Source organism: Salmo trutta, chromosome 12 (genome assembly GCF_901001165.1).
Source record: "Salmo trutta chromosome 12, fSalTru1.1, whole genome shotgun sequence".
NCBI classification, from domain to species: Eukaryota; Metazoa; Chordata; class Actinopteri; order Salmoniformes; family Salmonidae; genus Salmo; species Salmo trutta.
Window position 1 is genome coordinate 87,874,458 of NC_042968.1, and position 72,089 is coordinate 87,946,546.

General features: G+C 42.7%; 2 protein-coding genes and 1 pseudogene across 2 annotated transcripts; all 3 read left to right on the top strand.

Annotated features, from left to right (window-relative positions):
- The first annotated feature begins 2,947 nt into the window (after positions 1-2,947).
- Positions 2,948-14,033, top strand: LOC115202659 (uncharacterized). Its single transcript, XM_029766735.1, has 7 exons — positions 2,948-3,907; positions 9,963-10,154; positions 10,771-10,823; positions 11,475-11,696; positions 11,870-11,986; positions 12,105-12,302; positions 13,784-14,033. The coding sequence occupies exons 1-7, from the start codon at positions 2,948-2,950 to the stop codon at positions 14,031-14,033; spliced, it is 1,992 nt and encodes a 663-aa protein (XP_029622595.1).
- Positions 14,034-28,441: 14,408 nt separating this feature from the next.
- Positions 28,442-29,451, top strand: LOC115202661 (olfactory receptor 10G4-like; annotated as a pseudogene).
- Positions 29,452-49,550: 20,099 nt separating this feature from the next.
- Positions 49,551-57,870, top strand: LOC115202788 (olfactory receptor 10A4-like). Its single transcript, XM_029766819.1, has 6 exons — positions 49,551-49,767; positions 49,992-50,169; positions 54,526-54,690; positions 54,862-55,000; positions 56,661-56,809; positions 57,572-57,870. Exons 1-6 carry the CDS (start codon positions 49,551-49,553, stop codon positions 57,705-57,707), a joined length of 984 nt encoding a protein of 327 aa, XP_029622679.1. The 3' UTR covers positions 57,708-57,870.
- Positions 57,871-72,089: the final 14,219 nt, after the last annotated feature.

The window sequence follows — 72,089 nt, forward strand, 5'->3', positions numbered from 1 at the left end:
GTTTTTCTGATCTTGTATGGTTGAAAGAGTGAGAAGAACATAAACATACAGACCCTCATCTGGATTTCTAAAAGCTCCAAAGACCTTCTGTAAGGCACTGACTTTAGCCCACCAGCGTGTCTCTCCAATTGGAGCAAGATGTCTGTGTCTTTGGTCCTTGCTCTCCTTCTCCGGTACGATTCACGGAAGAACACAGCTATGTTAATGAGAGAAAAAACTGACCCACTTGCCAAGACACTCTCTTTTGTGTCTGCCAAAACAAGGATCAAAATGGGTGCATAGCACCAGACATGCACTTGATCGGTGGACTTTACAGAGAGCAAGGAAGAGAAGCCTTTACGAAAGTATTCACCCACCTTGGCATTTTTACTATTTTGTTGCCTTACAACCTGGAATTAAAATGTATTTTGGGGGGGTTTGTATCATTTGATTTAAACAACATGCCTACCACTTTGAAGATACAAACAAGAAATAAGACAAAAAACAGAAAACTTGAGCGTGCATAACTATTCACCCCCCCAAAGTCAATACTTTGTTGAGACACCTTTTTCAGCAATTACAGCTGCAAGTCTCTTTGGGTATGTCGCTATAAGCTTGGCACATCTAGCCACTGGGTGTACAGCAATCTTTAAGTCATTCCAATATCGTGTCTTTGGCATCACTAAATTGAAGACTTATTTTATCAAATCAATTCTCTGTAATTATTATTATGTGATTAAACTAATCATGTAAATTAAATTCAACAAGGAATTCAAAAACTGAGGTTTTTGTGGTCTAAACCCAAAACTTCGCCCCCTCGGTGATCGAGGTGCGCATGGTTTCAAGAGGATTTCTTCAGGTGGGTCCTAACAGTAGAAAAGGGCTGTCCCATGAGCCAGATCATGTCGGTGCTCATGGAGGCGGGCCAATGACTTAGTTAAACTTTAAAGGGAATACAATTCTCTCACATTAACAGTTTAAAATCACATTACATAATTTCACAAATAGTTTCATCTTTACTCATTCATTTTATACAATAATTAGACGCAAACCTCATAACGGAGGCTCCTATATAAAACATAGTTATGGTAATGTGGCTGTATTGTCTTTCATGAGGTCACAAACATGAAACAAAATGGACCGGGTCATAGCTGGCTTCTCCACAGACCATTTACACATTCTCCAAAACATGGATATTGTTCAGTTCTCAAGTTCTGTGATGTAGAAAACATTCCTTTGATATCTCTATGTGTATATTTCTGCATGGCCAGGAGGAGAGAGTCTCCTTGAGGAATTTACGACCTGAGATAACAGAACCTGGGTGTTGGAGGGAGAGAGAGGGGGAAGCCACTTGCTAGACCCAAAGAGGGCCTCGTCATGAGGGCCACATCATTGGATTGAGGTCTGGGCTTTGACTAGGCCATTCCAAGACATTTAAATGTTTCCCCTTAAACCACTCGAGTGTTGCTTTAGCAGTATGCTTAGGGTCATTGTCCTGCTCGAAGGTGAACTTCTGTCCCAGTCTCAAATCTCTAGAAGACTGAAACAGGTTTCCCTCAAGGATTTCCCTGCATTTAGCGCAATCCATCATTCCATCAATTCTGACCAGTTTCCCAGTCCCTGCCCATGAAAAACATCCCCACAGCATGATGCTGCCACCACCATTCTTCACTGTAGGGATGGAGTTCTCGGAGTGATAAGAGGTCTTGGGTTTGCGCCAGACATAGCATTTTCCTTGATGGCCAAAAAGCTACATTTTAGTCTCATCTGACCAGAGTACCTACTTCCAAATGTTTGGGGAGTCTCCCACATGCCGCTTGGCAAGCAGCAAACATGTTTGCTTATTTTTTTCTTTAAGAAATAGATTTTTTCTGGCCACTCTTCCGTAAAGCCCAGCTCTGTGGAGTGTACAGCTTAAAGTGGTCCTATGGACAAATTGTCCAATCTCTGCTGTGGAGCTTTGCAGCTCCTTCAGGCTTATCTTTGGTCTCTTTGTTGCCTCTCTGATTAATACCCTCCTTGTCTGGTCTGTGAGTTGTGGTGGGCGGCCCTCTCTTGGCAGGTTTGTTTTGGTGCCATATTCTTTCAATTTTTTAATAATGGATTTAATGGTTCTCTGTGGGATGTTCAAAGTTTCTGATATTTTTTTATAACCCAACCCTGATCTGCACTTCTCCACAACTTTGTCCCTGACCTGTTTGGAGAGCTCCTTGGTCTTCATGGTGCCGCTTGCTTGGTGGTGCCCCTTGCTTAGTGGTGTTGCAGACTCTGGGGCCTTTCAGAACAGGTGTATATATACTGAGATCATGTGACAGATCATGTGACACTTAAATTGTACACAGGTGGACTTTAACTAGTTATGTGACTTCTGAAGGTAATTGGTTGGGGCTTCATAGCAAAGGGGGTGATTACATATGCAGAAACCACTTTTCCGTTAAATTTTCTTTTTTAAACATTCTTTTTTTTAATTTCACTTCACCAATTTGGACTATTATGTGTATGTACATTACATGATATCCAAAGTAAAATCCATTTAAATTACAGTTTATAATGTAACAAAATAGGAAAACTGCCAAGGGGGTGAATACTTTTGCAAGGCACAGTATATCTGTATGTTTAAACCTTTGCGTAGTGTCATGTTTACTTCATTAGAAAACTTTGAAAGCTTTCCAAAGCATAATGACTTTGGGTCCCTCTCCCCTGTGTCCTCCATGTGTTTTTTGCCACTCCCTGGGTGGATTGGGCCTCTTTAAAAACTGCTCCACAAAACTCTACCTCAGGGCTTGGGTTGGGTCCACAATTTAACAAGTTATGGATGGTTTGCATTGTGGAGACTGCTTCGTTTGAAGAATCAAATACATTTGGATTTTTGTACTGTTGTACTGTTTTCAAATGAACTAATTTGGATTTGAAGCTATAGGAATATAGCGATTTAGTTTTAATAACTCATAAGGGTCGATGCATGAAGATGTCTTTTAGTGAACTTCTAGTGAATTTCACGGGGAAGAATGTGGAGGAGTTTACCATCACAGGCTTCGACCACCTCTCTCACCAGAAGCTCCTGGGCTTCCTCATCTTCATCACCTATTTCCTTGTGCTTCTGGGAAGCGGCACCAACATCTGCATCATTGTGACGGACAGACGGCTGCACACGCCCATGTACCTCCTCATCTGTAACCTGGCCGTGGTGGACATCATGTTCACCACCAGCACCAGCCCCACCATGATCTCTGTCCTGCTGGCCGAGGTCAAAACCATCTCCTACTACTCCTGCATATCACGCATGTACATCTACCACCTGGGTGACATCGAAGAGTGTCTGGCCCTGTCCCTGATGGCTTTGGACCGAACCATCGCTATCAGCACCCCTCTTAGGTACCACAGCATCCTGACTAACCCAAGGCTCTTCCTGTTGATCACAGCTACCTGGCTGATAGGGTTAGGGGTCATGGGGGTATTAACAGCTCAGGCAGACAGCCTTCCATACTGCCAGCCCATCATTAGATATGTGTTCTGTGACTATCCTGCTATGGTCAGAGCCGCCTGTGTCAATCCTGAACCCTATTGGATGCTTCCCACCATCCTGGGTCTGTGGTTGATTGGTGCACAGTTCATATTCATTCTGCTGTCATACGTGAATCTGATCTACACAGTACTGAGACTGCCTAACAATGAGAGCAGAGTGCAGGTGTTTAATACCTGTATTTGTCACATCATTGTGGTGTCCTGTTACTTCGCTCCCAAGTTAGTCTCTGTGTTGTTGACGAGGATAGGGGTGAGGCTGAATCTGACAGAGCGCAATGCTTTACTGATTATGGCCACGCTGTTACCTTCTCTGATCAACCCTACAGTCTACTGTCTGAAGACCAAGGAGATTAGGAAGAGATTGGTTCAGATACTGTCTAGAAAAAGAACTGCAGTGATGAAATGAGGTAGTGAAAAGTATCATTTTTGTGACTTGGATTCAATCAAAAACTGCACTAATGTGTGTTTGAAGATTTTAAAGATAATTTCCAATTCAACTCACATCAGCAGAGTTTACGTTGCCTTTAAGAGTTGCTTTGTCTACAAGCAAGATCAGACTGGATTTCTGTTGAATAACCACAGTCCAAGGTTTAAATAGTTCCGGCTTCTTCAGTTAGCACTTCACATTACTACACCTGTATATTGTCCTGTATCTAAAGGGTTATTATTGTTGTTGCAATATTGAGAGTTATACCTGCAAGTTAGATTTTATTTGTGCGATGTACACAACATGTGTCCTTTGCAAATGACAAATAAACTAGATATGATTATATAACCACTATATATACATTTATTTAACTAGGCAAGTCAGTTAAGAACTAATTCTTATTTACTTTGACGGCCTACAACGGACAAACCCGGACAGCGCTTGGCCAATTGTGCACCGCCCTATGGGACTTCCAATCACGTTCGGATGTGATACAGCCTGGAATCAAACCAGGGACTGTAGTGACGCCTCTTGCAGTGAGATGCAGTGCCTTAGAACGCTTAATTTAACTAGGCAATAACCCCTATATATTGTGATAAACAGAGGGGATAAAGTGTTGACTTTCTCCTAGGCTGCAAAATCCGGACCCAATAACAAACACACATTTGTTTTTCTGTCAGATTTTTTTATGTATAAATACAACCACCTGATGCACACCACGATACCGATACACACCACAACAACAATACACACCACAACAACAATACACATCACAACACCGATACACACCACAACACCGATAAACACCACAACACCGATACACACCACAACACCGATAAACAACACAACACCAATACACATCACAACACCGATACACACCACAACAACAATACACACCACAACACCGATAAACACCATAACAACAATACACACCACAACCACCAATTGACAACACGACACCGATACACATCTCAACCACCCGATAGACAACACAACACCGATAGATACCACAACACCGATACACACCACAACACCGATACACACCACAACACCGATACACACCACAACACCGATAAACACCACTACACTGATACACACCACAACAAACACCCAATTGAACAAACACCCAATTGTCCAAACACTGATGAAGATTGGACGAGGATGAAATTTGGACAAGGATGAAGCCCTCTCGGAATACATTTTACTTTTCCTTATTTCACGGCAAAGATTGATCTGGATCTTGTTCTTTCTTATGCCTACTAGGCTAGGATCATAGCCCCAAGCACACCATGAAGAGACTGTCAATAGTACTAGTGTAGCCATGATATTCAGCGATAGTTTAGTCATCAGACCTACTGTATGTAAGGTCTATCAATACTTTTATTATGGCATCGCCATCTAGAATTTATGTTGGGGGCTTTATTCTGAAAGTACCCTTCCCATACTCACCTGCTCATGAGAAGAGATTCATGTAAGAGATGTGCAAATGACAGAGAAGTGAAGTGATGGAGATAACCTGTTGTTGTGCAACTAAAGTTTGTGCTGCTGCTAGATGGGAAGGATTAATCTATAGAAAGGAGCTTGATTGTAACCTGACTCTTTATCAATGAATCCACAGTCCCTCTGAATAAAGTGATATAATAATGAAATCAAGGAAATTATAGCTATAATATGCTACACAGCTTTGGTAGGTCACAATCCCCACCAGCATAGTAGTTCATGTAAATTCCCATTGTGTCATCGTCATCTCCCATATTTACAATTATTCGTGAATGGTTGCATTCATTTAATTAGGACCTGGTTATTGAGGCCTACCGGGATGCAGTGGAGAGGCTGGAAGACAAGGGCCTCCGGCCCAAATGGCACCCTATTCCCTTTATAGTGAACTACTTTAGGCCAGGACCCAAAAGTAGTGCACTATGTAGGGAATAGAGTGCCATTTGGGATGCATCCTGGGATGTAGGTCTGAGCCAAACAGGACCAAAGAGTTTGTTCTCATTTAACTAGCAAGAAATGTGAATCACTTTGCTAGCTAGCTATTCTAGTCATGTTATCAACAGTTAGCATATCTCTAGTTGTCAATCAAATGGATTTAGCATTGAACAAATTAGCTGGCAGGCAAGTTCACATTCAGTTGTCAAAACGTTGGTTGGGACAAGCATGCATTGGCAGGCAAGCTGCAGAGGGCGAGCAGGCTACTACTCCCCATCGTTTATCATTCATCAGTGGTATGTTGACGGCCAACTAGCTGAAGAAGTTTGAGCTCACCTAACTCTGGATAACATGAACTAGTTGTTGATGTACATAGACAACTGAGGGAGAGAGAGCCTATCTCTTCATGGTTGTTTGATATAGGACAGTAATGTTCCCAAATGTAAAAAGAGAAACTAATTTGAATTAGCTCAGATAAGTGTGGTGTAACTGTTGCCATATTATAATGTTAACCTCTACGGGATTGGTGTCCCTATGCCAGGACAGTTGTTGCTAACGTGCTCTAATGTGACTAGAATGACGTTGTAAGTAACAGCCCACTTTCCAGTACATAGACATGTCTGATATGTGCATAAAGCATAAATTCTTGTTAATATATCTGCGCAGTCCAATTTACAGTAGCTATTACAGTGAAAAAATACCAAAAAATACCATGCTATTGTTTGAAGAGAGTGCACAGCAACAAAAACTTTTATCACGGCAACTGGTTTGATACATTCACCTCTGAAAATAAATAATACATTCAGTAATATTGCTCTGATTTGTCTTCCTGAGTGTCCCAGAGATAAAATGTAGCATCGTTTTGTTTAATACATTTATATTCAAATGTAGGAACTGGGTTCTACAGTCTGAAACTTTGCACACACACACTGCTGCCATCTGGGGGCCAAAATCTAAATTGTGCCTAAAATCCTTTTTGACTTCAATGCATTTCTCTTGCATTTCAAAGATGATGGATCAAAAAAAATATAGAAAACACATGTTTTTAGTTTGTATTATCTTCTACCAGATCTAATGTGTTACATACTCCTATATTAATTTCACATTTCGACAAACTTGAAACGTTTTCCTTTCAAATGGTATCAAGAATATGCGTATCCTTGCTTCAGGTCCTGAGCTACAGGTAGTTAGATTGGGGTATGTCATTTTAGGCAAAAAATTTTTTTTTTTTAAAAGGGTCCGGTCCTTTTAACATATGTGCCAGTAGGGTGACTCCCCTAGCGCGTCGCAAACCCAGGCCACCATCACCAATGATCGCTCTAACCACTGTCCGTATAAGGCATATCTCTAGGGCATGTGGTTATTAGGCCAGCATATTTAGGTCCTGTCCAGAAGAATCCCTAACCCCTCCTCACTAGGCACTCTGAAACAACTTCATAGGTGGAAGCAGTAGGGTAAATGCACATTGAAGTAAATCCCAGCTCTGTTAACAAGAATTGTAGTTTTCTGCCAATATCAGATATGTCTATGTCCTGGGAGATTCTGTTGTTACTTACAACCTCATGCTAATCACATTAGCTTACGTTAGCTCAACCGTCCCTCAGGGGACCCACCAATCCAGAAGAAGTATGGAATGTAGTGAAGTAAAAGTAAAAGTAGTCAAAAATATAAATAGTAAAGTAAAGTACAAATACCCTCAAAAATGACTTAGGGAGCACCTTATAACCTCTTACATCTAGATGTTCCGCTAGCGAAACACCGCTCCAATATCCAATGATAGGGCGCCAATGATAGGAATTAAAAAGTCCTCAAAAATCAAAAAACTTCAATTTTTCAAACATATGACTATTTTACACCATTTTAAACACAAGACTCCTTTATCTAACCACATTGTCTGATTTCAAAAAGGCTTTACAACGAAAGCAAAACATTAGATTATGTCAGGAGAGTACCCAGCCAGAAATAATCAGACACCCATTTTTCAAGCTAGCATATAATGTCACAAAAACCAAACCCACAGCTAAATGCAGCACTAACCTTTGATGATCTTCATCAGATGACACTCCTAGGACATTATGTTATACAATGCATGCATGTTTTGTTCAATCAAGTTCATATTTATATCAAAAAACAGATTTTTACATTAGCATGTGACGTTCAAAACTAGCATACCCACCGAAACTTCCGGTGAATTTACTAAATTACTCACGATAAACGTTCACAAAAAACATAATTATTTTAAGAATTATAGATACAGAACTCCTTTATGCAATCGCTATGTCCGATTTTAAAATAGCTTTTCAGTGAAAGCACATTTTGCAATATTCTGAGTAGATAGCCCGGCCAGCATGGCTAGCTTTTTGACACCCACCAAGTTTGGCACTCACCAAACTCAGATTTACTATAAGAAAAATTGGATTACCTTTGCTGTTCTTCGTCAGAATGCACTCCCAGGACTTCTACGTCAACAACAAATGTTGTTTTGGTTCCAAATAATCCATAGTTATATCCAAATAGCTGCGTTTGTTCTTGCATTCAAGACACTATCCGAAGGGTGACGCGCCGGCGCATATCGTGACAAAAAATGTCAAAATATTCCATTACCGTACTTCGAAGCATGTCAAACGCTGCTTAAAATCAATTTTTATGCGATTTTTCTCGTAAAATAGCGATAATATTCCGACCGGGCGACGTTGTTTTCGTTCAAAGACTGAAAATGTAAAATGGACTCTTCACGTGCACGCGCACACCCGTTTCATTGTTCTCAGATCAACCACTATCCAAATGCGCTACGGTTTTTCAGCCAGGGACTGCAGAGTCATCATTCAACGTTCTGCCGCCTTCTGAGAGCCTATGGGAGCCTTAGAAAATGTCACGTTACAGCAGAGATCCTCTATTTTCCATAAAGAGGCTATAGAAGGCCAAGAAATGGTCAGAGAGGGCACTTCCTGTTTAGAATCTTCTCAGGTTTTGGCCTGCCATATGAGTTCTGTTATACTCACAGACACCATTCAAACAGTTTTAGAAACTGTAGGGTGTTTTCTATCCAAATCAAACAATTATATGCATATTCTAGTTTCTGGGCTGGAGTAATAACCAGATTAAATCGGGTACGTTTTTTATCCGGCCGTGAAAATACTGTCCCCTATCCTAAACAGGTTAAAGTTAAGTACTTTACACCACTGTCATAAAATCGATTCATTAGCTCAACTGGATGAGAGTGTCTGCTAAATTATTCAAATTACTACAATTACCAAAACATAAAACATATAACTCTGATGGGATCTGAATGGTCAACTCTCTTCTCTTCCTCTCTCCTATCTTTCTCTCTCCTTTCTCCTTTCTTTCTCTCTGCTTTCTCCTATTTTCCTCTCTGCTTTCTCCTCTTTCTCCTTCTTCCTCTCTCTTTCCTCCTCTTTCTATCGCCTCCCTCCTCTCTCTTCTCAGCCTGTGTGGTTGGTAGTTCCAGAAGGGCATTGAGATGTGTCCTATGACAACCATACAACAACAACAACAGCAAGTGTATTCATCTCTGACACGTCTACTTCACTCAATCTAGGCATGTCATACACAAGTACGGTGGCCCACAGGGGACACCCTACTACAGATTCACCATGAGACTGCAGGTATAACAGTGGAGGTGGACTCAGAGCCAGCACCACAAATTGGTCTTCAGTCCAACACAAAACACCAGACTACTGAAGAGAGACAGTTAGATCCAGTCTGTGGTAAGACCAGGTAAGACTTGGTACAACTACATACTGCAGAAACTATGTTAGACTATACAGTATGTGGGACCAACAGGTAAGTGTTATTCTAATGGAGGGAACGTGAAACCAATATCAGCTTTACAGTGCTATTCCTTGGATTATTCATTAGAATTGTTTAACTGTATCCGAGGTAAAAGTCAAATGGATTCTATTTTACACTTTGTTGTCAGTTAAAGAATTGTATTCTTAGTGTTTTTAATATAATTATGTAAAAAATAGACAATTGAACTTGGATACTTGCCTTTGTACTGATGATGTTTCACGCATTACAATGTCTCAACAGGTGAATTATTAAAAAACAGTGATGTATTTATTTTATATTTCCACAGATTATTTCGAGCCAGGAGGAATCACTGATAACACCACCAGTCAGGATGAGTTACCTGACCTCTGACCCTAACCAGACAGAGAACATTGACACCTTTATCCGACCCCCTTACTTCTTCATCAGTGGTTTCATCGACATCCCCCACATGGAGTACTATTATGTCTTCCTCTGCTTCGTATACATCATCTCTCTGGTTAGTCCATAGCTCTGGTCTACGCTGTTACAAACAACCTCTGGTCCATGCTGTTACAAACTAGGTGTGGTCCAGGCTGTTACTAACTAGCTGTGTTCCAGGCTGTTACAAACTAGCTGTGTTCCATGCTTTTACAAGCTAGCTGTGGTTCAGGCTGTTACAAACTAGCTGTGGTTCAGGCTGTTACTAACTAGCTCTGGTCCAGGCTGTTACACATTTGCTCTAGTCCATGCTGTTACAAACTAGCTCTGTTTCAGTCTGTTACTAACTATCTCTGGTCCATGCTGTTATCTACGGCCAGGGTCAGCTCGTTGAGCCTGTAAGTAAGCGTTTCACTGTAAGGTCTACACCTGCTGTATTCGGCACACGTGACAAATAAACTTTGATTTGATTTGATCCACTTGATTTACTAAAGGTTTCACTTTCCTATTGAAAGCATATTTTTTTAACTTAAGAAAACCTGATATGGTGTAGTATCATTACAGCTGGGGGCCTATAGTGCCACATATACTCAAAGGGTGAAAAATGAAAATTTAAAAATGAATTTACCTGTATTTACATTTTAGTTCATGGTTTCTCCTGTGTGTGTGTGTGTGTGTGTGTTTATTGGGTCTAGGTGGGCAACATCTTCGTCATGATGGTTATCTACATGGACAGCAGTCTCCACAGGTAATCAGTCCTCTTTTATCTCAGTGGTAATAATACAGCATAATTCTACCTTCATTGGACTATATTTTTGCAGTCCCAGAACCCAACCAGATGAACCACAACACACACAACACAAGCTGAAGCATAACAGGGGCTCTGACTGCTAGTTCACTCCTTTTAGATTCCCCCCATCAGCTCTGGATTTCAACTGTATTCCTGGTTACCGGCCTGCCTCTCAATAAGGCATCTGAATAAAAACTATAGTTGATTCTGAATGAAAACCACCATTAGGTCCAGCTGGATGGTCTATAGTTGATTCTGAATGAAAACCCCCATTAGGTCCAGCTGGATGGTCTATAGTTGATTCTGAATGAAATCTACCATTAGGTTCAGCTGGATGGTCTATAGTTGATTCTGAATGAAAACCACCATTAGGTCCAGCTGGATGGTCTATAGTTGATTCTGAATGAAAACCACCATTAGGTCCAGCTGGATGGTCTATAGTTGATAACTTACACATTACAGATGACAGTGTAAAGATATTTAGGATCTGCACTTTTTGACTATTGATTGATTGTATTTACCTTCTCTGTAATTGTCTATGTCCTGTGTCTAGTGCACAAACAAAGATTTTTCAATGGAGATAATCAAGTCACGATCTTAACCTTACAGCCCCAAGTGCATTGCTGTGTTCAACCTGGCCTTCGCAGACGTGTGTGGGAGCACTGCCCTGGTCCCCAAGGTCCTGGATATGTTCCTGTTCAGTAGACAGCTCATCTCCTACAACCAGTGCCTCGCTAGCCTCTTCTTCATCTTCCTCTTCCTCACCATACAGTCCTTCAACCTCACCATCCTCTCCTACGACAGACTGGTGGCCATCTGCTGCCCACTCAGGTTTGACATTATACATCAAATCAAATAAATAAAAAAAATACAATTCAAAAGGCCTTCATAATTGCCCCTTGTGGGATAAATCATGTATTTTGAATTGAATTGAATTCGACCTGATATATTAATACACTGCATCTAAAATCCTTGTTAACAGCTTCTTTCCACTGTCCATATAGGTACCATATGATGGTGACTCACAGGTCCATGTTCCAGCTGACGGGTGCTGCCTGGGGGTTTGCTGTGTTCCTGGTGTTGCTGGCTGTGTCCCTCATCACCCGACTCTCCTTCTGTCGGTAGGTGGCTGAGGAGGAGAATCTGTTGCCGAAAGGTTACCGGTTACCAGGTGCTGGAAAAATAAATTAGCAGTCGATCACTGTAACATATGGACAATGAAGATGTTTTGTATTGTAGGTCTCTGGTGATCAACAGCTACTTCTGTGACCACGGTCCCCTGTTCCGTCTGGCGGCCCCCTGTTCTGATGTGGTCCCTAACATAGTAATATCATACCTCAACCCCAGTATAATGCTCTATTTCCCCATGGTCTTCATCATATCATCATACATCTGTATCACACACGCCCTGTTCACCATCACACTGCCCCAGGAAAGGTGAGAAGTCATACTGATCAGAGTCAGAGATTTAGCCAGATATAAATATATATTTTGTTTATAAATATAAATATATATAGCTCTTGTTCTGCTGCCTCAGACCTACACTATATGACCAAAAGTATGTGGACACCTGCTCGTCAAGCATCTCATTCCAAAATAATGGGCAGTAATATGGAGTTGGTCCCCCCGTTGCTGCTATAACACTCTTATGTGAAGGGCCACCACTCGTTTGGGAGTGCTTTCCGCTAGATGTTGGAACATTGCTGCAGGGACTTGCTTCCATTTAGCCACAAGAGCATTAGTGAGGTCGGGGACTGACGTTGGGCAATTAGGCCCGGCTTGCAGTCGGTGTTCCATTTCCTCCCAAAGTTGTTTGAAGGGTTTGAGGTCAGTGCTCTGTGCATTGTCATGCTGAAACAGAAAAGGGCCTTCCCCAAACTGTTATCACAAAGTTGGAAGCACAGTATCAATTAGAATGTCATTGTATGCTGTAGCGTTAAGATTTCCCTTCACTGGAACTAAGGGGGCCTTGCCCGAACCATGAAAAACAGCTCCAGGCCATTATTCCTCCTCCACCACACTTTACAGTTGGCGCTATGCATTGGGGCAGGTAGCGTACTCCTGGCATCTGCCAAACCCAGATTCATCCGCCAGATGGTGAAGCGTGATTAATCTCTCCAGAGAACGTGTTTCCACTGCTCCAGAGTCCAATGGCGGCGAGCTTTACACCACTCTAGCTGATGCTTGGCATTGTGCATGGTGATCTTCGGCTTGTGTGCGGATGCTCTGCCATTGAAATCCGTTTCATAAAGCTCCTGACGAACAGTTCTTGTGCTGACGTTGCTTCCAGAGGAAGTTTGAAACTATGTAGCGAGTGTTACAACCAAGGACAGACAATTTTTACGGCAACATGCTTCAGCATTCGGCGGTCCTGTTCTGTGACATTGTGTGGCCTACCACTTCGCGGCTGAGTCGTTGTTGCTCCTAGACGTTTCCACTTCACATTAACAGCACTTACAGTTCACCGGGGTGGCTCAAGCAGGGCAGAAATGTGACGAACTGACTTGTTGGAAAGGTGGCATCCTATGGCAGTACTATATTGGAAGTCACTGATCTCCTCAGTAAGGCCATTCTACTGCTGCCAATGCATGTTAATGGAGATTGCATGCGAGATTGTGCTCGATTTTATACACCTGTCAGCAACGGGTGAGGCTGAAATAGCCGAATCCACTAATTTGAATGGGTGTCTACATACTTTTGTATATACTGTACAGTGTATGTTGTTATAGTGATGAACTTGTTATGGTGATAAAGGCTGGTAAATATTGAGAATGTCATTGAACTGGATAGATTATGACTCACTGTACTGACACTTCTCTCCTTCTCTCTCTCCCTCTCTCTCCATTTCCCTCCTTCTCTTTCTCTCCATCTGTCATTCTCTCTCTCTCTCTCTCTCCATCTCTTTCTCCCTCTCTCAGAGTCAGAGCCTTGAAGACGTGTACCTCACACCTGATACTCGTAGCCATATTCTACCTGCCTATTAATTTCACCTACCTCCTTCACTCAATCATACCAACCAACGCCCGGATCATCAACCTCTCTCTGACCTTGGTGCTGCCGCCCATGCTCAACCCCTTCGTATATGTTCTGAAGACAGAGGAGTTTAAGGAATCGGCCAAGAAGCTGCTTAGTAAAAGAAGAGCACATAGAGCTGTGGTGTCGAACTAATCAACATGAAGTGCTTCTATTTATTTATATCTCCATTTGACTTGTTTTTGACTGATATGCTGTGTAAGATATACTGTATCACCATAGTGAATAATTGTTGTTTCAATTGAATGAAAAATTGTTTTTCTTCTAAATGAAATCTTTATATTATTTTGGTGTTATGCCTTTAAAGTCATACAGAAAATGTCATAATAAAAAGGCTTGATAAAACCCTAATACAAATCAAATCTATTTATAAAGTCCCTTCTACATCTCAGTTTCACAAAGTTCTTAGCAAGCAGAAATAGAAGTAGTAGAACTAGGAAAAACACCCTAGAAGGAAAAACAACCTACACTCTAGAGAGGAGAAACACCCTAGAAAGAAAAACACCCTAGATGGATAAACACCCTAGAAGGAAAAACACCCTAGAAGGCAAAACACCCTAGAAGGAAAAACACCCTAGAAGGAAAAACACCCTAGAAGGCAAAACACCCTAGAAGGCAAAACACCCTAGAAGGCAAAACACCCTAGAAGGAAAAACACCCTAGAAGGAAAAAAAAACGTAGCAGGAAAAAAACCCTAGAAGGAAAAAAAAACGTAGCAGGAAAAACACCCTAGAAGGCAAAAGACGCTAGATGGAAAAAGACGCTAGATGGAAAAAGACCCTAGAGAGGAAAAAGACCCTAGAGAGGAAAAAGACCCTAGAGAGGAAAAAGACCCTAGAGAGGAAAAAGACCCTAGAGAGGAAACAAGCTCGGATGAGAGGCCCGGGGTAGTTGTTAGGGTGATACATTCTACTATAATATCTCTTACAGTATTAGGGTTGACCTGTGTGACCTGTTGACACCCAGGTGAGTGTCCATCCCTGTTGGCTAGAGAAACTACCATATGCGAGATTGTGCTCGATTTTATACACCTGTCAGCAACGGGTGAGGCTGAAATAGCCGAATCCACTAATTTGTCAGCCAACCCCTGCATGATGACTTCACCATAGACATCCTATAACCAGGGCTTGAATTCAGGGGGTATGTGGGGATATGCCCTTGTCAAATAAAATGGCAAAAACATACCTCTTGATAGCTTAAGATTTTGAAGGTGAAAACATTTACCTGATTCTATTAAGCGATATATATGACGATGATCTTGGACTTCAAATCAAGTAGTCAGGTTAATTCAATGTTCAAAGCATCCTCATTACACCTGACTTGAGATTTGTATTTTATTTTAATTCCATCTTGGTCATAGACCTAAGCCTCCCAGGATTACAATGACCAATTAACAGCTGCTTTTACAAAGGAAAACTACCCAGAGGAGCATGCCCACGGACCCCCCTAGATTCCTGGACCATGGCTTACGAGCAGTCAGTCCTAATCTCTTATAGTGCTACATTCAAAACGCCAGTGATATTTCTACATCAACGGTTTCCATCAAATACTATCATGTGTTTTGGTGTCTGGCCTATGCTGTGATGATCATGGCTAACTCCATCATGGCTGTTATCTATCTGGCCAGGAACCTCCACACGACCAAGTACGTTGTTAGCTCCAGTAACACAAGTATTCTAATGTCACATTACTCTTTGCATAAATGCGGTATAATTTCTTAACAAACGGCCTGGATATGCTATTTTAGCAATAGCGCTGGTCCTATGAATCTGTTCACTTTCAACAGTTTGCGATTATCTTCAACTTTTTTTTTTCTTTCACCTTTATTTATCCAGGTAGGCTAGTTGAGAACAAGTTCTCATTTACAACTGCGACCTGGCCAAGATAAGCAGTTTGACGCATACAATAACACAGAGTTACACATGGAATAAACAGACAGTCAATAATACAGTAGAGAAAAGAAAAGTTTATATACAGTGAGTGCAAATGAGGTAAGATAAGGGAGGTAAGGCAATAAATAGGCCATGGTGGCAAAGTAATTACAATATAGAAATTAACACTGGAATGGTAGATGGGCAGAAGATGAATGTGCAAGTAGAGATACTGGGGTGCAAAGGAGCAAGATAGATAAATACATACAGTATGGGAATGAGGTATTTGGATGGGCTGTTTACAGATGGGCTATGTACAGGTGCAGTAATCTGTGAACTGCTCTGACAGCTGGTGCTTAAAAGCTAGTGAGGGAGATATGGGTCTCAATCTTCAGTGATTTTAACAGTTCGTTCCAGTCATTGGCAGCAGAGAACTGGAAGGAAAGGCGACCAAATGAGGAATTGGCTTTGGGGGTGACCAGTGAGATATACCTGCTCTAGCGTGTGCTACGGGTGGGAGCTGCTATAGTGACCAGTGAGCTGAAATAAGGCGGGGCTTTACCTAGCAGAGACCTGTAGATGACCTGGAGCCAGTGGGTTTGGCGACGAGTACGAAGCGAGGGCCAGCCAACGAGAGCATACAGGTCGCAGAGGTGGGTAGTATATGGGGCTTTGGTGACAATTTGGATGGCACTGTGATAGACTGCATCCAATTTGTTGAGTAGAGTGTTGGAGGCTATTTTGTAAATGACATCGCCGAAGTCTTGGATCGGTAGGATAGTCAGTTTTACGAGGGTATGTTTGGCAGCATGAGTGAAGGATGCTTTGTTGCGAAATAGGAAGCCGATTCTAGATTTAATTGTGGATTGGAAATGCTTAATGTGAGTCTGGAAGGAGGTTTTACAGTCTCGCCAGACACCTAGGTATTTGTAGTTGTCCACATATTCTAAGTCAGAACCGTCCAGAGTAGTGATGCTGGACGAGCAGGCAGGTGGGGGCAGTGATCGGTTAAAGAGCATGCATTTAGTTTTACTTGCATTTAAGAGCAGTTGGAGGCCACAGAAGGAGAGTTGTATGGCATTGAATCTCATCTGGAGGTCAGTTAACCTCTTACATCTACACGTTCCGCTAGCGGAACGTCTGCTCCAATATCCAATGATGGGCGGGGCGCGAAATTCAAACTCCTCTAAATCCGAAAACTTACACTTTTCAAACATATGACTATGTTACAGCTATTTAAAGACAAGACTCTCCTTTATCTAACCAAACTGTCCGATTTCAAAAAGGCTTTACAGCGAAAGCAAAACATTAGATTATGTCAGCAGAGTACCCAGCCAGGAATAATCACACAGCCATTTTTCAAGCTAGCATATCATGTCACATAAACCCAAACCATATCTAAATGCAGCACTAACCTTTGATGATCTTCATCAGATGACACACCTAGGACATTGTGTTATACAATACATGCATGTCTGTTCAATCAAGTTCATATTTATATCAAAAACCAGCTTTTTACATTAGCATGTGACGTTCAGAACTAGCATTCCCACCGAACACTTCCGGTGATTTTACTAAATTACTCACGATAAACGTTCACAAAAAGCATAACAATTATTTTAAGAATTATAGATACAGAACTCCTCTATGCACTCGATATGTCCGATTTTAAAATAGCTTTTCGGATGAAGCACATTTTGCAATAATGTAAGTACATAGCCCGGCGTTACAGGGCTAGCTATTTAGACACCCACCCAGTGTAGCCTTCACCAAAATCACATTTCCTATAAGAAAAATGTTCTTACCTTGCTTGTTCTTCATCAGAATACACTGCCAGGACTTCTACTTCAATAACAAATGTAGGTTTGGTCCCAAATAATCCATCGTTATATCCAAACAGCGACGTTTTGTTCGTGCGTTCTAGACACTATCCCAACGCTAAATCTCGGCCACGAGCATGACGCAAAATATGACAAAAAATTTCGAAATATTCCATTACCGTACTTCGAAGCATGTCAACCGCTGTTTAAAACCAATATTTATGCAATTTATCTCGTAGAGAAGCGATAATATTCCGACCGGGAATCTGCCTGTCTGTAAACTGAGGAAAAAACCAAAAGCCGGGGGCGGGGCGTGTCACGCGCCTAAGGCTTAGTCCATTGACTGACCACTCAGCTTTTGCTCTCGTGTGCTTCAGCCAGGGCTTTGAATGACATCATTCCTGTTTTTCCCGGGCTGTGAGACTCCATTGTTGACGTGAGAAGTGTCACGTAAGAGCAGAGATCCTTTGTAAACGATAGAGAGAATCAAGAAGGGCAAGAAATGTTCAGACAGGGTACTTCCTGAACAGAAGCATCTCAGGTTTTTGCCTGCCATAGGAGTTCTGTTATACTCACAGACACCATTCAAACAGTTTCAGAAACTTTGGAGTGTTTTCTCTCCAAAGCTAATAATTATATGCATATTCCAGTTTCTGGGCAGGACTAATAATCAGATTAAATCGGGTACGTTTTTTATCCAGCCGTGAAAATACTGCCCCCTAGATGTAACAGGTTAACAAAGTGTCCGAAGAAGGGCCAGAGGTATACAGAATGGTGTCGTCTGCGTAGAGGTGGATCAGAGAATCACCAGAAGCAAAATCAACATCATTGAGAATATACAGAGAAAAGAGTCGGCCCGAGAATTGAACCCTGTGGCACCCCATAGAAACTTCCTGAGGTCCGGACAACAGGCCCTCTGATTTGACACACTGAACTCTATCAGAGAAGTGTAGTTGGTGACCCAGGCGAGGCAATCATTTGAGAAACCAAGGCTGTTGAGTCTGCCGATAAGAATGTGGTGATTGACAGAGTCGAAAGCGTTGGCCAGGTCGATGAATACGGCTGCACAGTAATGTCTCTTATCAATGGCGGGTATGATATCGTTTAGGACCTTGAGCGTGACTGAGGTGCACCCATGACCAGCTCTGAAACATGATTGCATAGCGGAGAAGGTACGGTGGGATTTGAAAAGGTCGATAATCTGTTTGTAAACTTGGCTTTCGAAGACCTTAGAAAGGCAGGGTAGAATAGATATAGGTCTGTAGCAGTTTGGGTCTAGAGTGTCACCCCCTTTGAAGAGGGGGATGACCGCGGCAGCTTTTCTATCTATGGGAATCTCAGACGATACGAAAGAGAGAGAGAGGGACGTCGTAGGGACGTCGTAGTCTTCAACCTGACCTGTGGACCTGTGTGTCTCATCCCTAATCTCAGAGACCTTTCTGTTTGAGAAGCAGTACATCTCCAAGCAGGTCTGTCTCAGTAGCATGTTCTTTGTCTATTTCTTCATGACTCTCCAGTCTCTCTACACACAATATCATCCCCCAAGACATGCTAACCTCTCACCATTACAATCAGTGAGTCTATAACTTTCTCAATCATCATAATTCACGGTTAATTCAGTATTATACATAATCATGGTAGCGTCCAAATTAATGTAGATGTGTTTAGAAACATATTCTATTCTTATTTACAATAAAAGTGTCCCCAAAAAAAGGGTCATATTAGATTGTGTAGAAATGCAGGAAATTAGCTTTAGATGCCAAAAGAATGGGAAGACCCCAGAGCCCCCACCAGGTTATGTCCCCCCCACTTCTAAAGCCAAAGTTGCGCCCCTGGTTTCGGAGGTACTGGAACCTGCACGCCTGGCACAGAATATCATATCACACTCAAAGAGGCTTAGGTTACTCGTTCCGCCCATTCTAACGTTCAATCGAACGGTAACTGAATGCCCCGATGCCTGTCTGCCTGCTTTATATAGCAAGCCACGGCCACATGACTCACTTGTGTAGGAGATAACCATTTTAGTGAACGGGGTGGTGTTTTAGTGAACAGGGTGCTGTACTTAATAAACTTGCCCCTGAGTTTATATGTATTATTCATATACTTACTAAAGACAGAGGAATTCTTGGAGTCTATGAAATGAGCACAGCTGTCGCTCGATGAGAGGTTGCGGTGGGATTGACTCTTATTATTGATATTGATTATTGTACTGCAATGTTGAGGGAGATAGCACACTACCATTTCACTACACCTTTTATACCGGGTGTAAACTGTGTACATGACGATTTGGAGATCTACACACCTGGGTATGAAAATAATCAGACAAATACAATGCTTCCAAGATATAACGTTTTTCCCCCATTCAATCCTAGCCTCTCTCAATGTGACTGAGAGTGTGGATGTCATTGATGATATTCCTATACCTCAGAGGACACCGAGGTCATACTGCCACCCTGTGGCTAGTGTCTGTAACAACATGTGGGACTGTGTTGAAGGCCCTGTGTTGACTAAACCAAAAAGGGGAATTTGATTGGTAGAACTTAAAATAAGACCAAAACAAATCCAATGGCAGTGATCTATTTAGTTGTACTTGTCCAAATAAATGAAGCATATCAAATGTGTCCTGCCAATACAGGAAACTGAAGGTCCCCTCAATCTCTTGGCAACAATACACACCCATCCACAACCAATGCTTTATAGATAGGAAACAACACACTAACATCCACAACCAATGCTTCACAGATAGTAAGGGGTTTGAAATGTGAATGTTGTGTTCTTTCAAGACAAACACACACACACACACATCACAGGAGGCTGGTGCCGCCATAATTGGGGAGAACGGGCTCGTGTTAATGACTGGATCAAAATCAGTGGAATGGTATCAAATACATCAAACGTGTGTTTGATACCATTCCATTCGCTCTGTTCCAGCCAGTATTAAGAGCTGTCCTCCCCTCAGCAGCCTCCACTGACACACGCACACACACACACACAGGCTTGTTTAACTAACATTGTGGGTACACACCATTTTTTCCCATTCAAAATACTATTTTCCCTACCATTAACCCTAACCCTAACCTTTACCCTAAAACCTAACCTTTACCCTAAACCTTTAACCCCTAATGCTAACCTTAATTCTAACCCTAACACTAATTCTAACCTTAACCCCAAACCCCCTAGAAAAGCCGTTTTCCTTGTGGGGACTGAAAGAAATGTCCCTAGTTGGTTGAAATTTTGTTTGTTTACTATTCTTGTGGGAAATGACGATGCTGTTGATATACTGTTGATATCTGCTGTTGATATGCTGTTGATATCTGCTGTTGATATCTGCTGTTGATATCTGCTGTTGATATGCTGTTGATATCTGCTGTTGATATGATGCTGTTGATATCTGCTGTTGATATCTGCTGTTGATATCTGCTGTTGATATCTGCTGTTGATATGCTGTTGTTGATATCTGCTGTTAATATCTGCTGTTGATATCTCCCATCAGTCCAGATGCAGAAGGAAACAACTAAGGATGGGGCCAAACGTCTGAGAGTAGATATTACATCTTCATGTTCCCAAAGTGACCCATCTATTGCCTGTGACCCACACCAAGGATGCAGAACCAGTGTTCCAGGGAAAAGTCTTAGAGGAGGTTCTACAGTACCTTTCAGTCACATCAAGCTGCCTCATCAGCTGTTTCTTCCAGGCTTTCTGGAAGGTCATCATACAGTCTTTGCGCTTCTAAGTAGACTCTGTGTCCCACACTGCTGCTGCTTTAGCCTGCCTCATTAGCTTTTTCTTCCTGGCTTTCTGGAAGGTCATCATACAGTTCTTGAAGGTCTAGACCTGTCTCTGACACTTCCTTCAGTCCTGGTGGTCGGCCCTGCCCTCCTGGACGGCATAGTGCTGCTCCATACAGCCTGTCCTGCTGTGTCCTCCTCATCCTGGTCCACAACAAGAATGACTTTCTATTTGTCTGTTTGTCCAAATCGAAGGATATGTCTGTCTAACCACACACTGACGTGCACAGCTCTCTGGGTGAGGTTCTGTCTTCAAGTCTCCAGTGGGGGATGAAGTTCCTTCCATCCATGTAATGTCTTAAGGATTATGAACAGATACAGTCAGGTTACAAGATGGGTGGAGTGCTTGACACTCCGTCCTGGATATGACAGAGTTTGCAAAAACCCATGGGTCCAGCAGGCAGAGTTCCATAACTACAGGCAGATGTGAGATGCAGGATGGTACTCTTCTCATACCACTCTGTAGGCTACTGACCAATTCAAAGTTTCCAGGATAGGAATAGGTCAGTAGCCGAGAGACTAATATGAGAAGAGTGCAATTGCTGAAATTATGTAAATATTCTAAACAAAGTGTTTTGATGTTCAGATGAAGTGGTCAGATGAAGAAGATGCTAAACTACAAGACTGTTTTGCTAGCACAGACTGGAATATGTTCCGGGATTCTTCCGATGGCTTTGAGGAGTACACCACATCAGTCACTGGCTTTATCAATAAGTTCATCGAGGACGTCGTCCCCACAGTGACTGTATGTACATTCCCCAACCAGAAGCCATGGATTACAGGCAACATTCGCGCTGAGCTAAAGGGTAAAGCTGCCACTTTCAAGGAGAGGGACTCTAAACCCGGAAGCTTATAAGAAATCCCACTATGCTCTCCGATTACCCATCAAACAGGCAAAGCGTCAATACAGGACTAAGATCGAATTGTACTACACCAGCTCTGACGCTCGTCGGATGGGACAGAGCTTGCAAACTATTACAGACTAAAAAGGGAAGCACAGCCGAGAGCTGCCTAGTGACATGAACCTACCAGACAAGCTAAATAACTTCTATGCTCGCTTCAAGGCAAGTAACACTGAAACATCCATGAGAGCATCAACTGTTCCGGACGACTGTGTGATCACACTCTCCGCAGCCAATGTGAGAAAGACCTTTAAACAGGTCAACATTCACAAAGCTGCAGGGCCAGACGGATTACCAGGATGTGTACTCCGAGCATGTGCTGACCAACTGGCAATTGTCTTCACTGACATTTTCAACATCTCCCTACCAATATGTTTCAAGCAGACCACCATAGTCTCTGAACCCAAGAACACTAAGGTAAACTGCCAAAATGACTACCGACCCATAGCACTCACGTCTGTAGATATGAAATGCTTTGAAAGGCTGGTCATGGCTCAGATCAACACCATTATCCCAGAAACCCTAGACCCACTCCAATTTGCATACCGCACCAACAAATCCACAGATGATGCAATCTCTAATGCACTCCACACTGCCCTTTCCCACCTGGACAAACGGAACACATATGTGAGAATGATTTTCATTGACTACAGCTCTGCGTTCAACACCATAGTGCCCTCAAAGCTCATCAATAAGCTAAGGACACTGGGACGAAACCCCTCCTTCTACAAATGGATCCTGGGCTTCCTCGCTGCCCCCAGGTGGTAAGGGTAGGTAACAACACATCTGCCACGCTGATCCTCAACACGGGGGCCCCTTGGGGATGGTGCTCAGCCCCCGCCTGTACTCCCTGTTCACTCGTGACTGCACGGCCAGGTACAACTCCAACGCCATATTAAGTTTGCTGTTGACACAACAGTGGCAGGCCTGATCACTGACAATAGGAAGGAGACTATAGGAATGAGGTCAGAGACCTGACCATGTGGTGCAAGGACAATAACCTCTCCCTCAATCAAGATAAAGGAGATGATTGTCGACTACAGGAAAAGGACAGAGCACTCACCCATTCTTATCGACGGGGCTGTAATGGAGCTGGGTGAGAGCTTCAAGTTCATTGGCATCCACATCACCAACAAACTTACATGGTTAAGCACGCCAAGACAGTCGTGAACGGCGCACGACAAAACCTATTCCCCCTCAGGAGACTGAAAAGATTTGGCATGGGTCCTCAGATCCTCGAAAGGTTTTACAGCTGCACAATTGAGAGCATCCTGACGGTTGCATCACAGCCTGGTATGGCAATTGCTCGGCATCCGACCGCAAAGCACTACAGAGGGTAGTGCGTACAGCTCAGTACATCACTAGGGCCAATCTTCCTGCCATCCAGAACCTCTATTACAGGCGGTGTCAGAGGAATGCCCTAAAAATTGTCAAAGACTCCAGCCACACTAGTGATAGACTGTTCTCTCTGCTACCGCACGGTAAGCGGTACTGGAGCATCAAGTCTAGGTCCAAGAAGCTTCTAAACAGCTTCTACTCCCAAGCCATAAGACTCCTGAACAGCTAATCAAATGGCTACCCAGATTATTTGTATTGCCCCCTACATCTCTTCTACTCCGCTGCTACTCTCTGCTACTATCTATGCATAGTCATTTTAATAACTCTACCTAAATGTACATATTACCTCAATTACCTCGACTCCGGTGCCCCGCACATTGATTCTGTACCAGTAACCCCTGTATATTGCCCCGCTATTATTATTTACTGCTGCTCTTTAATTATTTGTTTACTTTATTTATATAAATGTTATGCTTTCTTTTTTATGTTTTTATTTTCTTAAAGGTGCATTGTTGGTTAAAGGCTTGTAAAGGCTTGCATTTCACTGTAAGGCCTACTACACCTGTTGTATTCAGTGCATGTGACAAATACAAATACATTTGATTTGATAACTTTCAGGTCTAACAGTTTCATGTAGAATAAACCATCTTTCACATAATACTGTAGAAGCAGTGTTCTGCTAATATAACAATGTACAAATATTCTACCTTCCTGTATGGTGCCCTGTATAAGACAGGAGTTCCCTGAGATGTTTGAAGAATACACAGCCTCCTCCCTCTATTGATGAACCATTGGATTCAATAATAGCAAAGATGATAAAAAGTAATAGATGTCTTGTATCATTTTAATACTGAGGGAAACGTCTCTCCCAGTTCAGACATCAGAGGACTCCATTTCAAAAGCATCTCTTCAGTCCTCCATCTGTTGACGTTTGGAACAACACAAGTAAATAATCATAACATTTAAAACTATATAAATATAAATATATATACAAAAATAAGACCCATAAATATCAAAAAGAAGTAACAAAGACAAATAGAAACAAATTGTATTATATAAATACAAATGTTAAAGAGTATCGAATTATTACACTATTACCCTATTGCTAACTAAAAACACACAAATAAAACTAAACAAATACACAAATAGATAACACACTTATAAAGAAGATTATTACACTATTGCACTTCAAACAAGAAGCACACAAACTAAATTGCACAACTAATTGTATTAGTACTGTACAAAGTTTGAGGTGCTCTATTTGATAGATTCCCCCGCACACCCTACCTCGGACTTCCAGTGGGGAGACCTGAGGTCAACCTACCCCCACCCGCTCCCCATCTCATACTTCAGAGTGGGAGACCTTCTAGCTCACGAACTAGAATCAGGATTCCCACTCCGACAAGTTTAATTGACCGACAAGTTTAATTGACCCACAGTCCCACAAGGTGACATTATATCATTGACATGACTTGAAAGAAATGATCGCGCATATATCACCATTCGGAATACTATTTCTATATATAATTCTTTTTAAAAATTGCACGGGCTTCCGAGCATGCAAGCTAGAAACAAAAGTGCTGACTGGCACTGACCTTGGTCTTTAGCCCTTTGACCCTAAAATGTCCTAACTCGTCATAACTCTCCCCAGCCTAAGCTGTCTACCTGTAAACACCCTTCTCAGGTGTATCAACATTATAATTGGCTCTCTGATGACTGCCTATTTGTTCACTCTGTACAGACATCAGATCCTATGAGAAGATTGATATCAGTGTTGAACGTATTACCAACCCACTAACTGTTGGGTCTTTTAGGGACAATGTAGAGAGATGGATAAACAGTCTTTTAGCAAGATTCAGCAAATTTACATTTAGCAGTAATATTTAATCACCCATGGCTTTGGCCTGTTGCTTACACACGTCTCTCTGTGGATATAGATATAGATACTTTTCTATCTGTCACGTTCGTCGTAAAGATGGGACCAAGGCGCAGCAGGAATGTGAATACTCATCTTCTTTATTAAGATGAAAAAACCAAAACAATCACTTCAACAAAACAACGACGAGAATATAGTCCTGTGAGACATACAACTACACATGGAACAACTACCCACAAAAACCTATGAAAAAACACCCCTACTAAATAGGACCTTCAATTAGAGGAAACGAGGAACAGCTGCCTCCAATTGAAGGTCAACCCAATAAACTAAACATAGAAATAGAAAGACTAGAACGAACATTGAAATTTACTAACATAGAACATTAACCAAAAACCCCGAACCACATAAAACAAACACCCCTTGCCACGTCCTGACCAAACTACAATAACAAATAACCCCTTTACTGGTCAGGACGTGACAATATCCACAGTAAAACGAGTCCTATATCGACATAACCTAAAAGGCCGCTCAGCAAGGAAGAAGACACTGCTCCAAAACCTCCATATAAAAGCCAGACTACGGTTTGCAACTGCACATGGGAACAAAGATCGTACTTTTTGGAAAAATGTCCTCTGTTATGATTAAACAAAAATACAACTGTTTGGCCATAATGACCATCGTTATGTTTGTAGGAAAAAGGGGGAGGCTTGCAAGCCGAAGAACACCATCCCAACCGTGAAGCACGGGGTGGCAGCATCAAGTTGTGGGGGTGCTTTGCTGCAGGAGGGACTGGTGCATGTCACAAAATAGATGTCATCATGAAGAATTAAAATTTTGTGGATATATTGAAGCAACATCTCAAGACATCAAAGTGTTGGCGAGCAAGGAGGCCTACTAACCTGACTCTGTTACACCAGCTCTGTCAAGAGAAATGGGCCAAAATTCAGCGAACTTCTTGTGGGAAGCTTGTGGAAGATTACATTGTTTAACTTGTCAAACGTTTTGGGTAAAGGCAATGCTACCAAATACTAATTGAGTATATGTAAACTTCTGACCTACTGGGAATGTGATAAAAGAAATAAAAGCTAAAGTGTACGTAAACTTGAGACCATAACTGTATCTAGAGGAAGTCAAGTGATGCCGAAACGTTGGTAAATACGCATTAAATTGCTCTGAGTTTATACATGGAGTGTGCGACGTTCTTTATTTTGATAGTTTATTCGCCATTAGTCAGCACCTCCACACAAACTATTTTTTCTGGGTGTGCGCCAGCTCAAGTTTTTTAATAGTATACAATTCAATGAGAAAGTGGTAATACTGCTCCCTGATGATGTTTATTAACCTTAATAAGAGAGGTGGGGATTCAGGGAAACCATTAGTCTAATGATTAGACCTCTGGACCTCGGGACTGTCCAACTTTCTGTCCAAAAATGATGCAGAAAAATGTATCCATGCTTTTGTCACTTCTAGGTTAGACTACTGCAACCTTCTGGCTACCCGGATAAAGCACTAAATAAACTTAACTTAGCACTAAATACGACTGCTAGAATCTTGACTAGAACCATAAATGTGATCATATTACTCCAGTGCTAGCCTCTCTACACTGGCTTCCTGTTAAGGCAAGGGCTGATTTCAAGGTTTTACTGCTAACCTACAAAGCATTACATGGGCTTGCTTCTACACAATCTCTCCAATTTGGTCCTGCCGTACATACCTACACGTACGCTACGGTCACAAGACGCAGGCCTCCTTACTGTCTCTAGAATTTCTAAGCAAACAGCTGGAGGCAGGGCTTTCTCCTATAGAGCTCAATTTTTATGGAATGGTCTGCCTAACAATGTGAGAGACAGACTCGGTCTCAACCTTTGAATCTTTATTGAAGACTCATCTCTTCAGTAGGTCCTATGATTGAGTGTAGTCTGGCCCAGGAGTGTGAAGGTGAATGGAAAGCCACTGGAGCAACGAACCACCCTTGCTGTCTCTGCTTGGCCGGTTCCCCTCTCTCCCCTGGGATTCTCTGCCTCTAACCCTATTACAGGGGCTGGTCACTGGCTTACTGGTGCTCTTCCGTGCCGTCCCTAGGAGGGGTGCATCACTTGAGTGGGTTGAGTCAATGACGTGATCTTCCTGTCCGGGTTGGCGCCCGGACAGGGGTTTTAGGCTGGGTTTCTGTACAGCACTTTGTGACATCAGCTGATGTAAGAAGGGCTTTATAAATAAATTTGATTGATTGATTGACTATAGGTGTTTACACCCCCAGAGAAAACATAGCTCCATAGCATAGCATATCTGGGTTTCTGTTCAGCACTTTGAAATATCAGCTGATGTAAGGAGGGCTTTATAAATAAATGTGATATCGTCTAATGGTCTGTAGGTGTTTACTCCTCAGAGATACAATACCACTCACTTAAGGAGATGTTATATCCTGAGGGGTATTCAGATCCAGGCGTCTAGATCCACAGTACAGCTGGCCTTTTTCTTAGTGGTAATTCACTAATGGGTTATAGACAGTCATTCCCCGGTCAGAGAGGAGAGATGAAAGCCAGCAGTGTTGCACTCTGTGATCTTATTGGCTGATGACTTCTGGATCTGGGCTTTGACTATAAAGTGTGATGGTTTTGTTAAAGTTTTCTTATGTCAAACTATATAGGTTTCCAAATAATGATATCCAAGACCAAAACTTAGGCCATGATTCAAAACCAATTGGTTGTCTCCTCCCAGTGGGCCCTGACCTATTATTTGGGAAACACCTCCCCCTCCTTTTCACCACGTGGGTTGGTCACCTAATGTATAAGTGCTGACAGAGTCACAGTGTCACAGTATACAGCCTAGTGGTTTTACAGTTCTGTCTACTCAGCTAGCTTCAATGGAGGGCTTTGATTGTGTGACTTGTGTCACCACTTGTTAGTGTCTTAGTTTAACTATAGAGTTGTTGTGTTTAATTATAATTTTTATGTCTGTGTAGGCTGATGCTTGTGTAGGATGTCTTCAGTGAATTTCACGGGGAAGAATGTGGAGGAGTTTACCATCACAGGCTTCGACCACCTCTCTCACCAGAAGCTCCTGGGCTTCCTCATCTTCATCACCTATTTCCTTGTGCTTCTGGGAAGCGGCTCCAACATCTGCATCATCGCGACGGACAGACGGCTGCACACGCCCATGTACCTCCTTATCTGTAACCTGGCCGTGGTGGACATCATGTTCACCACCAGCAGCAGCCCCACCATGATCTCTGTCCTGCTGGCCGAGGTCAAAACCATCTCCTACTACTCCTGCATATCAAGCATGTACATCTACCACCTGGGTGACATCACAGGGTGTCTGGCCCTGTCCCTGATGGCTTTGGACCGAACCATCGCTATCAGCACTCCTCTTAGGTACCACAGCATCCTGACTAACACACGAATATTTGTGTTAATCATAGTTTCCTGGTTCATAGGTATAATGTGCTTAGGAATTGAGCTTGCTTGGGCAGACTTTGACAGCCTTCCATACTGCCAGTCAATCATTAGGTACGTCTTTTGTGATTACCCAGCTTTAAATCAGGGCTGCCTGTGTCAACCCTGAACCTTACTTCCTGATTCCCACCATTCTGGCTCTATGGCTCCTCGCGGGCCAGTTTCCCTTAATTCTACTGTCATACGTTAAAATCATCTACACACTCCTGAGACTGCCAAACAGCGAGAGCAGAGCGCAGGGGTTTAATACCTGTATTTGTCACATTATTGTGGTGTCCTGTTACTACGCTCCCAAGTTAGTCTCTGTGTTGTTGACGAGGATAGGGCTGAGGCTGAATCTGACAGAGCGTAATGCTTTACTGATTATAGCCACGCTGTTACCTTCTCTGATCAACCCTACAGTCTACTGTCTGAAGACCAAGGAGATTAGAAAGAGATGGGTTCAAATACTGTCTAGAAAAAAAAGAACTGTATCAATAAAATGTCAGAAAGGGTGAGTTATTTATTATTATATATTTTGGGATACACATAATAATGTATATATGAATTGAATGACATGTTTTATCAAATCTCAAATGCAAAATGAATGTATAGAGTCAGGTATGAACAGGCATGAACCCCTCACTAACATATATGAAAGCGCACTCTTCTTAAATATCAACTAATTAAAAAACCAAGAAAAAAGGTAAAACAGTTATCGCATGGTTTGATAATTGTGCATGAAATCAATTGCAACAATATTGTCAAATTAATTTTAAGGGATATTAATTATCAAAAAGTATATTAGGGAGTGCTTACATTTGTCCTGTTTCACACAGGTACAAGTGTGTAACTTGTGTTTGGTGAAATAGAAATGTGTTTTAAGCATATCCCACTCCCCCTGGGACAGAGTGGGGTCACGGCATGGGATCATTATGGTCGATCAAACATATCAAATCAGTGTTTAATGGTCGCGTACACAGTCTAGCAGACACTACAGCAGCATACCACCCTGCATCCAACTGCTGGCTTGCTTCTGATGCTAAGCAGGGTTGGTCCTGGTCAGTCCCTGGATGGGAGACCAGATGCTGCCGGAAGTGGTATTGGAGGGCCAGTAGGAGGCACTCTTTCCTCTGGTCTAAAAAAAATATCCCAATGCCCCAGGGCACTGCCCTGTGTAGGGTGCCGTCTTTTGGATGGGACGTTAAACGGGTGTCCTGACTCTCTGAGGTCATTAAAGATCCCATTGCACTTATCGTAAGAGTAGGGGTGTTAACCCTGGTGTCCTGGCTAAATTCCCAATCTGGCACTCATACCATCACGGCTGTCTAATCATCCCCAGTTTACAATTGGCTCATTCATCCCCCTCCTCTCCCCTGAAACTATTCCCCAGGTCGTTGCTGTAAATGAGAATGTGTTCTCAGTCAACTTACCTGGTAAAATAAAAATAAATAAAAACAGTCTAGCAGATGCTACAGTCTAGCAGACGAACAATGCCTGTCCTTCAGCACCTGGTGTCACAGGAAGGCCAAGAAGATCATCAAGGACCTCGGAGCCACCCGAGTCACAGCCTGTTCACCCTGTTACCATCTAGCAGGCGGAGACAATGCAGGTGTATCAAAGCTGGGACAGAGAGAATGAAAAACATCTCCATTCCATCAGACTGTTAAACAGTCATCACAAGCCTACCGCCGCCCAGTACCCTGCCCTGCACCTTAGACACTGTCACTAGCTGGCCTCCGCCCAGTACCCTGCACCTTAGACACTAACACTAGCAGGCTAACACCGGTACCCTGCTCTGAACTTTTATCTGTAAATAAATAAATAAAACAAGAAAATTGTGCTGTCTAGTGTGCTCAATATAAGGAATGTGCAATGATTTATACTTTTACTTTAAATACTTAAGTATATTTAAAACCAAATACTTTTAGACTTTTACTCATAGTATTTTACTGGGTGACTTTCACTTTTACTTGGGTAATTTTCTATTAAGGTATCTTTACTTTTACTCAAGTATAACAGTTGAGTACTTTTTCAACCACTGCATACACCATACAGTCTATGTACACCATTATATATACATACAGTACCAGTCAAAAGTTTGGACACGCCTACTCATTAACAAGGCACACCTGTTAATTGAAATGCATTCCTCATGAAGCTGGTTGAGAGAATGCCAAGACTGTGCAAAGCTGTCATCAAGGCAAAGGGTGGCTACTTTGAAGAATCTAAAAAATGAAATATATTTTGATTTGTTTAACAATTTTGGTAACTACAAGATTTCATATGTGTTATTTCATAGTTTGAAATGTCTTCACTATTAGTCTATAATGTAGAAAATAGTAAAAAATAAAGAAAACCCCTTGAATGAGTAGGTGTGTCCAAACTTTTGACTGGTGCTGTAGCTAGATGTAGCATGTTAATGTTAACTAGCTGGCCTGACGCATCGTTGCCCATGAAAGGAAGTTAGGCTTGCGAGCAAGTTTTTTTTAGCCAGGTATCCCAGAAAAACATAAATTGAAAGTGTGTACTCTATGATAGAGTCATAGACCGTTTAGGCAAAGGCAACATGAAAGAGGAGGATGGTATTGGCTTTTCTCTACAAGCCACATATTTTGCTTAACGTTGATTGGACTAAATCGTTTTTGGTATCTTTTAGTTGTCACTGTATTAGACTAAGGATAGGTGATTAGGTTATGTTGAAGTTGAAGGGTTGCTGGAATAGTGGAGTCAGCTCCTGTTTTCTTTGTGACTCGCGGTAACTCTCCGTGGTTCTAAATCATTAGTTGTTTAGTAGTCCAGAAATGTCAGAAACATTACCTTGTTTGACCGTGCTGTAGGTCATGTAACTGTTTGTCACATGCAATATGTTTTGTGGACTTCACTGGACAGATGTTGCTCTGTGATGAAACCAAAGTGTGGTTGAATTTATTATGCCACTGTGTCTTCTTATTGTCTCGGTCTCAGGCCTATACATCAAGTCGCAAGGCATATGAAGCAAACAACGCAATTATCACAACGCATAGGTGTCAATATGGCTTTTTTTCTGGATTGGCTTCCCCAGTGATTTTACACACACATCCCTACTGGAGATAACATTTACCTGTGTGTTAAAACAAACTTGCTTGCAACCAAAAACCCACAAGAATTACTCTACTCCTGCCCCCAATTAAATATCGATCTATCAGAAGTAATGGTAAGGCTGATGAATGAAAAAATTATGATTACAGTATAAGATTATAGAAGAACTAGGACTACATTTCATTCCAACATTTCACCTTCAATGGCAAGATAATATAATATGTACTATTTGAAATAACTTTATTAGACTACATTTGAGATATATATATATATATATATAGATATAGTGGCAAAGAAGGGGGTCGAGTGATAAATGGCAGATATGTGAGGGCAGAACTAATAAACAGGCTCTGCCCGATCACAAAAATGGCCACCCCGATCAGAACTACAGATCACAAAATGGCCGACTGCCAAAACTACAATTCCCAGAAGCAAGGGGAACCCTCAGAAGGTGGAGCCGACCCACAGATAAAAGGTCAAGAAAAAACAGGAAGAGGGAGAGAGGGCGGGAAGGCTCTATGAACCATAGAGAAAGAGACAATCTACATTGGCTGGATTTACCGTGTACAAGCTGGACTGTTTTGGACTTACCTGTTGGCGTTTAGACCTGGACCTACCGAGAACCAGATTTGTGTACCGAACCCTGCTATCCTTGACCTTACCTGCGGCCTGGGTGGACCAGGACAGCGAAACAAACACACAGGTACTGTCATGTTCAAAAGAACTTTCATTCTGGGCTGACTTTGGTGAAAGTTTTCCACTTAATTTGTGACAAACGCTCCTAACTTTGAAGAGGTTTGCCACAATATATACTGCTCAAAAAAATAAAGGGAACACTTAAACAACACAATGTAACTCCAAGTCAATCACACTTCTGTGAAATCAAACTGTCTACTTAGGAAGCAACACTGATTGACAAATTTCACATGCTGTTGTGCAAATGGAATAGACAAATGGTGGAAATTATAGGCAATTAGCAAGACACCCCCAATAAAGGAGTGGTTCTGCAGGTGGGGACCACAGACCACTTCTCAGTTCCTATGCTTCCTGGCTGATGTTTTGGTCACTTTTGAATGCTGGCGGTGCTTTCACTCTAGTGGTAGCATGAGACGGAGTCTACAACCCACACAAGTGGCTAAGGTAGTGCAGCTCATCCAGGATGGCACATCAACGCGAGCTGTGGCAAGAAGGTTTGCTGTGTCTGTCAGCGTAGTGTCCAGAGCATGGAGGCGCTACCAGGAGACAGGCCAGTACATCAGGAGACGTGGAGGAGGCCGTAGGAGGGCAACAACCCAGCAGCAGGACCGCTACCTCCGCCTTTGTGCAAGGAGGAGCAGGAGAAGCACTGCCAGAGCCCTGCAAAATGACATCCAGCAGGCCACAAATGTGCATGTGTCTGCTCAAACGGTCAGAAACAGACTCCATGAGGGTGGTATGAGGGCCCAACGTCCACAGGTGGGGGTTGTGCTTACAGCCCAACACCGTGCAGGACGTTTGGCATTTGCCAGAGAACACCAAGATTGGCAAATTCGCCACTGGCGCCCTGTGCTCGTCACAGATGAAAGCAGGTTCACACTGAGCACGTGACAGACGTGACAGAGTCTGGATAGGAGCGTTTGTCACACGCCTTGGAGAACGTTCTGCTGCCTGCAACATCCTCCAGCATGACTGGTTTGGTGGTGGGTCAGTCATGGTGTGGGGTGGCATTTCTTTGGGGGGGGGTCGCACAGCCCTCCATGTGCTCGCCAGAGGTAGCCTGACTGCCATTAGGTACCGAGATGAGATCCTCAGACCCCTTGTGAGACCATATGCTGGTGCGGTTGGCCCTGGGTTCCTCCTAATGCAAGACAATGCTAGACCTCATGTGGCTGGAGTGTGTCAGCAGTTCCTGCAAAAGGAAGGCATTGATGCTATGGACTGGCCCGCCCGTTCCCCAGACCTGAATCCAATTGAGCACATCTGGGACATCATGTCTCGCTCCATCCACCAACGCCACGTTGCACCACAGACTGTCCAGGAGTTGGCGGATGCTTTAGTCCAGGTCTGGGAGGAGATCCCTCAGGAGACCATCCGCCACCTCATCAGGAGCATGCCCAGGCGTTGTAGGGAGGTCATACAGGCACGTGGAGGCCACACACACTACTGAGCCTCATTTTGACTTGTTTTAAGGACATTACATCAAAGTTGGATCAGCCTGTAGTGTGGTTTTCCACTTTAATTTTGAGTGTGACTCCAAATCCAGACCTCCATGGGTTAATAAATTTGATTTCCATTGATTATTTTTGTGTGATTTTGTTGTCAGCACATTCAACTATGTAAAGAAAAAAGTATTTAATAAGATTATTTATTTCATTCAGATCTAGGATGTGTTGTTTAAGTGTTCCCTTTATTTTTTTGAGCAGTGTATATAGATTATATACAGTGCAGTCGGAAACAATTCAGACCCCTTGACTTTTTCCACATTCTGTTACATCGCAGCCTTATTCTAAAATGGATTACATAGTTTGTTTTCCTCCACTCATCAATCAACACACAATAGCCCATAATGACAAAGCAAAAACAGGATTGTACACTTTTTTTGCACATTTATAAAGAATAAAAACTGAAATGTCATATTTGCATAAGTATTCAGACCCTTTACTCAGTACTTTGTTGAAGCACTTTTGGCAGTGATTACAGCCTCGAGTTTCCTTGGGTATGACGCTACAATCTTGGCACACCTATATTTGGGGAGTTTCTCCCATTCTTTTCTGTAGATCCTCTCAAGCTCTGTCATGCTGGATGGGGAGCGTCGCTGCACAGCTATTTAAGATGTTCTATCGGGTTCAAGTCCGGCCTCTGGCTGGGCCACTCAAGGACATTGAGGCTTGTCCCGAAGCCACTCCTGCGTTGTCTTGGCTGTGTACTTAGGGTCGTTGTCATGTTGGAAGGTGAACCTTCGCCCCAGTCTGAGGTCCTGAGCACTCTGGAGCAGGTTTTCATCAAGGATCTCTCTGTATTTTGCTCCGTTCATCTTTCCCTCGATCCTGACTAGTCTCCCAGTCCCTGCCGCTGAAAAACATCCCAACAACATGATGCTCCTACCATCATGCATCACCATAGGGATGGTGCCAGGTTTCCTCCAGATGTGACGGTTGGCATTCAGGAAAATCTTGGTTTCATCAGACCAGAGAATCTTGTTTGTTCATAGTCAGAGTCCTTTAGGTGCCTTTTGACAAAATCCAATCCGGCTGTCATGTGCCTTTTACTGAGGGGTGGCTTCCGTCTGGCCACTCTACCATAAAGGCCTGATTAATGGAGTGCTGCAGAGATGGTTGTCCTTCTAGGAGGTTCTCCCATCTCCACAGAGGAACTCTAGAGCTCTGTCAGAGTGACCATCGAGTTCTTGGAAACCTCCCTGACCAAGGCCCTTCTCCCCCAATTGCTCAGTTTGGCCGGGTGGCCAGCTTTAGGAAAATTCTTGGTGGTTCCAAACTTCTTCCATTTAAACATGATGGAAGACATTGTGTTCTTGGGGACCTTCAATGCTGCAGAAATGTGTTGGTACCTTTCCCCAGATCTGTGCCTCTACACAATCCTGTCACTGTGCTCTACAGACAATTCCTTCGACCTCATGGCTTGGTTTTTGCTCTGACATGCACTGTCAACTATGGGACCTTATATTGACAGGTGTGTGACTTTCCAAATCATATCCAATCAATTGAATTTACCATAGGTGTACTCAAGGATGATCAATGGAAACAGGATGCACCTGAGCTCAATTTTGAGTCTCAAATGGTCTGAATACTTATGTAAATAAGGTATAAGTTTTTTACTTCATACATTTGCAAACATTTCTAAAAAACTTTTTTTCTTTGTCATTATGGGGTATTGTGTGTATATTGATGAGGGAAAAAAAATGTGTGAATCAATTTTAGAATAAGGCTGCAATGTAACAAATTGTGGAAAGGGCAAGGGGTCTGAATACTTTCCGAATGCTCTAACTCAATCCCGGTGGACTTGATTTAGTTACACTTTTCAAATATGCGCAGTCCAGGGATATTTTCCCATTTCTTCATAAGAAATTTAAATACTTTTAAAGACAACTTTATTTCTAATGTCAAGTTGTAATAAATGGACATAAGTGTAAAGTAACTAATTAAAACTGCTCGCATTACTGTAATTGAGTAGCTTTTCCAAGTACTTGTACTTTCAGTATTTATCAAAGTCAGTCATTATTCTTCTACTTGAGTAAAACAGTATTTCTAGTGTATGTATTGCAAAAGGAAATAGCATTATACTGGGAAAGATGGGTTAATCTGTGGACATCGGAGGGTTCGGGTTAAGATCAGAATGAATGGTGGATTCATTCTGTGGGTGAAAATCCAGCCCTTGAAGAAATAGGAAATTAAGAATATATGTATAATTATTTAACTACAGCTACCAAAGATGTAGAAGTATTGTTGATTGGGTGCTTTTCTGCAGGAGGGACTGGTGCACTTCACAAAATAGATGGCCTCATGAGGAAGGAAAAGTATGTGGATATATTGAAGCAACATCTCAAGACATCAGTCAGGAAGTTAATGCTTGGTTGCAAATGGGTCTTCCAAATGGACAATGACCCCAAGCATACTTCCAAAGTTGTGGCAAAATGGCTTAAGGACAACAAAGTCAAGGTATTGGAGTGGCCATCACAAAGCCCTGACCTCAATCCTATAGAAAATGTGTGGGCAGAACTGAAAAAGTGTGTGCGAGCAAGGAGGCCTACAAACCTGACTCAGTTACACCAGCTCTGTCAGGAGGAATGAGCCAAAATTCACCCAATTTATTGTGGGACGCTTGTGGAAGGCTACCCAAAATGTTTGACCCAAGTTAAACAATTTAAAAGGCAATGCTACCAAATACTAATTTAATGTATGTAAACTTCTGACCCACTGGAAATGTGACAATGTCAGGAATTGTGAAAAACTGAGTTTAAAACCTCTCAAGGAAATGTGGGACCCGCCAACAGCCAGTGAAATAGCAGAGCGCCAAATTCAAAACAACAAATCTCATAATTCAAATTTCTCACACATACAAGTATTATACACCATTTTAAAGATAATCTTCTCATTAATCTAACCACAGTGTCCGATTTCAAAAAGGCTTTACGGCGAAAGCATAGCATTAGATTATGTTAGGACAGCACCTAGACAAGAAAAACCACACAGCCATTTTCCAAGCAAGGAGAGGCGTCACAAAAACCAGAAATACAGCTACAATTAATCACTAACCTTTGATCTTCGTCAGATGGCACTCATAGAACTTCATGTTACACAATACATGTATGTTTTGCTCGATAAAGTTCATATTTATATCCAAAAACCCCATTTTACATTGGCGTGTAGTGTTCAGAAATGTTTTGCCTCAAACTTTCGGTGAATGAGCACATCAATTTACAGAAATACTCATCATAAACTTTGATAAAAGATACAAGTGCTATGCACAAAATTATAGATAAACGTCTCCTTAATGCAACCACTGTGTCAGATTTCGAAAATGCTTTACGGCGAAAGCAAACTTTGCAATAATCTGAGTACAGCGCTCAGAAATCAAAACAAGCCATACAGATACGCCATTGGAGTCAGAAGTCAAAAATAACATTATAAATAATCACTTACCTTTGATGATTTATTGGAATGCACTCCCAGGAATCCCAGTTCCACAAATGTTAGTTTTGTTCGATAAAGTTCATCTTTATGTCCAAATACCTCTATTTTGTTTGCGCGTTTAGTCCAGAACTCCAAATTCACTAAGCGCGTGAGTTTAGTCCAGACAAAGTCAAAATACTTCCATTACAGTTCGTAGAAACATGTCAAACGATGTATAGAATCAATCTTTAGGATGTTTTTATCATAAATCTGCAATAATATTCCAACTGGACAATTCCATTGTCTTTAGAATTGAAAGGAAAGGCAGCTCGCTCTCACGGCCGTGCGCATGTTTGAGCTCATGCCAATTTTCCAGACACATGACTGAATCAGCTCTTATTCTCTTCCCATTCACAGTAGAAGCCTGAAACAAGGTTCTAAAGACTGTTGACATCTACTGGAAGCCTTAGAAAGTGCAATATGACCCCGCAGACACTGTATACTGGATAGGCAATCACTTGAAGAACTACAAACCTCAGATTTCCCACTTCCTCGTAGGACTTTTTCTCAGATTTTTGCCTGCCATATGAGTTCTGTTATACTCACAGACATCATTCAAACAGTTTTAGAAACTTCAGTGTTTTCTATCCAAATCTAGTAATTATATGGATATTCTAGCTTTTGTGCCTGAGTAGCAGGCATTTTACTTTGGGCATGTTTTTCATCCAAGCTACTCAATACTGCCCCCCTTTCCTAGAGAAGTTAAATGTATTTGGTTAAGGTGTATGTAAACTTGCGACTTCAACTGTATCTAGAGAAAGTCACAGTGATGCCGAAACGTTGGTAAACACCCATTAAATTGCTCTGAGTTTATACATGGAGTGTGCGACGTTCTTTATTTTGATAGTTTATTCGCCATTAGTCAGCACCTCCACACAAACTATTTTTTTCTGGGTGTGCGCCAGCTCATGTTTTTAAATAGTATATTTTTTGACAAATCCTTAACAAGTGCCTTGTTGCAACTCATACAATACATTTAACTTTTTTAGTTCCTACTGTACATTAATTTTCCTCTCTATGGAAATGAGCCCTGGTCAAAGGCAGTGAGCCCTGGTCAAAGGCAGTGCGCTATAAAACGAACCGGGTGCCTTTTGGGAGACACCAGATTTTCATCCTCATTCGCTACATTGGCGGCAATTGTTTTACAGTCTCTTAGGCCTTTGTCAGAAATATCCCCTTATTGCATAAGTATTAGTGCTGAGACTGTCCCACAACTGTATATAGCCTCAGTGTCTGTAAACTCATTGAGCTGGAATCCTGGACACAGATTAAGTCTAGCCCTGGACTAAAAAGCACCTTCAACTGAGAATCTCCATCGGGTATACATTTTAGTCCATGACTACGCTTAATCTGTGTCCAGGAAACCACCCCACTGTGTTCTCTGAAAAGAGATCTGGAGCTTTATGGCACAGACTGTAGGTACAGTGCTTGCCCTGTATCCACAAAGTCGCTGGTTAAAACACAGGGGGTTCATTTACTAAATGTATCTGCTTCATTTTTATGCTATTGTCTATCAGAGCGAGCAATATCCATTGCATTTAAAAAATATATTTAAAAAAACTGCAGAAAGCAATTAATCTACAAAACAAATGTCTAATTATTTCACAATTGTCTGTTGAGTAACCTGGATGGCAGTATGAGCCCACCTCTTTAAACCTCAAGATCCAATGGATCACAAAGAATAATGGATACCTGTTACCTTTCTGTTTTGTAATGCAAAAATACTAACAAAATGTATAGCTCACATCATATCAAGAGAGTGGGAAGAATTAGCATATTTAACTAGAATGAGATGGTATGGAGCTATGGTAGGCTGACTTTGCATGGTCCCTGATCTGTTGGTGCTATTTTGCAAACTAATATGGTCATTGTCACAGCATGTGTTGGCAAGACAGCCCAAACGGATCTGGAAACAGGCTACAGATATGGTGTGTCTGGGGAGTGACACCTGTAGTCCCCCAGGAGTAAAGGTCTCTCTGCACCTCCTGGGAGTAAGAGCTGTAGTCCCCCAGGAGTAGTGGTCTCCTGCACTTCCTGGGAGTGACACCTGTAGTTCCCCAGGAGTAGTGGTCTCCTGCGCTTCCTGGGAGTGACACCTGTAGTTCCCCAGGAGTAGTCTGGCTCACCACTGCTCTAACTAATACACATCATTAGGGAGCAGTATTAGCATTAGGGTCTTGTTCATTGAATTGATAACAAGCTACATTTTAGTCACCCACTGTGTCTAATACACTGGGCCACTTACAGGAAGTTAGGATTAGTCGCCTTTGACTGATGTAAATTAAACCCAGAGGAGGATAATCAGCAGGCAAAAGGCACATAGTCACAAAGCAACTCAGTAGGTTTTGCCTTTCAGATCATAATTAATAGGATTATATGGGCAGCAGGGACCTGATCCTAGATCAGCACTCCTACTCTGAGACACTTCATGAATACAGGCCCAGGTGAACAGTGTCCAGTCTGGTACCAGTAATACAGAGCAGCATGTGACTGCCTGGTATGTTTGATCAAAGGGTAACAGTACGGAGCACTGTAGAGGCGAGAGGTTAAGCATGGTGATGTCATCACCCATCCGTCCATCTGTCAGAGTTACAGCACTACAAACACAATGACACCAGGCACAATAACAAATAAAGCATCTCTAAGTAGGAGCGCTGATCTAAGATCAGACCCCCCCCGTCCATATAATCTTACATTCATTGTGATCTAAAACGTCATACTGACTTTAGATCAGCACTCTGAGACTTTGTGAATACGAGCCCTGAACTCAGCTGAACTCTGTCATCTCAACAACAAGCTGAATCTGGGGAGGGAGAGCTCACCTGAGGACCTGTTAGTCTAGTTACCCTCCTCATCATAAACACTGTTCAAACTAACAAGATTCTAAAGCTCCCCATTGTGACATCATCGCTTCTTCCTCAACTGTTTCTCTCTCTCACTACCTGTCCTGTATTGTCCACCTGTAGTGTGTTATTCACACACGCCTGTACACTCCATTCTTCCTCCTCCCTACGCTCCTCAGATACTCTGGGAATAGAGGCTAATTAGACAACAGGTGCTCATTAGTCACTCAATTAGGAGCCTGTCACACCTGAGACCTGAGCCCCACTCCCCCTCCTCTCATTCACTCTCTTCTGGCAGGTTTTTTTTAGTTGGACATTGTTTGATTGACAGGGGATTAAAGTTAGAGAAAGAGAGAACAAGGGACAGATTCTTTCTAATACACTTTTCTATCATTCAAATACTATTTTAACGAATTTCCATAATACTCCAGCACAGTGGACGCGTCATAATACCCATAAAACCTAGCGGTAAAACCCAGTAATGGTTCCAATCGTTTTTTTCCACATTCATTTTTGCATCTGGGATTTTAAACTACTACATATAAGGTATGTGTTTCGTGTGGGCTTACCCTGGCGTGAAGTTTTGATAAGTGTAATTCTTTCTAGGACAAGGTGAGTTTTCTCAATGTATTCGCCTCAATTTACTCCCCAATTTTTTTTTAATGCTAATTAGCAACCAAGAATCAATCAATCAATCAATGTATTTATAAAGCCATTTTTACATCAGCAGATGTCACAAAGTGCTATACAGAAACCCAACCTAAAACCCCAAACAGCAAGCAATGCAGGTGTACAGTAGAAGCACGGAGACCTCCACTACAAGAGACTACAAATTCCTGCAGGAAGCCCTTGAACGTCATCTCTAGCCGACACCGTGAGCTACCGTTCACCAGCGCGATCAGAGACCTTTGTGCCGAGACCGTCTGTGCCCAATCCATGAATTTACGTCCCCTTTCCACTCTCTTAGCTAGTCACTGACCACACTTTAGCTAGCTAGCTAGTTAGCAGAGCAGTAGATACAAATAATAGATAGTTTGAACAGTATGTCGACTTTGGTGTCGATTTCAGACATGGCATTTTTCAAGGATGAGCATTAGAGCATTAAAAGGGGAGAAGACCACTAGAATTCTGGTCATGTGGAAAAGTGCAGCTATAGTAAGGGTAAACTTACTGGTTAAGTCAGCGCCAGCATGAGGGATAAAGTTTATCTTGTGTTGGTGTGTGTAGCAATTAAGTTAAGTTTGAGTATCTTAGCAATACAATGTGTTCTATACAGCTGTCAACATTATGCAAGGAAAGAGACAATTATATAATCATTAACCAGATTACCTCGGATACCAGATTTCGATGAGTAATCATTCAGTTCTAGAATGTCATTGAGAATTCATCAAAATAATCTTTTGACATCCAGCCTGTATTGTAGTTTCATGACCAGCGACAAAACTTTAAAGGCACGGTATTTATTTCGAGTGGTACATGGATTCAGTCTTAATTTATAGGATCCTTCCACTAAATGATTGATAAGTCAAGTGATAACTTTTAATTGATAATTTAGGATTTTATGTAAAAACTGACCTTGTCCTCGTGAAAATTACAGTTTATTAATTATTCTACAGCTGTAATGTCATCAACCATATCAAACTTTATTTATATAGCACATTTCTTACAATGAATGCATTTCAAGGTGTTCAAAGTCATGCATTGAAAGTCATGTGGCACTTAACATCCTTCCTGTTGGCAGGTCTCTATAGGTGACCAGGAGATTCTCTCTACCACATACAGCCTCTTTCACAGTGAAAAATTGTGTCCTCTTCAGCGCTGTCATTTTGAGTAATAAAGTGGAAAAAACGTTGAAAAGTCAGCATGCCCGGTTTCTGGTTGATGACAACAGCCAGGTTCTTAGCAAGTTAATTTAGGGATATTGACATAGATATTATTGTTAGATAAACAAGGCCGTTCACTGCCGCTATAGTAATTTAAAGAAAAGCTGTCGACGGCCGCTATGGGTTCTAAATAGTTAACTAGCTGGCTAGGTCACTAAAGACTTGTCAATGAAAAGATCACAACATGCACTCGTGGAACAAAACCATTTCTGTGTTTTGTATGAGGAAAACATTGAGCCCACAAGTCCTTTGCGAGCTAGCTAGCCAACTTTAGCTAATTTAGCTAATGTAGCTAACTATCCAATCAAGGTGTCTAACTAGCTAGCCAACCAGGCAATATTTAGCTAGCTATCTAGTAAACATTACAAGTTAAATGAGGTAATCAGATTTTTCTAAGTGGTGACATGCTAGCTAACCAACTATCCTTGCCACGGTGCCGGCCTAACGTTAGCTAGCATGACTAGACAAATGGTTAACTAGCTGGCTAAATATTAACTAGCTAGCTAAATATCCATTCCCTGTTGAGCTAAAGATAGCTAGCATGTCACCATGTGAAAAAGTAGCTGGCTAGCTCACTAAATACTAAAAGGTAACAAGGCATTATGCTGGTTTTCTTTCTAAGGAAGGTAACGTGTGTTGTACACGTAACTACAGTCGGTTGGTATCTAGCTAATTTTCATAAGCACCTAGCTAACCATAGATATTTGACCTAACCAAAATTGCTTGTTAGCAGTGGTAATTACAAGCTAATACATTGATAAAAGTTACCTTGTCCAAGAGAGATTTGCGGGTTATCAAAACGTCCCCCCAGGGTAAGCCTACATGAAACACAAACCTTATATGAAATAGTTGTAAAATCCCAGACGCAAAAATTAATGGTGAAATAACGATTGGAACCATTTCTGGGTTTATGGGTTTTATGACTCATACTTCTGAGTTCTTTTTTTTTTACATGGACAAATACTTAAAGCATAGATTTAACTTTTTTTCGAATTTGACACACAGAAACTAGAGGCCATGTGTAACTTGTTCAAAACGAATGGCACTGATTGGCCTATAGGTGATGCTGTTATAAGCAGTTCAATTTAAACCCTCATATCCGTCGCCCCATTTGATCTAGAGTCTTGAAACTCTATGTACTGTAGGTGTCTTTCCTCACGTTACACAAATTTGCCTCAAGTACCAAATATGTCCGTCAGGATCAATTTTCCTCTATCTTCAACGTATTCTCATTAACCATTTCACTTGTCCATTTAAATCTTTTGCAAATCCACTCCACAATGGCCAATCAACTTGCAACTTTCTAGGGTCATCAAAGACATTACCATGATAAAACATGTTAAGTTTGAAATTGATATCTTCAAAAATAAAGAAACTTATCAAATTCACTTTTTTGACTATGTAATGCTAATGCTTAAAATAATCATAAAAAAATCTCCATGGACAAAGTCAGATTCACTCCAAATTTGGTCTTTGCTTAGTCATTCAAAAAAATGTCAGCCCCTATTATTTCACACAGACTGAGTCCATGTAACATATGTGATTTGTTACGCCAAATTTTTATCCTGAAGTAATTTAGGCTTGCCTAAACAAAGAGGCTGAATACTTATGCAATGACTATTTTAGTTATTATTTTTATTTTATGAAAAAATATTTTAAATCTTTCACATTAGTATTTTGTGTAGATTGTTGACAAACATTAATTAAATCAATTTATGTCACACTTTGTAACACATTAAAATGTGAAGAAATCCAAGGTGTCTGAATACTTTGCAAGGCAGTATACTTTGGAATGCTAATGTGGAGTGTACCAACTGAGATTGAAATCATTTACACAAACAGATTTCAACAAAATAAAGTCCCAGAATTCAATGATGACCGCAATATACCAATACACTAACGCTGATACGTAAACCATTTGTCATATTTTCCCCAGAATTGTTATATAAACTCAATACATAAAGTAATCACACCTGCTGCATTCAAAGATAACCAACCTACGGCATTAGACTAAACTTCACTTGCATCATCCTTGTGGTATTTCGAGATAAACAGGGTAATGCTTTTACAGATTGCACATAAAGATAGATAGCTCCTACATGATAGAGTGCTTGCTTTCTTATCTGATCTTGTGTCCTTTTTGTCCTCCTGTGAACTCCGTTCATTGCTGCTCGCAGCTGTGTTTGAAATAGATTTCCTTAATTTTCCTCAAAAGGACAGCGGTGTCAGGGGAAAGGCCCTAAAAATGATCAAATACTCCAGCCACCCAAGTCATAGACTGTTCTCTCTGTTACTGTACTGCAAGCGTTACCGATGCACCAAGTCTGGAAACAACAGGACTCTGAACAGCTTCTATCCCTAAGCCATAAGACTGGTAAATAGTAAGTTAAATAGTTAACCAAATAGCTACCCGGACAATCTGCATTGACCCTTTTTGCACTGACTCTTTTGACTCATCATATGCGCTGCTGCTACCGTTTATTATCTATCCTGTTGCTTAGTCACTTTATCCCTACCTATATGTACATACAGTGCCTTCTGAAAGAATTTAGATCCCTTTTTCCACATTTTGTTAGGTTACACCCTTATTCAAAATTTTTTTTTTTTTTAAATCCTCAGCAATCTACACACAATACCCCATAATGACAAAGTGAACAAGTTTAGACATTATTGCAAATTTAAATGAAAATCACATCTTATTTTCATAATTATTCAGACCCTTTGCTATGAGACTCAAAATTGAGCTGAGGTGCATCCTGTTTCCATTGATCCTCCTTGAGATGTTTCTACATCTTCATTGGAGTCCGCCTGTGGTAAATTCAATTGATTGGACATGATTTGTAAAGGCACACACCTGTCTATATCAGGTCCCACAGTTGACAGTGCATGTCAGAGCAAAAAACAAGCAAAGAGGTCAAAGGAATTGTCCGTAGAGTTCCGAGACAGGACTGTGTCGAGGCACAGATCTGGGGAATGGTACCAAAACATTTTTGTATTATTGGTACCCAAGAACACGGTGGTCTCCATCATTCTTAAATGAAAGAAGTTTGGAACCACTAAGACTCTTCCTAGAGCTGGCCGCCTGGCCAAACTGAGAAATCGGGGTAGAAGGGTCTTGGTCAGAAAGGTAACCAAGAACCTGATGGTCACTCTGACAGAGCTCCAGAATTGCTCTGTAGAGATGGGAGAACCTTCCAGAATGACAACAATCTCTGCAGCACTCCATCAATCAGGCCTTTATTGTTGAGTGGCCAGACGGAAGCCACTCCTCAGTAAAAGGCAAATGACAAACAGCTTTGTGTTTGCTAAAAGGCACCTAAAGGACTCTCAGACCATGATAAACAACATTCTCTGGTCTGCTGAAACCAAGATTCAACTCTTTGGCCTGAATGTCAATCGTCACACCTGGAGGAAACCTGGCAGCATCCCTACGGTGAAGCATGGTAGTGGCGGCATCATGCTGTGGGGATGGTTTTCAGCGGCAGGGACTGGGGGACTAGTCAGGATCGAGGGAAAGATGAACAGAGAAAAGTACAGGGAGATCCTTGATAAAACACCTGCTCCACAGCGCTCCGGACCACAAACTGGGGGTGAAGGTTCACCTTCCAACAGGACAACGATCCTATGTCCTTGAGTGGCCCAGCCAGAGCCCGGAATTGAACCCAATCATACATCTCTGGAGAGACCTGAAAATAGCTCTGCAGCGACGCTCCCCATCCAATCTGACAGAGTTTGAGAGGATCTGCAGAGAAGAATGGGAGAAACTCTCCAAAAACAGGTGTGCCAAGCTTGTAGTGTTATACCCAATGACTCGATGCTGTAATCACTGCCATAGGTGCTTCAACAAAGTACTGAGTAAAGGGTCTGAATACTTGTGTAAATGCATTATTTGGGTTTTTTATTTTTAGTAAATTTCCCAGAATTTTGGCTAAAATGGGGTTTTGTGTGTGTATGATTTTATATATATATATATATATATATATATATATATATATATATATATATATATATATATATATATATATATATATATATATATATATATATATATATATATATGGCTGTAAGGTAAGAAAATATGGAAAAAGTCAAGGGGTCTGAATACTTTCCGAATGCACTGTAAATATATATTGTACCAGTCAACTTTGGACACACCTACTCATTCATGTTTTTTTGTATTTTTACTATTTTCTACATTGTATAATAATAGAGAAGACATCAATACTATGAAATAACACATATGGAATCATGTAGTAACCAAAAAAAGTGTTAAACAAATATATTTTATATTTGAGATTCTTCAAAGTAGCCACCATTTGCCTTTGACAGCTTTGCACACACTTGGCATTTTCTCAACCAGCTTCACCTAGAATGCTTTTCCAATAACCTTGAATGAGTTTCCACATATGCTGAGCACTTGTTGACTGCTTTTTCCTTCACTCTGCGGTCCAACTCATCCTAAACCATCGCAATTGGGTTGTGGTCGGGTGATTGTAGAGGCCAGGTCATCTGATGCAGCACTCCATCACTCTCCTTCTTTGTCAAATAGCTATTACATCGCCTGGAGGTGTGTTGGGTCAGAGTCCTGTTGAAAAACAAATGATAGTCCCACTAACCGCAAACCAGATGGGATGGCGTATCACTGCAGAATGCTGTCACAGCACACTGATTGGCTCAAACGCATTAAGAAGGAAAGACATTTCACAAATTAACTTTTAACAAGGCACACCTGTTAATTGAAATGCATTCCAGGGGACTACCTCATGAAGCTGGTTGAATGCCAAGAGAATGCCAAGAGTGTGCAAAGCTATCATCAAGGCAAAAGGTGGCTACTTTGAAGAATCTTAAATATGGTACTGTCAAAAATATAAATGCAACAATTTCAAAGATTTTACTGAGTTAAATTCATATAAGGAAATCAGTCAATTTAGGCCCTAATCTATGGATTTCACATGACTGGGAATGCAGTTATGCATCTGTTGGTCACAGATACCTTAAAAACAATTGGCGTCACAATGAGCCAGAATCTAGTCACGGTATCTCTATGCATTCAAATTGTCATTGATAAAATGCAATTGTGTTCATTGCTTATGCCTACCCATATCATAACCCCACCGCCACCATTGACATTTTAGTCATTTAGCAGACACTCTTATCCAGAGCGACTTACAGTAGTGAATGCACACATTTCATACCATGCATTTTTTTATTTTTTGTGCTGGCCCCCTGTGGGAATCGAACTCACAACACTTGCGTTGCACACACCATGCTGGCATTGCAAACACCATGCTCTACCAACTGAGCCACATGGGGCACTCTCCAGACCACACACTGTACATGTGGTCCGCAGTTGTGAGGCCGATTGGACGTACTGTCAAATTCTCATATGGTAGAGAAATTAACATTAGATTGTCTGGCAAGAGCTCTGGTGGACATTCCTGCTGACTCAATTTGTGCACAACATTTGAGAGAAATAAGCTTTTTGTGCGTGTGGAGAATTAATGTTTTTTTTTATTTCAGCTCATGAAACATGGGACCAACACTTTACTTGTTGCGTTCATATTTTTGTTCAGTATATTTGGGTTGCGACCTCGACTTTGAAAATGACTTTTACAGGGACTATTCATTCTAGCAGTATACAATACATCATCTACACTGTCAAGGAATCAGATATTTACCAAACACACACGCACACACAAACAAATCAACACACATACACACATGCATTTCTTGTAATGGGAGAGGAGGCATGGCCTGTAACTTCATAGAAGGCACATACGGTACCAGTCACAGAATTATCCCCATTACGTACAGTAAGAGTATCACGTGCAAACACACACACACACACACACACACTCCCTCTTTAGGATGGAGCCCCTGTCGATAGTATTTAAATCAGAAGGTGTGTGAAGGCAACTCCATTCTCTGGCCACCATCAAAAAGAGAGGTATTATGTTATCATTATACTGTTTGATATGTTATGACTATGTACTTTTAGATTCTGCATGTTATTATACTGTAATGTTATATTATACATGTTATTATACTGTAAGGTCTTTTAACTGTTATCAAGCAAACATCATTCAGTAACTGCTACTAAATAATCCCCTTATTTAGGTACAAGTTAAACTTGTGTCTGGTGTATTCTCTATCATAAATGTTGTATTGTCTATCATAACAATGGTGTATTGTCTATCATAATTACATTTGCATTTTAGCAGACACTCTTATCCAGAGAGACTTACCGGAGCAATTAGTGCCTTGCTCAAGGGCACATCGACAGATTTTTCACCTAGTCAGCTCGAGGGTTCAACCCGATAAATCTTTACGGTTACTGGCACAACCTCTTAACCACTAGGCTACCTGCTGCTACATGGCATGTTCTTTATCATAATGGGGTTGTATTGACAATCATTCTCTCCTCAGTACATTGGTGGCAGCAGTGGGATCAGAGGCACCATGCCCATAGGGGGCACAGGGGCACGTGCCCCCTCAAGATTTGTCCTGTAATAATAATTATAATTTTTATTAATTGTTGTTGTTTCTTTTTAATACTACGAGCCACCAACCAATGTTATGAAGTTGGCTTTAGCTGGCCCAGATTTTCCAACCTCATAACTAGCTACCAAGAAGCCATTTCAGGCTACCAATCAAGTTAGTTACACAAGCTTGCTTCCCTATCTTAGCTAGCATTCCTGCTGCCAAGGTTGACAGACTTTAGAAAAGCAAGTAATAACTAAATGTACTGAATAAGAATATCATTCCTTTCAATCCTTTACATAGATTTTAGCAGCGATGGAGAGAAGCAAATTTGCTTCTTTACAAATATAATCACCAGTCAGGACACAGACAGCTCAAGAGGTATGCTTAGATATGCAGAGAAATGATTATGGCTCTAGATTGTACGAAAAAGCTGTTTCAGGTGTTTGAAAAATAAAGAAATCTAGCCCCCCTCCAGACCACCCTCAAGTACTTTGTGCCCCCTCAGATTTTTAGAGTGCATGACGCCCCTGGGATCGCTCCATACTATTCTCTCCTCAGTATATTGGTGGCAGAGGTGGGAATCGCCCAATACTATTCTCTCCTCAGTACATTTGTGGCAGAGGTGGGATCGCCCCATACTATTCTCTCCCCATACAGTATGCTCCCAAGGAACTACACACGTGTGTCAGAGTTTGTGATCGTGGGCTTCCCGGGGCTCCATCCATCCTTATACCAGCTGGTGGCCTGGTTCTTCTTCTTCATCTATGTGATCACGGTGGTGGGGAACTTTCTGCTGGTGGTGCTGTTTGCCCTGGAGCGCAGCCTGCAGAAACCCATGTACATCATCATGCTCAGCCTGGCTCTGTCAGATATAGGTAAGATACTCAGCCTGGTTCTATCAGATATAGGTAAGAGACAGAAGTCTTCATGACAGAAAGGTTATCCTGTTAGAATGTGTGTCTGTAAGGACATGTGACCATGAACTTCCTGTTCAAATGTGTGGTCTGTTCTCCAATCTACATTGCACCAAAAAATGTACTAATCAATTGATTAATATTTATTTACATTTTGATATGTTGCGGTGCTTGTACTTTCTCAGGCTTCTGCACGGTGGCCCTTCCCAAAGTGATAGCTCGGTACTGGTGGGACGACGCTGGCATCTCTTTCTATACGTGTCTGATACAGAAACAATTCATCCACTACTTTGGAGCGCTCACATCTCTCATCATGTTGTCCATGGCCATGGACAAATACCTGGCTATCTGCTACCCTCTCAGGTGACATAGATCTACCCAACCCTAACCCTTACCCTAACTCTCTCATCATGTTGACCATGGCTATGGACCGATACCTGGCTGCCTGCTACCCTCTCAGGTGACATAGATCTACCTAACCCTAACCCTTACCCTAACTCTCTCATCATGTTGACCATGGCTATGGACCGATACCTGGCTATCTGCTACCCTCTCAGGTGACATAGATCTACCTAACCCTAACCCTTACCCTAACTCTCTCATCATGTTGACCATGACTATGGACCGATACCTGGCTGTCTGCTACCCTCTCAGGTGACATAGATCTACCTAACCCTTACCCTTACCCTAACTCTCTCATCATGTTGACCATGGCTATGGACCGATACCTGGCTGTCTGCTACCCTCTCAGGTGACATAGATCTACCTAACCATTACCCTAACTCTCTCATCATGTTGACCATGGCTTTGGACCGATACCTGGCTGTCTGCTACCCTCTCAGGTGACATAGATCTACCTAACCCTAACCCTAACTCATAAGAGTCTAAGCTATATTGAATTGTTTTCAGAAGGTCATACCAAGGATCAATTTACTATTTGATTTAGAATTTTAAGACCCCTTGAAACATCTTTTTTTTTTCTTTTTTTATGTGATGAAAAACATCGTTTTGGCCTTACTGTTATTAGCCCATACAAACGCATTGAATAACAGATTCACTGCATGGAACAACAAAGCCCCCCCCCCCAACAAGTGTCTTAGAGATTAAAGAAAGATCAGGAAACATTTCTATATAATTTTTTTTACATGTATTTAACCCCTTTATTTTTGTCACTAAAAAGTTTCCATATATAATTCCATACATTTTTTGGGCTGGTACCAGGGGACCTTCAGACAAGTCTTGTGAGGCCTGTAGGTGTCCTAGAGAAAACAACTGAATTGTACATGTTCCTGAGAGTCTCACCTTTACACAGATTAGTGTGTAGCCCAAACTGTTCACCCCCTAAAGACAGAAGTTGGCAGATTGTACTGACTTCAGACTTGTCCCAAGACGGAGAACACCATCTTGTTCGTGAGAGTCTCATCTTTCAAATCAAATTTTATTTGTCACATGCGCCGAATACAACAGGTGTAGATCTTACAGTGAAATTATTACTTACAAGCCCTTAACCAACAATGCAGTTAGAAAAATAATAATTGAAACTAAAACAAATAAGAACAAGAAATAGTACACATGTGCTCCCATTGCCTTCAATGTTGTTTTCCTAATAATAACTTTGGACATGTGTGCATTCCATCAAAGTAAGTGCCTTATTTCGTTATCATAATAGTTTCTGAATATTGTGTTATGTCGTCTCTACTGTAGCACATCATATGTACAGTTGAAGTCAGTTTACATACACCTTAGCCATGAAAAAGGGGTAAAAATAATCAATGGCATTTCTAAACCATTGATTGTATTAGAAACACAGTTTTTATGTTTTGATGCTGCCTTTTACATGCACTGAAACCCCCAAAAGTTTTTCACTACGCTGTAATGGAATATTTATGTTTGCAATTTTCTGATAACTCACTTCTGTGTTCTCTTCATGTGCTGTTCTAATAACCAATTTCTGTGTTCATGCAAGTGACTGATTTAACGAATGCTCATTTATCAGTATCTGCAATTTGGCAGTACGCCCAGACCTTGTTTTGAGAACGAAAGATATCTCAGTTTCAAGGTCTCAGCTTAGAGAAAAAGCCTCGTGAGGTATTGGTCTGTCACATGTTATGACCTAGTATTGGTCGGTCACATGAATGAAACAAAACGGTAATGATTAATGAATTATGCTAAATCATGCAAATATTACTTGTCTGTGTATAGCTGTATATAAGACTACTGCTGGGACTGCCCAGGCAGAACTCCTGATTGACATGTGTACTATGTTTAAAGAGCAGCAGTAAAATAACAATAGCGAGGCTATATACAGGGGGTACCGGTACAGAGTCAGTGAGCTGGGGCACCGTTTAGTCAAGGTAATTGAGGTAATATGTACATTTAAGGAGAGTTATTAAAGTGACTATGCATAGATAATGACAGAGAGTAGTAGCAGTGTAAAAGGGGGGGGGCAGTGCAAATAGTCTATGTTGTCATTTGATTAGATGTTCAGCAGTCTTATGGCTTGGGGGTAGAAGCTGTTAAGGAGTCTTTTGGAACTAGACTTGGCGCTCCGGTACCATTTGCTGTGTGGTAGCAAAGAAAACAGTCTATGACTAAGTGGCTGGAGTCTTTGCCAATATTAGGGCTTGCTCTGACACTGCCTGGTATAGAGGTCCTGGATGGCAGGAAGCTTGGCCCCAGTGATGTACTGGGCCATACACACTAACCTCTCTAGCACCTTACGGGTGGATGCCGAGCATTTGCCATACCAGGTGGTGATGCAACCAGTCAGGATGCTCTCAATGGTGCAGCTGTAGAACTTCTTGAGGATCTGGGGACCCATGCCAAATCTTTTCAGTCTCCTGAAGGGGAAAAGGTGTTGGCGTGCCCTCTTCATGACTGTCTTGGTGTGTTTGGACCATGATAGTTTGTTGGTGATGTGTATATCACGGATCTTGAAACTCTCAACCCGCTCCAATACAGCCCCGTTGATGTTAATGGGGGCCTGTTCAGCACTCCTTTTTCTGTAGTCCACGATACACTCCTTTGCTTGCTCACATTGAGGGATAGGTTGTTGTCTTGGCACAACTAGGTCTCTGACCTCCTCCCTATAGGCTGTCTCATCGTTGTTGGTGATCAGACCTACCTTTGACGACACAACAGCAAACTTAATGATGGTGTTGGAGTTGTGCTTGGCCATGCAGTCGTGGGTGAACAGGAGGGGACTAAGCACGCACCCCTGAGGGGCCCCAGTGTTGAGGATCAGAATAGCAGATGTGTTGTTGCCTACCCTTACCACCTGGGGGCGGCAGTCAAGGACCCAGTTGCAGAGCGAGGTATTTAGTCCCAGGGTCCTTAGCTTAGTGATGAGCTTTGTGAGCACTATGGTGTTGAACGCAGAGTTGTAGTCAAAGAACAACCTTCTCACGTAGAGGTTCCTTTGTCCAGGTGGGAAAGGGCAGTGTGGAGTGTGATTGAGATTGTGTAATCTGTGGATCTGTTGGGGCAGTATGTGAATTGGAGTGGGTCTAGGGTTTCTTTGATGATGGAGTTGATGTGAGTCATGACCAGCCTTTCAAAGCACTTCATGGCTACCGACGTGTGTGCTACGGTGTGGTAGTCATTTAGGCAGGATCCATTTGCTTTCTTGATCACTGGGACTAAAGTGATCTGCTTGAAACATGTAGGTATTGCAGACTCGGTCAGGGAGAGGTTGAAAATGTCATTGAAGACACTTTCCATTTGGTTCGTTAATGCTCTGAGTACACGTCCTGGTAATCCGTCTGGCCCTGCAGCCTTATGAATGTTGACCTGTTTAAAAGTCTTGCTCACATCGGCTATGGAGAGTGTGCACAAAAAGCTTATTTCTCTCAGATTGTGTGCACAAATGTGTTTACATCCCTTTTTGCAAATATAGTCCATCCACCTGACAGGTGTGGCATATCAGGAAGCTGATTAAACAGCATGATCGTTACACAGGTGCATAGTGTGCTGGGGACAATATAAGGCCACTCTAAGATGTGCAGCTTTGTCACATAGCACAATGCCACACATGTCTCAAGTTTTGAGGGAGTGTGCAATTGGCATGCTTACTGCAGGAATTTCCACCAGAGCTGTTGCCAGAAAATTGATTGTTAATTTCTCTACCATAAGCCACCTCCAAAGATGTTTTTGAGAATTTGGCATTGCGTCCAACCGTCCTCACAACCGCAGACCAGGTGTAACCACACCAGCCCATGACCTCCACATCCGGCTTCTTCACCTGCGAGATCGCCTGAGACCAGCCACACAGACAACGGATGAAACTGAGGAGTATTTCTGTCTGTAATAAAACCCTTTTCTGGCAAAAAACACACTCTGATTGGCTGGGCCTGCCTCCCAAGTGGGTGGACCTGGCTCCCAAGGGGGTGGGCCCATGCCCTCCCATGCCCACCCAAGGCTGCGCTCCTACCCAGTCATGTGAAAAGCAGGGATTAGGGCCTCATTAATTTATTTCCTTATATGAGCTGAAACTCAGTAACATTTTTGAAATTGTTGTATTTAGCGTTTATATTGTTGTTCAGTATACTGTCACTATATCTACCTGTAACTACCTGTATTTCCCTCTCAGGTATTCAAAGATAACGACCTTTTACAGAAGGCAACTCTCTCTCTTTCTTACCCCCTATCCCACCCATCTCTACCCCCTCTTCCACCCCCACACCTTCCCCCTCACTCCCTCCCTCCCTCCCTCTCTACCAGGTACAATGAGCTAATGACCAACAGGACCATGTCTCTCCTAACTGCCCTGTCCTGGATGTCAGCCATGATATCTCCAGCCATCACCACCATCCAGTCATCCCAGATGCCTTTCTGTGGGCCCAACCGCATTATCCACTGCTACTGCGACACTACGTCTCTCAACCAGTCAGTTTCCGAATCCCAATTTGCTCCCTATTCACTTTAAAGTGCACTACTTTTGACTCCTAGTGACTTTACTGTATTATACTTGATGTACATACAGTATATGTATTTTTTTAAATGATCAAATACATTCAGTCAACCAATCAACCAACCAACCAACCACTCACTCAACAGGCTGTCGTGTGCTGACATCTCGTCTCAGAGCAGACTATCCTTCTCACTAGCCATGGTCGTCCTCTTCCTCCCCTTTGGCTTCATCGTCTTCTCCTACGTCAACATCATCGTCACCGTGATGCGCATGGCTAACGCACAGGTCAGAATTCTGGAGGTGTGGGGGGAGGGGTGTGCAAAGAGGGTTAAGGAGGGGTGTGTGAGGAGGAGGGGTGTGTGGTAGGAGGGGGGGTGTGTGACCCCACCACTAAATGTTTACGAGCATGGTCTTATTTCTGTTACAAGCTCAACGTAACATCAATAGGTTTAGGATACTACACATGATACTCTAATTTTCCCTATACCCAACATGAGGTTGCTACAACATGAATGAAAGTTTACACTGGTTGAGAGAAATTGGAGTAATCAAGCTGACAGTAACATTCAATACTACGATGAACACTCTTGCCTGGGTCTAGTTGATCTAGGGTGTAATCATTAGTCCAACAGTTGTAAACGAGAGTTTCTATTGGACAAATTCAGGTATGTTTTTCCCCATTTCGTTCCGTTTACTTCCGTTTTAATAAATGTTTTTCAACAAAAAAATCGGCGGAATGAATTCATTCCTGATCACACGCAAACAGATCACTTTCGCAGCAGCCACATACAAACAGCATGATCACTTTGCTCGTTGCACAATTCCTTCTCGCATCTACGTGCTCTCCTCCTCTCACCTTTTCCCTTCACTTGTGAACTTCAGTGCACAACACATCAGCTGTCTGTGACCAGGTGAAAAAACCTTTCCAAGCCACACTTCATATCATAACCGCTAACTGCTACACACCGCCTACATAATTGTCACCATATTAGCTAATGTCATGGTCAACATAGCTACTAGATTTCACGCGTTAGTAAACCCGCTACAATCATGCACAATAGTGTACAGTCAGCAAGCAGTTTAGCAGTTACATTGGTGAACCCCGGTAGCAATAAATTAATAAGACCAAAAGGTTACATTGACTTGGAAGAGTTCGTGTTGGATAGCCATAGCCAGCCAGCTAACATAGCATCTCTTTGTTTGAGCTGGGTGTTTGAATAGGCTAAAGTAGCTAGCTTCATTTGCTAGCTAAGTAAATGAAAGTGAATAATATACAATGAAATATAGCTAGCTCTCTATTTCTTTCTTCTCCTTAATATGTTCAAAACTGCTCAAGTATTGTCTTTCTCTTTGAGTCAACTACTCACCACATTTTATGCACTGCAGTGCTAGCTAGCTGTAGCTTATGCTTTCAGTACTAGATTCATTCTCTGATCCTTTGATTTGGTGGACAATGTCAGTTCATGCTTCAAGAGGACGTCCTCCAGGAGTTGTCATAATTACTGTTTAAGTATATGGTAGGAGTTGAGAACCATGAGCCTCCTACATTTTGTATTGAAGTCAATGTACCCGAAGGAGGATGGAAACTAGCCGTCCTCCGGCTACACCCTGGTGCTACCCTACAAAGTGATGTTGAGGCTACTGTAGACCTTCATTACAAAACAGTATGTTGTAATCAAATATTTGCTGACGTGAATTTATTTACTAAGGTTTTATCTAAAAATTATAACTTTTTCACTTTTATTTTTATGAAATTAACTGAGGAGTATGTTCCTCCACATCCTCATCTGAGGAGCCTCCTAAGCACTAAACCTGGACTGCCAGGTTCACCATTTCAACTTTACATCACACATTTCTTGTCCTGTCCTGTCTCTGACCTTAATTTTAACTACTCTCTCCTAACCCTAACCCTAACATTTCGCCATCTCTCCCCTCTCTAACCCAGGGCAGGCTGAAGACCTTCTCTACCTGTGCTACTCAGGGCTGTATCATCCTTATTTACTACGTCCCCCGCTTCATAGTGAACGCTACACCCTACATCCCCAACCTGACCACGACCCCTGACCTCCGCATCAGCCTCGCCATTTTCTCCAGGTAGGTAGACCACAGGTTAGAGGTGGGCTGGGAACCCAAAGGTTGCTAGATCAAGTCCCGGGCCGGGCGATGCAAAACTGTGGAATGATCTGGCTACTTTTGTCAGATCATTACTACCACTGCTATTGTGCCCTTGAGAAAGGCACTTATCCCCAAAACAGCTATCCATCCAGGGGCTCCCCCGTCTGAACTAAACCCCTCCTGTCCCTGTCTCCCTTCTGTCCCTCTCTCCCCCTCCTCCTGTCTTTTTCTCCCCCTCTCCTTCATTCCTGTCCATCTCTCCCTCTTCCTCCCCTCCTGTCCCTGTCTCCCCTCCTGTCCCTTTCTTGCCCTCTCCCTTCTCCCCCCTGCCATCCAGAGTCAGTGGAAGACCTTCTCCACCTGTAGTTCCCAGCTGTGTATCATCTCTCTGTACTACGTCCCCCGGTGCTGTGTCTACACCAGCAGCGTCATCAACTTCTCCATCAGCCAGGACTTTGTTATCGGCCTAACCCTCCTCAAAAGGCAGGTAGCTTAGAGAAGCAGGCCAACAACCAGATGGTTGTCAGTTTGAATCCCATGTTTGACAGGGAAAAATGTGTTTGGGAGTGGTGGGTTGCTGGCATCTGTGTCCTAGATGCCATCACCTGCTGTTGTGCCCTTGAGCAAGGCAATTAACCCCTATACACCTCACTGGGCACTACACTAGTAGCTGCTCCAGCCTCTCCGTGTGTGTGTGTGTGTGTGTGTGTGTCTTAATAAAATATTATTCTTATTCTACAGTCTGCTGCCACCCCTCCTCAACCCCTTCATCTACTGCATCCGTACCAAAGAGATCAAGGCTTCCCTGGCCAAGTGGGTCTACCGAGGGCAGTCCAACGCACATCACAAACCCTCCGTCCACCCCATAGCCTGCTGACAGGAACTCAGGCAGCCTGCCGCTTATAAAAATCACACAGGAGGCGTTATGACTGCACACTTCTCCTGTTCTCTCCCCTGGTCATGCAGATGTTGAGGCCCAGAGCTGATATATTTTTAACATTTCATTATTCAATATGGAAAACAATAAACATTTACACTTGTTTTTGCTGTCTGGTAGTTTTTGTTCCCATATACTGAGTGTGCTGTGAAAGAAGAGGCCACAGCACATTCAGAGAGCAACAATCATATCTTCATTGGAAATGTCACATCACTCATAAGACTGATGTCATCAAATCACATTTGATACGTTTTCATACCTGCAGTATAACTCTTAAAGGGGCAATCCAGAATTGGTACATCATTATTTTTACTTTAAAATGAATCATATATTAGCCATTGATTCTTGAAGAATATAATTTATAAATGCCTCAATGAGCTTAGTTCAATGGCCGTGGCCAATCAGAACCCAAACTAAAATGTTGACTTTGTTTTATTCCACATGTGTAAACAATGTAAATGAACACTGCATAGTTTCAAAACGTGATTAAAACTAGACTTTTGATCTCATGGATGCACTGTAAAGGGGTTGCTGTGAATTTGACAGTAACCTACAAGCAGCTCATTACTGTATATTATATTGCAGGTAACCTACTGTCATCTAAATGCTGTATCAAAGCAAGTACTGTGTAATGACCGGTGTTGGGGATACCCTTTAATGTGTTACAGTAATACATTACTTTTATGCTTAATTCTATAGCTAGAGGACTCCTGATATCTCCAGGAGTGATAAGTATAATTTTTTTCTTTATCTGTTGTCGAGTACTGTCTTATTTCTAACTAGGGCCATCTACATTAACCTGTCTGGGGTATGTGGGACGATTTCGTCCCACCTACGTAACAGCTACTGAAATTCCAGTGGCGCGATTTTTGAATCGTTAGAAATACTATTACTTCAATTTCTCAAACATATGACTATTTTACAGCTATTTAAAGACAAGAATCTCGTTAATCTAACCCCACTGTCCGATTTCAAAAAGGCTTTACAACGAAAGCAAAACATTAGATTGTCAGCAGAGTGCCCAGCCAGAAAAAATCAGACAGCCATTTTTCAAGCTAGCATATCATGTCACATAAACCCAAACCACAGCTAAATGCAGCACTAACCTTTGATGATCTTCATCAGATGACACACCTAGGACATTGTGTTATACAATACATGCATGTCTGTTCAATCAAGTTCATATTTATATCAAAAAACAGCTTTTTGCATTAGCATGTGACGTTCAGAAAACGCATAACCCCCGGCAAACTTCCGTTGAATTTACTAACAGTTTGCTAAATTACTCACGATAAACGTTCACAAAAAGCATAACAATTATTTTAAGAATTATAGATACATTACTCCTCTAGCACTCGATATGTCCGATTTTAAAATAGCTTTTCGGATGAAGCACATTTTGCAATAATCTAAGTACATAGCCCGGCATTACAGGGCTAGCTATTTAGATACCCACCCAGGTCAGCCTCCACCAAAATCACATTTCCTATAAGAAAAATGTTCTTACCTTGCTTGTTCTTCATCAGAATACACTGCCAGGACTTCTACTTCAATAACAAATGTAGGTTTGGTCCCAAATAATCCATCGTTATATCCAAACAGCGACGTTTTGTTCGTGAGTTCTAGAATGCTTCTTCCCGGTCTCGCGCATTGGCGTGTCAAAAATGTCTAAATATTCCATTACCGTACTTCGAAGCATGTCAACCGCTGTTTAAAACCAATTTTTATGCCATTTATGTCGTAGAGAAGTGATAATATTCCGACCGGGAGTATGCATTGAGCCTAAACAGCCGAATAAAATTTCTCCTCAGAAGCGACTCATGCACGCGCATCATTCAAAGGTCCTCTGAGCATCCACTTACAAAAGGCGATAATCTGTTTCAACCTGAGGCTCCCTCGTAAACCTTCAGTTATTTCGCGGGCTCTGAGAGCCTATTGGAGCCCTGGGAATTGTCACGTTACAGCTAAGATCCTTACTTTTCAATAAAAAGATGCAAGACGCACGACTCCTTGTCAGACAGGGTACTTCCTGCTTGAAACCTTGTCAGGTTTTTGCCTGCCATAGGAGTTCTGTTATACTCACAGACACCATTCAAACAGTTTTAGAAAATTCAGAGTGTTTTCTATCCAAACCTGAACAATAATATGCATATTCTAGCTTCTGAGTTGGTGTAGGAGGCAGTTAAAAATGGGAACATATTTTTCCAAAATTCTCAATACTGCCCCCTAGCCCAGACAGGTTAAGTGCTGCCTGTCTTGGTGTGTAAACTGCTGATTGCTCATAACTTGCAGATAGTTGTTGACACATCAATCAGGATTAAGAGGCAGGGTAATTTGTGACTTGTTTTGGTAAAACAGTTCTGCCGAGTTGTTCTGTAAAGTATCATATCTAGCTTTTTTCTGATTATCACATTTTTGCTCCCATTTGTAGCTCTGGCAACTATGTGAGTTTTCCATGTTTTCTCGTCTCCCTGTAGGCTTTACAGACGCGCCCCACCCCCTGGCTGCAACCCTTCTAATTTAGTGTACCCTGCACACACAACCCATGTGAAATTCTGGGTCTCTGGTAACGTTTGGAACTGCCGATCTGCAGTCAAGAACGCTGAGTTCATTTCAGCCTATGCTGCTCTTCAGTCCCTTGACTTTTTGGTCCTGAGGGAGACATGGATCACCCCAGACAACACTGCTACTCCAGCTGCTCTCATCATCTGACTAGGTTCTCTCATAATCAGAGAGCATCTGGTCATCACAGTGGTGGCACAGGGCTACCCATTACTTATATCTGGAGATTTTATGTGTCCTCCATCCCTCACCTGTCCATTTCCTCATTTTAATTCCATGCTGTCACTTACACTTGTCCGCTCAAGCTTATTATCGTTGTCATCTATCGCCCACTAGGTGCCCTTGGAGAGTTCCTCAATGAGCTGAAAGGTTATATTAGGAAAATTATAACTTTGTAATCTGAAGATTTTCCTTGTGCCCCGACTTCCTAGTTAAATAAATACATGTACATGATTAGTTTAATCACGTAATAAGAATTACAGGGAATTGATTTGATAAAACAAGTCTACTTTTAATGATGCCAAAGACAACATTTATGGTGCCCCGTGTGAGGAATCTAAGAATCGGACTTTGCTGTTGAACTATGTATTTATCAATTGTGCAAACAGAATTGTGCAAACAGACTGTTGTATGCGAATAGAGAAAGATATTGGTTGTGTGTGTTTCCATTTGAACAAGCTACGGGAAGCGCCTCCGGTCGTGTGTCGATAGCGTCAGAGCAATGAGTTATAAATTCCAGATTTAGTCCGTTAGGCCAAACGTTACTATTTCTGTTGGTCAATATTCATTTCTAGAGCAAGGGCATAGAGCCAGTCTTTTAAATAATATCCAAATTGATTGGTTTTCCACAATGAGACAATTTAAACTTTCCACATTAACCTAGATGAAGGAATGCTCTCAAGTTAATTTAAAGTTTAATTCCCAAATGGCTATACAGGTTTGATTTATCATTTAAAAATTGATCAAACAGTAAAATTGCTTTTGCAAAGCACATTCAGTAAAACCCTCTCCAAAATCAACCATCGGGCTCAGGCCTCGTAAAGGTTCTCTCCAGTCTAGCCCTGATGTCTTGTTATCCGAGATCGGCATCGGTTCAATACCGCAGTACACAGCTGAAGCATGAGCAGGTAACGGTAGACATAAACTGACAGATGGAGAGAACCGGGAAACCAATGACAAATGCAGAAAAGGGAAAAATTATTCTAGCTATGGATCTGCGTTTGAAAACAGAACAATTAAATGTAATTGCAAAAACTTTTGACGATGAACGAGCACAAACTCATCAACAAAATCGTCTTCTCAGGAACAATATCGCCTTCTACAGGAACAACTAAATTTATCCAAAACCAAATACGATTCCGTCCACGCCAAACTAGATAAATCTGACAAGTTATCTACAAACAGGAGCGCTCAACTTGACAACATGCATGAAGCTTTGTTGAACGTTACTCAAAGTAACACGGTTCAACTCAAAATGCTGCAGACCAAAGATGATCAATTGATGAACACAATGACTAAGTTGGATGACAAATCAGCAGAACTCATTGAAGTCACTGACCAAATGAATGATGAGAGAACTCATGTGATGAAGATGGAAATATTGATTTCTAAGCAAGTGGAGGAAATCTCATCACAGAATCTCTTGCTCCGTACTCAAGATCTCTATCTGCAAACCATGACAGATAAGTTTGAGACCGAAAGGAGCAAGTGCAACACTCACATGTCCCAAATCAGTACTCTAAGGGCTCAAGTGGACTCTGCAATGCAGCAGAATACCACCCTTAGGTACCATCTGGAGGAAGTCCAGAATGGTCATCCTCTACAGTGTAACTACCCATCCAAGCAACTCAAAGGAGTAAAGACTTTGCCTCCCTCAGTCTTCTCCTCTTGGCCATTCGGCGCTGAGTGATATGGTGCCTCTTGGCCAACAAAGCTTGGCTTCTCACCTTGGCCTTTTGACCCCAATTTCCCCACAGGATGAAGCCAACCCTCTCCATCCGTTTGGCGCAGAATACCTTGACAAACCCATCAAGAACTTCCGCACCTTTGACCCCGTTCCAGGTCAGCCAAACGATACTGAGACGTTCCTAGCTGACATAGAGGACGCATTGGATGGCTACCCGAACGCTATGGGTTCTGACCGGGTTTACCTGTTGAAGCAAATGTCTTATAGACACGTGACGAGGTTCATTCATCTACAACAATAGCACGTGCTAGATGACTACGCTAAACTTGCCACAGCTTTGAAATTAGAATTCAGTGGTTCTGCAACTCGCAAACACGATAGCTCACTGGCTAACACTGTCAAACAAGCTCGGAACGAACACCCACAAGCCTACTATCATAGGCTTCGTTCATCTTACTTTGGCCTACTCACTGAAACAGGAATGGAAGCGCCATTACCAATCAAACAAATGTTTCTGTCGAACATGTATCACACCTTCATAACCTACTTGGGCCCTGCAGCCCACGTTAGCTTGCCTATCTTACAACTCAGAGAGCTTGCAAACACAGCTTTTGAGGCATCAAAAGTTCACAATGCTAAGAACCCTGACCACTCGGTTTTGAAGTTTGACCAGGAGCACTCACTCCAGTTAGAGGGTGCATTATCAGGTATTGGAGCGTTGAGAGATGACGCACAACAAAGGTTTCTACCACAAAACCACGATTCCCACAACCTCCGCGGTCGAAATAACTGTAAAGTACGTCGCCATCAAAACGACTACCGCTACAATCAACCTGTTCGCTACGTTCCTGCATCCAACCCATACAAAGTGTCAGAGCACAAGGTTAACAAAGGGTTAAAGGACAATGAAAACGTAGACCAATGTTCTCCAGAAGTTCCACTACGTGAAGAACTAAAGGACTAGACGGGGAAGGACTAGACGAGGAATTACCGGACACCAGGTCTGCAGGAATTAATACCGATAACAAGGACGTTAAAATTCTAAAATCTCCCGCTCTCACTCGAGACCCTATCCAGGGCCCACTTGATCAAGAAACAAGCCCACATGCTTTGTCTATAGACTCTGATACAAAGGTTGCGAAGAAAAAGGTCAAAAGCTTCGGTAAAGCCAAGCCCACTCAAAATCCAAAAAGTCGATCTACTTCCACCTTGAGCAGAAATGGCACATCACGTCATTGCGAACAAACACTCCCCTTCGTGGGGAACATGTCCACTAAACACGAATCTAAACACCCATACCAGGGAACAAACCTGGAAGACTGCTTAACTTGTCATGCGCTAATTGATTTGGGTGCGACAATATCGTTCATCTCTCAAACATTGTTCGATAATCTCAAAATGGGTTTGAAGCCAACTAAACGTTGGTTAAAAAAAATGAGTCTATAAAAGTAGCTACATGTAGATATGGTTAAAGTGACTATGCATATATGATGAACAGAGAGTAGCAATAACATGAAAGAGCGGTTGGCGTGTGGTGGGTGGTTGGTGGGACACAATGCAGATAGCCCGGTTAGCCAATGTGCGGGAGCACTGGTTGGTCAGCCCAATTGAGGTAGTATGTACATGAATGTATAGTTAAAGGGACTGTTCATATATGATAAACAGAGAGTAGCAGCAGCATAAAAAGAGGGGTTGGGGGGGTACACAATGCAAATAGAGTACTTCCGTTGTGAGGTTAGCTCCTCCGTTGATAACATAGTTATGAAATAGACTTCTTCAAAATTATCGCCACATACCTATCGCCACTAAAATAGTGGAAGACGCAGTGACTTGTAGTAAAACCAATACAGACTCCCTCGACACCAATTCTGACTGACCTCAAGGCATTGACCTGAAAATTACCTGATTACAGACTCATTCTGAATAAATTGTAATCTGCCAGGATACTTGATTTTCTTCCCTTGACATGCGCTCGTGTAAGCATAAACGCACATGTACAACGGAACATCCAATTAGGATTTATAATAGGATCACTTAAGGTTCCGAGCAAAATACCAGCCTTAGTAAAGTTGAACATTTACTCTGAGGCCTTTGACTATACAGCTACAGTACTCACCAGTTTTCTTCCCAGAAGTCCATAGGTCATCCCTGTAGACGACCCAAAACTAGTGCCTTACAGCTGTAGACTTATCATATAGTTATCAACTTAGTGCCTAAGCAACAAACACCAAGTAAGAAAACCCGAGACATGACATTAAAGACAATGCCATGATAGTAATTTTGCCAGGACCTTGGACGTATATAGAATTCAGTCCAATTAGATGATTTTGGTGTGAGAACTATATTTTGTATATCTTTTGTTTATGCTTTCATTCCTTTTCAGTTTTGTTCCTTTGACACTTAGGAAGTGATAGAGCCATAAACAATGTCAACATACAACCATCACTTAGTGCCACAATGCCGCTCATTGGGGAATTAATGTAATTATTGTGGCAAACCTTTTCAAAGTTAGGAGCGTTTGTCACAAATTAAGTGGGAAACTGTCACCAAAGTCAGCCCAGAATGAAAGTTCTTTCGAACATGACAGTACCTGTGTGTTTGTTTCGCTGTCCTGGTCCACCCAGGCCGCAGGTAAGGTCAAGGATAGCAGGGTTCGGTACACAAATCTGGTTCTCGGTAGGTCCAGGTCTAAACGCCAACAGGTAAGTCCAAAACAGTCCAGCTCGTACACGGTAAATCCAGCCAATGTAGATTGTCTCTTTCACTATTGTTCATAGATCCTTCCCGCCCTCTCTCTCTCTTCCTGGTTTTTCTTGACCCTTTATCTGTGGGTCGGCTCCACCTTCTGAGGGTTCCCCTTGCTTCTGGGAATTGTAGTTTTGGCAGTCGGCCAATTTGTGATCTGTAGTTCTGATCGAGGTGGCCATTTTAGTGATCGGGCCGAGCCCGTTTATTAGTTCTGCCCTCACATATCTGCCATTTATCACTCGAGCCCCTTCTTTGCTACATTATATATATTTTGTGAGTGTGTGTGCGTGCGTTGTTAACATCTGCCTAAGTTACTGCCCAGATTTTCCAGTCTGGACGACCAGGCGACGGGTCCGGAACAGCGATCCCAAATCCGGAACCCCACTGCCCATCCTTGTGGCGGCCTGCCCCGCTGTCAGAGAACCTACCAAGGTTAACCACCAGAGGGGGGGACCGCAACGGCGATCACCAACAAGGACATCCCCTGGCCATTCCTGTGGTACTTTGCAGCTTCCAGGAAACCTACCAAAGTAAACCACTAGAGGGGGACCGCAATGGCGATCACCAAACGGACATCCACTGCCCATCTTTGAGGTGGACTATTTCGCTTTCAGAGCCTACCAAGTTCAAATACCAGAAGGGGACTGCAACGATGATCTACAAACAGGACATCAGGTGGTCATTATTGTTATGTTGATTTGTAACATGCAGGAGAACCGCAAGATCCAAACCACCAGGGGGGGACTGTCAAGACATGGCCCTTCCTGGGTATAGATCATGGCGTCCCTCTCTCTCACTCGCTCCTACACCCAGATTCTGTTATCTCAGGTCGTTAATTCCTGGCAATGCATTATAGAGAGAGAGAGAGTTTCACAGTAGAACAAACAAACTTCTTCTACATCACAGAATTTGAGAACTGAACAATATCCATATTCTGGAGGATGTGTAAATGGTCAGTGGAGAAGCCAGCTACGACTCGGCCCATTTTGTTTCATTTGGTGACCTCACGAAGGATAGGAAACACATATAAATATATCTCTGAATGAGTACATTTCTCAATTATGGTGTTTGCATCTAATTCTTGTATAAAATGAAGGAGTAAAGATGAAACTATTTGTGAAATCATGTAATGTGATGTTAACCTTTAATTTTGAGAGAATTGTATTCCCTGTAAAGTTTAACTAGTCACCGGCCACGCCCCCGTGAGCACAGACATGATCTGGCGTCATAGACCCGCCTTTTCTATTGTTATGAATAAAACCTCTTCATGAAGAAAACCTCTTCAGACTACACATACCTCGGTGTCCGCCGATGTGGCACATGTTGAGTACAGAGACTAAACAAACCCACAGCTGGAGCTGTGATGGCAAATAATTGAGCACCAAGACTAGAAAACCATACCACGTGGACCATTGGCTACAGGACTGTCACGTTCGTCTGAAGAAGGAGACCAAGGCGCAGCGTGAGTATCGTTCTACATCTTTTATTTGAATGTGAAACTTAGCAAGACAAACAATAAACTAATAACAAACAACAAACCATGACGACAGAGGTGCAACATGCACTAACTAAAAATAATCTCCCACAAACACAGGTGTGAAAAACAACTACTTAAATATGATCCCCAATTAGAGACAATGATGACTAGCTGCCTCTAATTGGGAATCATACAAAAAAAACATAGAAAAAAGAAACTACAACACAACATAGAAATAAATAAACAATAAATAAATAAACTAGATAAAACCCCCAGTCATGCCCTGACCTACTCTACCATAGAAAATAAGAGCTCTCTATGGTCAGGACGTGACAGTACCCCCCACCCCAAAGGTGCGGACTCCGGCCACAAAACCCGAAACCAAAAGGGAGGGTTGGGGGATGTTTAGAGTAGGTGGCGGCTCTGGTGCAGGACGAAGAACCTTCTCATCCCGCGGATCCTCCAGCATCGGAGGCAGTTCTGGTGTGGGACGAAGAACAATCTCATCCTGTGAATCCGGCAGCATCGGTGGAGGCTCTGGACTGCCGACCGTCGCTGGAGGCTTTGGACCGCCGACCGCCGCTGGAGACTGGACAGCCGACCGCCGCTGGAGACTCTGGACAGCCGACCGCCGCTGGAGACTCTGGACCGCAGACCGCCGCTGGAGACTCTGGACCGCAAACCGCCGCTGGAGACTCTGGACCGCGGATCGTCGCAGGAGACTCCGGGCCGCGCATCATCCCTGGAGGATTCGGGCCATGGACCGTCTCAAGAGGTTCCGGACTGTAAGCCGTCTCAGGAGGTTCCAGACTGTAAGCCGTCTCAGGAGGTTCCAGACTGTAAGCCGTCTCAGGATGTTCCGGACTGTAAGCCATCTTAGGAGGTTCCGGACTGTGGACCGTCTCAGGGGGTTCCAGACTGTGAAACGTTGCTGGAAGCTCTGGACTGGGAACCATCGCCGGAAGCTCTGGACTGGGAACAGTCGCCGGAAGCTCTGGACTGGGAACTGTCGCCGGAAGCTCTGGACTGGGAACTGTCGCCGGAAGCTCTGGACTGGGAACTGTCGCCGGAAGCTCTGGACTGGGAACTGTCCCCGGAAGCTCTGGACTGGGAACTGTCGACGGAAGCTCTGGACTGGGAACTGTCGACGGAAGCTCTGGACTGGGCACTGTCGCCGGAAGCTCTGGACCGGGAAGGCACACTGGAGGCCTGGTGCGTGGAGCTGGAACAGGTAGCGCCAGACTGGTGACACGCACTTCAGGGTGAGTGTGAGGAGGAGGCACAGGACGAGCTGGGCTGTAGAGGCGCACTGGAGATCTGGTGCGTAGAACCGGTGCAGGATATACTGGACCGTGGAGGTGCACTGGAGGTCTGGAGCATAGAGCTGGCACAACCCGTCCTGGCTGAATGCTCAATTTAGCCTGGCAAGTGCGGGGCGATGGCACAGGATGCACTGGGCTGTGAAGGCGCACTGGCGACACAGTGCGTAGAGCCGGTACAGGATATCCTGGATCGAGGAGACGCACCAGAGACCAGGAGCGCTGAGCCGGCACAACCCGTCCTGGCTGAATGCTCACTTTAGCCCGGCAAATGCGGGGAGCCGGCAACGAGCTCACCTGGCTGTGAATGCGCACTGAAGATACGGTGCGCATCACCGCATAACACGGTGCCTGACTGGTCACACGCTCCACACAGTAATCACGGGGAGTTGGCTCAGGTCTAAACCCTGACTCCGCCAATCTTCCCGTGTGCCCCCCCAAAAAATGTTTTGGAGCTGCCTCTCGGGCTTCCGTCGTTGCCGTGCTAATTCCTCGTATCGTCGCCGTTCCTCTCTTGCTGCCTCTAATTCCTCCCTTGGACGGTGATATTCTCCAATCCGCGTCCAGGGTCCTTTGCCGTCCAGGATCTCCTCCCATGTCCACTCCTCCTGGCCACCCTGCTTGGTCCTGGTGTGGTGGGAGATTCTGTCACATTCATCTGAAGAAGGAGACCAAGGTGCAGCGCGAGTATCGTTCCACATCTTTTATTTGAATGTGAAACTTAGCGAGACAAACAATAAACTAATAACAAACAACAAACCGTGATGACAGAGGTGCAACATGAACTAACTCAATGTCACGACACCGACGGATGGTGGCGCCCCTCCTCGACCGGGCGGTGCTCGGCGGTCGTCGTCGCTGGCCTACTAGATGCCATCGATCCTCTGTTTCACTTTCTGTTGGTTAGGTCTATGTAGGCACGCACCTGTTTTGGTTTAGTTATTAGTAGGGGGGGTTATTTAGTCTAGCGAGGTATGTCTGTGTTTGTGCGTGATTGTTCCTTGTCAGGTTTGGGGAAACTTGAGGAAACGTGTGTTTTTTTTTTCCTCTGCCTGTGATTGTTTGTGTTTTATCATCACAGAGGTATTTATGGGCTGCGTCCCTATTCTTGTACGTCTAATAAGGGTTTGGAGCTTGGTATCTGTTTGGCGTCCTGCCCTGCCGTGTTGGGACTTTCCTTGTTTTGTGCATACGGATTAAAAGTGTGTTCAAGAATTTACTGTCTTCTGCGCTTGACTCTACCTCTCCTGCTTCCTTGAACTACATACTGACACTCAAAATAATCTCCCACAAACACAGGTGGGAAAAACAACTACTTAAATATGATCCCCAATTAGAGACAACGATGACCAGCTGCCTCTAATTGGGAATCATACAAAAACCCCAACATAGAAAAAGAAACTAGAACACAACATAGAAAGAAATAAACTATATAAAACCCACAGTCACGCCCTGACCTACTCTACCATAGAAAATAAGAGCTCTCTATGGTCAGGACGTGACAACGGATGGCAATGGTTACACTCTGAGACTATCAATCCCTCCAGAACAAGAGCAATCTTAGATACTAATTACTAGTCTGCAGCTAGAAATTATGTAAACCTGGGATTGAGAATACCGACAACCGCCGAAACATCTAGTCTATGAGAACATTGCTGAATGGTACTCTGAAGTATCCATTCTAACCACGAAAGACTTCAGGGAAACAGAAAGAAAGAGAGAGAGACTCGGATGAACTCTACCGCAGACAGACCGGATTCCAACAGAGAAGACAACCATGACATACATCGGAAATATATATTGTGGCAAAGAAGGGGGTCGAGTGATAAATGGCAGATATGTGAGGGCAGAACTAATAAACGGGCTCTGCCCGATCACTAAAATGGCCACCCCGATCAGAACTACAGATCACAAAATGGCCGACTGCCAAAACTACAATTCCCAGAAGCAAGGGGAACCCTCAGAAGGTGGAGCCGACCCACAGATAAAAGGTCAAGAAAAACCAGGAAGAGGGAGAGAGAGCGGGAAGGATCTATGAACCATAGAGAGAGAGACATTCTACATTGGCTGGATTTACCGTGTACGAGCTGGACTGTTTTGGACTTACCTGTTGGCGTTTAGACCTGGACCTACCGAGAACCAGATTTGTGTACCGAACCCTGCTATCCTTGACCTTACCTGCGGCCTGGGTGGACCAGGACAGAGAAACAAACATACAGGTACTGTCATGTTCGAAAGAACTTTAATTCTGGGCTGACTTTGGTGACAGTTTCTCACTTAATTTGTGACAAACGCTCCTAGCTTTGAAGAGGTTTGCCACACGTGGTGGAGAATGTGGGCATTGGATTAACCATACCGCTGGTTAGGTAAAAAAAAAAAAAAAAAAAGTTTAGTTAGCACTCCAAAGGGGAGTCAGGTTTTTTTTTTTTTTTTTTTTTTTGTGGCTTTGTTTGGTTAGGACAGTTTTTTCAGGAAAATGAGTATGGAGGGAGCCATACAGGCCCTGTTACAAGCGGTGGCCGCCCAACAAGAGGCAACTAGAGCTCAACAAATAGCTCATCAGGATGCAATGCGAATGTATCAGGACACGTTACAGGTCCAGCACCACACCAACCAGCTGCTCAGAGAAGAGCAAGAGAGAAACACCCGGGAGTTAAGAGAAGGCCTAAAGGGGCTAGCGGACCAAATTGGGACTCAGTTACCAGCTGCAAATACCCAAAGGTGGGCCAATCATTTTATTCAAAAAATGACAGCGCAGGATGATGTGGAAGCATATCTTACCACCTTCGAAAGGACGGCAGAGAGGGAGAAGTGGCCAAAAGAAGAATGGGCAGGGCTTCTGGCACCATACCTGGCAGGGGATGCTCAAAAAGCATATTTTGACCTGGAGTTGAAGGATGCACAGGATTACGATAAACTCAAGGGAGAGATTCTGACTAGACTGGGAGTGACCGATACCGTGAGGACACACCGCTTCCACCAGTGGTCCTACAGACCGGGACAACCCCCCCGAACACAGATGTTCGACTTGATTCACCTGGCACGGAAATGGTTGCGACCAGAGACCCGTTCGGCCGCCGAGGTCGTCGAGACCATCGTACTCAACCAGTTTCAGCGAGGTCTACCCCAAGAAGTGCGACGATGGGTTGGCCAGAACGAGGTACTTTCCGCCGACCATCTCGTGGGCCTGGTTGAACGGTATTGTACGGCAGGAACAGCTGAGCAGGCGCAGGAGGAAAGATTCCCTAGAGGGGGACCGCAATGGCGATCACCAAACGGACATCCACTGCCCATCTTTGAGGTGGACTATTTCGCTTTCAGAGCCTACCAAGTTCAAATACCAGAAGGGGACTGCAACGATGATCTACAAACAGGACATCAGGTGGTCATTATTGTTATGTTGATTTGTAACATGCAGGAGAACCGCAAGATCCAAACCACCAGGGGGGGACTGTCAAGACATGGCCCTTCCTGGGTATAGATCATGGCGTCCCTCTCTCTCACTCGCTCCTACACCCAGATTCTGTTATCTCAGGTCGTTAATTCCTGGCAATGCATTATAGAGAGAGAGAGAGTTTCACAGTAGAACAAACAAACTTCTTCTACATCACAGAATTTGAGAACTGAACAATATCCATATTCTGGAGGATGTGTAAATGGTCAGTGGAGAAGCCAGCTACGACTCGGCCCATTTTGTTTCATTTGGTGACCTCACGAAGGATAGGAAACACATATAAATATATCTCTGAATGAGTACATTTCTCAATTATGGTGTTTGCATCTAATTCTTGTATAAAATGAAGGAGTAAAGATGAAACTATTTGTGAAATCATGTAATGTGATGTTAACCTTTAATTTTGAGAGAATTGTATTCCCTGTAAAGTTTAACTAGTCACCGGCCACGCCCCCGTGAGCACAGACATGATCTGGCGTCATAGACCCGCCTTTTCTATTGTTATGAATAAAACCTCTTCATGAAGAAAACCTCTTCAGACTACACATACCTCGGTGTCCGCCGATGTGGCACATGTTGAGTACAGAGACTAAACAAACCCACAGCTGGAGCTGTGATGGCAAATAATTGAGCACCAAGACTAGAAAACCATACCACGTGGACCATTGGCTACAGGACTGTCACGTTCGTCTGAAGAAGGAGACCAAGGCGCAGCGTGAGTATCGTTCTACATCTTTTATTTGAATGTGAAACTTAGCAAGACAAACAATAAACTAATAACAAACAACAAACCATGACGACAGAGGTGCAACATGCACTAACTAAAAATAATCTCCCACAAACACAGGTGTGAAAA

What these genes read in the sequence shown, in the direction of transcription:
- LOC115202788 (XM_029766819.1), top strand. Translation starts at nt 49,551, where the DNA reads ATGCTCCCAAGGAACTACACACGTGTGTCAGAGTTTGTGATCGTGGGC. An exon ending in GCTATCTGCTACCCTCTCAG is followed by an intron (nt 50,170 to 54,525) that starts GTGACATAGATC and finishes CCTCTCTACCAG; the next exon opens with GTACAATGAGCTAATGACCA. An exon ending in TGCGCATGGCTAACGCACAG is followed by an intron (nt 55,001 to 56,660) that starts GTCAGAATTCTG and finishes TCTCTAACCCAG; the next exon opens with GGCAGGCTGAAGACCTTCTC.
- LOC115202659 (XM_029766735.1), top strand. Translation starts at nt 2,948, where the DNA reads ATGTCTTTTAGTGAACTTCTAGTGAATTTCACGGGGAAGAATGTGGAG. An exon ending in AAAGAACTGCAGTGATGAAA is followed by an intron (nt 3,908 to 9,962) that starts TGAGGTAGTGAA and finishes ATATTTCCACAG; the next exon opens with ATTATTTCGAGCCAGGAGGA. An exon ending in GCCATCTGCTGCCCACTCAG is followed by an intron (nt 11,697 to 11,869) that starts GTTTGACATTAT and finishes CTGTCCATATAG; the next exon opens with GTACCATATGATGGTGACTC.